Raw genomic sequence first — 62,305 nt, forward strand, 5'->3', positions numbered from 1 at the left:
TCCCTTAGTGTTTGTTTGTATTCTTGATTTGTCTCTTCTTAATCGATTTACGTGATTTGAACATCTGTAAACTACTGTCGCCTTAATACCAATACTTCAAAAAAGGTATTGTTCAAAATCAAAAAAATTTACTTTCTACTCGTGATTGAAGCAGAGTCAAAGAGATGAAAACAAAAGCATAATTGCATAGTTGTATAGCATATTAGTGTAGTTTAGTCAATACTCTGAGTTCTATAGAATTAAATACTTTAATCTATTTTATAAACCAGTAAATGTGTTGATATGAAAACTTAAACCTTTTTTTTTTCTCAAGATACCATTTAAAGTTGAAAAATAATTCCAGTTGTTGAGTTATTAAAATATCACCTTTCAAGTAAAAAATCTTTTGAATCACTATGTAATTTTATAGGAAAGAATGTCACATAAACCATTTTTAAATTATCGACACTGGTCTGAGTTATGCTATGAGAATAGTTTCTTTTAACTGTGTAAGATTGTATATTTCTTTCAGTGCATTAGAAATTGATTCGACAGAAACAAGAAGATTGGGTATTATTGCCAATCAAACAACTCTCTACCAGAGACCAAATGACGTACAAGTAAGCAACTATGTGCCACCGTATGGCCTTCAACAATAAGCAAACACATTTCCGCATAACAAGCTGAAAAGTCCAGAAATAACAAATGTTAAACAATTCAAACTAGAAAACTAACGGCCTGATTATAGACAAAACAATAAACAAAAGCCAATGTGGATTTATCATTATTCGTTGGATAACAATTTTCGTGGATTTCGTGGGTAATGATATACCACAAATTTTAATGATCGACATGGTACAATTTATCTATATGCGGGTATGCAGACAATGGCAAAACCACGAAATCAGATATCCACGAAAATATAATTTTTTCTCAATGCACAGGAACCTACGAAAAAAAATAAATCCACAGTATGACATACAACGACATATGTCAACCGCTTAAGGCTACTGACCTGTGACAGGCACATCCAGAATATAGCGGGGTTTGTATTTTTGATTGAATATGCTCTCATTAGAAGCTACTATTGATATACTAAAGCATTTTACCGATGTTTAAATCCTGGTATCTATGATGAGTTTTTGACAGTTATGTTGCATATTATACTCAGAAGGTTTGTGCAAAATTCTGGCACACTTCCCTTGTGACGTTATTTTGATGACACAATGGTCAAAATATGCCAGCAGATTTAGATTTGAAATATTGAAGTATTGGTTTATTTAAAAACTTGAGGCTTGTATTTATGCTTGTGTGTGAACACGTAATAAAGATTTGTGGCTGTGCGTAAAAAATGCATGGAAAAATGATAATAAGAAGAAACAGGCGGAAAGATGATATGTGTTCAAACAATTACATGAATCTTTGAATAATGGCGATGTAACTGTACTTTTTAAAGTCGCGCTTTCTAGCCGCTCCAAAATTTGTTCCAATTGATTTAAGGATGTTCGCTACTCTGTTTCAAAGTAACAAGCTTTTTAAAAGACTGCTATAAATTGATAGAATATGAATAAAAGGAACTAAAAAATTAGAAAAAATGAAGGGTCCGTGTGCTTGTTTTCGAGATATAAACCTTTGAAAATTTGGCGGGAAATGATTCTTTCTAGATTTTGCATACATTTATCATTGGCACCTTTTTTCGTTCACAAACTATGAAAAAATAAGATTATAATAAGATTTTCAAATATGGCTTTTTAAACTATATGTAATAAAATTATGAAAAGAAAAGCAGGGGGTAGCAGGCAAACTTTTTAATAGCACTACATAGATAAAACCAGAGGATTCCGAATATCTGGCAAAAACTCAAATCAACTGGAGAGAACATCCTTAAAAAAATACACTGAACTGGATCGTAATTACCCAAGAATGAAATAGTTTGGAATTTTGTTCATCTATATCTTTAATTTCTGATCATTCTATAGTTGAACAGTACATTTTCATATACATGTTTTTGTTTTCTGATTTCAAAATTTCGATTTTACATGCTCTTGTTCGAGGTCTACAAATATCAATAGAAGTATGTTTATAACAGCTAAAAAGTTGACATTGCATGATGTACTGAAGTTATATATTGACTGAGTTTCTTTTCGAATTCTTGTTTGTAACTTTACATGATTATTGAAACTGTTGAAACAAAATACTTGACTTTATATATCTAAAATGCACTTATCGTAATTATGATTTAAAAGTTTATAAATAATCAAAACTTAGCGATAGAATTGTGCTGGTTCCTCAATATAACTGGTGCTTGTTATAAAAATAACTCAATCAGTGACCGTAAAATACCGCGAGTGAACCCGAGATGAATAAACTTGTGGATTTATAATAACTACGCAGCTTCGGTTTCAATTATATGTATGTATGAACCTATTTTTTATCGATTGTATACCCTATCAAGTAATGGTTTTGTCACACTACGACCCAAATGTGACTTGTCAGAAATGTTCAAAACTTGATAAAGAAGACAATGATAGTCGTTCCGAAAGGTTCAAGCTGTAAGGTCCTTGATAAGAAATCAAAATGAAAATTGAATGTATATATGCACACCCATAGTTCATCTGTCAATAAAGCCCCCTATATTCAAATGCATGCATTTTCATGGCATATATCCTCGATATCTCCGCTGTCAAGTCCCCAAATTATATCGTTTCCTCATTTGAGTTACGGCTTTTGGTTCGATGCTCGTATTTCAAAACTTTCTCAACTGAGTGGAATGACATACTGTTGCTGGTTTTAAATTTAAACCACTTCAGAATGGTTTCTACAAATGGAAATCCGCCTTTAAAATAAATGTGTATCACAAAAAAGAGAAAATAAGATTTAATTTAAAAAAAAAAACCACATAGATACACGTATATCGTTTTTGTTTAAACACAACCTTATGACCAAACAGATATTTTTTTATTTATTTTTGTGGTTTGTGGTAAGCTTAAAAGGAGACTGAGGTTTACGTTTTAATATAGATATACTCAATGTAAGTATGGCATTTAGATCTTGATTGATGTTCATACTTACAAGAATTGCAAAATCTTACGTCACACATGCACTGAACCGTTTATTTCCTCTAGTACAATATATTTCCTCATGTAGAGTGTATATAAGACAGAAATACTTTGAAGTCTTCACAAAACACTTCTTTACACAGTTAAATAACGAATACATTCCAGGTAAGTCATATGTTTATAATGAATTTAATTCTTTAATTTTTATAGATTAATTAAAATTTGCAATTATTGTTTTAGTTTGAAAAACCACAACGGCTATCAGAGTATCAAAAATGTAATTGAAAATGCAATTTTGATTTGAGCTTGAATAATTTCTGTGAACGCGAAATATTTAAAATTAGGGTAAAAATTAAAGGCGGAAGATACCAAACGAACAGCGAGAATCTCTAAGTCGAAGAAAATTGACAACATTTTGCAAAAAATAAAAACAACGTAAAGACAAATAATAATATACAAACACTACAAACACAAATACAAAAGACTGAGCAACAAAGACTCCACCACAATCCGGAGTAATTTCAGATGTTCCTGAAGAATAAGCACAACCTCTCTGATGTAATAGCAATCTTTGTAATAACATACTAGTAATGAATTGCACTCATGGCTTGTAGTTATATTCATTTTACAGCGTTTCTTATTTATAAGTATACAGCTCTCGCTTTAAACACTAATTCAAAAGATGTATTATTCATAAGAGTACAGAATAAAATAGATAAATAGAACAATACCAATAAGTAATAAGTATATATCTCTCTTTCTCTTTCATAATTCCTAGGCTGGTTCTCAAGTCTACATAATTGTGCATATTACATATTTCATATATCCAATATTGTGGTCGAAAATTCATTTATTATAAGTTACAGGTTCAAACCATTCAAATTCAGTTGCATTTGTTTTAATATTCATTCCAGGTATAATGGAAGGGAAAGCTGTTATAATTTTCTTTGGGTTGATATCATGTGCTTTAGCTGGTATGTATTCTATTCCGTTGCATTACAAAACTGTGGATTATTGTTAAACTGAGGATCTAATATCAAACAAAGTTATAAATCTTCAGAATCAAATATTCTACAAACAACAGACCAAATATTATAAAAAGCATCAGATCAAATAGGCTAAAAACATACAAAAAATCACTGTTTTGAAAGAACTGTTGGAATAGTAAGGATATGTGGTATGACACTTAAGAGACAACCTGTGTGAAAACCAAAGTAATTTGAAATCTTTAAAACTAATACATTTGGATCAGGCAATACAAGAACGACTGTAATCCAAAGTGAACATACATAATTTATTGTATTGAAAAGCACAAATAAATATTAAGATCGTTGTAAGAAATTTGAACAACAATTTTAGATTTGGAAAAAAAGTAATAGAACAAACTGTCCTTAAAAAAAGCATTTCTCATTGTTAAAACTAAAATGATTAAACTGTTAATTGTTTTCAAAAATGTTTTGTCTATTTTCTATGCACATAAAACGTATTTCATTCCTTACCAGAAACGCCAAAACCAAAAAATTAGCCGTTTTCTATGGTCTTATTATGGCGACAATAATTTAGTAATACGCATTATATTTAAAGAAAATATCTAAACCTAATAATTTCAATTCACACTGAAAACAACAACAGGGAGAAAAATTGGAAATAAGTCAAAGCTCAGTTATCTGCGATATTTTATAATTCAACGTTTATAATTACAAAAATTTATTATTACAGTGTATCAAGCCAAAAAAACTTGTGTTACTGAATGCTCGAGTCATTTAGATTGTCAAACTGGACAAATTTGCGAATCAGTAGGATGTAATCGTAGATGCAGTCATGGAAGGGCAATTTTACCAATTCCAGTAGTTAGATCAGACGTTATTACATCTGGGTGCGTTGAGAGATGTATGCTGCAAGGTGGGCAAGATTGCAGTCGTCTTTGTCAACGTAATGTAGATTCATTTCCAGGAGGCCGAATCATTACTGGAGATTCCTTAGACAGGACCTTCCCAGGTGCTTTCGTAGATCCTATACGATCAGGTAGTCTAGTTAGACGTATCTCACAAGTAGATTCTATTCGGTCAGGTAGTTTAGTTAGACGTATCTTGCCAGTTGATTCAATAGGCTGTCAAAATACATGCATTTCACGGGGCTGCAACTTCAACGAGGAATGTGTCACAAGAAATGGATGTTATGTATGTGTTCGTGCCAAGACCTACGCATAAAATAGGACAACCGATGCCACAATGAATAGTGCAATATTTGTCTGATATTGATCCACATATTGTGATATTTTATTTTTTTGTTTTTATACACGAATAAAACATATATTGTAACACAGTTTCATTTAATATTTTGTTATCAAAATGTATAGATGCTTTTAATTTTGGCAAAGTGTATAACTAATCATAAATAACAGAAAATACGGATATTTTCACAAAAGTATAATCGAACTTTGGAAATTGTAAAAGAAATCAGTTAATAGTTATAACGACTTAAGCTGTCAATTAACTCTTGAATATAAAATTGTATTTATGTCGCACAATTGATTAATTTCAATTACAAAGATGTAAATATAAATTCTTGCACAACACAAACAATATTTTTCATGGGCAACCAAAATTTATTTCTCTAAGTAAGTATAACCTTATGACCACGTTAACATCAGAACGTGGTCGGTTTGATTAAAAAATGTTAGCCCATGATTCGAAGTTATAAAAAGGAACAATGGAAGGAAATCAGCCAAAAGCTGTAATTTTTGTTAAAAACAAATTTCACTGCTTAAGGTGGGTTGATATCTCTGTCGGAGGACAGTAAGTCACCAATGGTTTCATCATTTCAATAGGTCAATACTTTGATACTTACATGACAAACGAATATTGTTTAATTGAAATTCGTCATATAGATTTAAAAAATCCTTTTGAAGTAAGAAATGTACTTACTTTACACATTGCCCCGATTCCTAATCTCGGTTTGATAATACTTTTGGTTTTGTGGATATATCTGCTCTTCAACGTTTGTATTACGTTTTGCATTTTCATACATTTTGTCATCGAGCATCTCTGAAGAGACATTACTTGTCGAAATGGGGAGCTGATGCAGGACAACTGTTACCTTGTAATTCTATGAAATTAGTCAAATAGCTGTTTATTCCATGAAAATGGTGGATGTCGGTCCTATCCTTTTTCGCTTCATTATGTTATGGAGAAAGTCCAAATAACTATCTTTTCTTAGGAAATAATGAAACGGAGGCTAATAGGGCCGACGCGAACTATTTCCAAAGAATTCATAATTTTTTGGACTTTCGCTGGCCTAAAATACTCCTTAAATATTGAAAATTAATCAATAGAGTCTGAAAATGTAAATTTAATTCAATTTTGAAATGGTTTTCCTTTCATTTCCCCTCATGTTGCAACCAATGGTCGTTAGAAAGAATTTAAAAATATAGCTGACAATCTACTATCTAAAATGAGTATTTATGAACAGTAATATATAAATATAAAAGGTCTGGAATAAAGTTCATCGTTATTTTGTTTATTAATTAGATAAGCACGTCTTTCTGGTATTAGAAATAAAAGGATATTTATTTGTCTCATAGTGGCGTTTCCGAATGAAAAAAATAATGTTTATGCATATAAGGTTATGGATTTTGTGTTTTTCCGTTTGATAAATACTAAATGTAGATGAATTTTAGAAGAAAAAAAAAAGATATGGTAAACAACAGATATAAAATAAAACAAAAGAAGTGAAAAAGAGTTAGTTGCATATCCCCACATTTTATTTTAGCTTTGCTGACAACAACGAACAAAATTGCATCTCAATAACTACTAACCAACAGAGAAAAACATTTAAAAAAAAATAACAAAACAAAAAATCCAAATCGAATAATTCATCTTTTTCCATGTAATAACGACAAATATGCAAATATTTTCGATATTTTCCTTCAAGATATTGTTTTTTTAACAAACGCGTATTTTTGAATAAAGTAAATTAAATTTTGATAAAGTTCTTACTAATAGAGAGCACGTTCAGAAATTCTTTTTAAAGGACTTGTTTCTTTTTGCACATAGAAACCTTCTTTGTGATAAATTAATTGTACTCATACATTTGTACCAGGCTTAATGCACGTTTAAGATGAGTGTTTAGAAAAGACGCGCTAAAGTGTATCCCTAAGTACTGTATTAAAAATTATATCAGTCCGAACATCTAAATTTGATCGAATACGCCAATTCGACAATTTTAGTTTTTTGCACTATTTGTAAACTATTACTGTAGATACTAGCAAGTAACACTAAAGAATTAACAATATTGTTTTATCGTCTACACCAACCGAATATCCTTTCTTTTTAAATGTATTTCAATGCCACCAATGTCTTATTGTAAGAAATCAAACCATTACATTTCAAATTTCAAAGACCTTCAAAGAAACTATCAAATTCATAAAAATCAAAGTTTGAAGTGATGTAAGTTAACGTGTTCAATATTATAAACGAATCTATGAACTGTTGTACATACGATGTGTTTCGTGATAACTGCGATTGGCATATATTTCACTCTGGTTCATGATTGCTATGTGACAGAACTCAGTGAATTATATGCTACTAAAGAGAAGAAATGTATTGATGCATTCAGTGTCGTATGCGCAGTTTTCGGTTATTTGAGTAGAATGCAAGCGTCATTCCGTACCGATTTTTCATTCAATGGCGTAAAGTTTTCTATAAATATAAAAGCCCTTAAAGGGGTATTAACTGTCAAATTCATGTTCACCGACTTGACTAAAATCCTCATATTTGATTAATAACATACTTAAATGTTTATCCAAATTACAAAAAGTCAAAAACAAACAATTAACAATGCATGGACTTGACAATATGCAAAAATATATTGATCATCGGTTTTACCTGTATAAGAATGAGGTTTTTGTGGATCGAATCAGTCATCCAGTTTACTCTTATTTCGTTTTCAATGTTTTCGTTCCTTTCCTTTTAATAGCTGAACACGCCTATAACATGCGTAATCCACCTCTAACCAAGAGGTTAAATTGAAGGTCGCATGAATTCAGATTCAATGAGGTTAAATTTTTGACTTGCAAGTAAATAATACATCAGCGATGTTTTTTTAAACTTATATTGATAAATTTGGGCCAAACTGACTGCTTATAACGAAATATTATTTAAAAATTCCGCTTTAATTAATACTTAAAACACATGGAATCGTATTTTAAATTCTTGTCTAAATCGTAGCTAATGCCCCTTTAAGTCAAAATAGTTTGTATAACTAAATTTTAGATCATGCTTTAATTTAATACTGAAACGACAAGTTACTCCAAAGTATGCATGAAATATTTCCAAAATGATCGTTAAAAGCAAGACTCAATCAAAAATTGGTACATATCAAGATAGACGCATTTCTTGAAAACAGATCATTAAATAATAAACCTTGATAATGTAATGTGTTAAATCAGACAATGAGGGCATAATATTTATAATTAGTTTTAGTCTGTATTTGACGGTATTTACATCGGATTGTTTACTGCCTGAAATGCTTGGTTTCATTTCATTAAATACGTATGAAACATGTTATAATAACAATAAATGTAAATGAATGTTTAAATAATAACAACACAATTTCAGACTCATTATTATATGTAAAAGAGTGCAAATGCGAGTAACGTGAACCCTACTTTGTTACTGCAGTGGGAAGATTAAAACTGAACAAAATATTCAATTAACTAAACCATTGCTTAACCCTTTTTAAGTAGATAGACAGGGTCATGATAAGAAAAGATCTTGAAACATTATTCTTTCAAAGTAACTGAAAATAAGGATTAATAAGAAGTACGATACTACAAGTATTATTTTTCAGCGGCAATATAGTACCCATCCCGAGCTATGGTGTTTACGATATCGGTTGATAAGAAATGTTTGAGCTTGTTTTTTATTTGGGTTTTATTGCGATTTTATTTACAGAGACACATTATTTTCTTTGCTTTTCAAATATAATCATATTTATTCATCAAATCTTATTCTTGCTTGTTACAATAATAACATTAACGGTACCAATTTCCTTTCTTCACAAGATGTACATTTCGACAATTGATGTCTCCTCAGTGATGCTCGTGGGAAAGATCATTTAAAATCCAAAACACCATACAAAACGTAGAAGAGCTAATCAAAACGAAAAAGGACCAAAACAAAAACTCACCATGAATCAAAGTTTCTCTTGATGAACTACGTAAAACTACATTGACAACCGAGGTAACTAATCAGCTAAATTAAGCTGATTAACAGTGATTTTATATTAATATAATAAATGTAGTAGATTAAATACGAACTATATTTTACTACTTTAAAGCATATGAGGGATGTATAAAACTCGAATTACCTGAAGAGCTGTATGACAAAAGCACCTAAGATTTATTACCAAAACCATCTATGGACAACTGTGCTTGTAGCAGTTAGAATAAGAAAGGTTTGTTATCATGTCAGTAAAAAATTCTTGTCATTATGAACAATAAAGATAAAAATGTGCATAATTTTCTTCTCGATTACAAAAATTATACTAATTAATATTAGTAATTTGAACAGCATTAAAAGCTTTTTTAATTAGAATTATATACTGTAATAATGTCTATCTACATATATTTAATTTATTTATGGTCAGACATTCAAAATTAAATTAAAACAATAAATTGATATTCATAGTGTCTTGTACTTCTAGGATTGAAATCTATCCCTAACTCTAGCAATGGCTCTTTTGTCCCTTATTAATGGATTATATAACATTTTTTGATTCGTTTATTTGGAAAAATAAACTCTCAATATAGCGATCTTTTCATATAATCCTATTTTTCTGAAAATTAACAGAACTTGTGGCTGAACTCTCTAATTTTAACAACATATATTTACCGTATTACTAGTTTTGTTATAGGTCATTATCTACTATTTAGACAAAAACAATTATAAAAATGGAATTTTTAAATAATATTTCGCTATAATTTGCTAAGTTATAAAAGAAAAAGAAATTAATTGAAAAGTGAAACAAAGGAGCCAGCGAAAAGAACCAATTCCTTGACTAATAAGATAGAAAAAAATTAATACAGGTAAATACGATGATTTACATATCTATGATATGAAATTAAGCAGTTCCAAACAAATCGGTAGTATACGATTGCACGTGTCTGTATGGGTATTTATATTTATATTTATGTCTATATCGGCTTCTTCGAGGATCATATTTATATAAACGGATTCTAATATGGGAAGCCCATGTCAAACCTTTCATTAAAAATGAAAAACTAATAAATTTGATATTTATTGGTTTTTTTTCTGGTCATTCAGTATTTGTTACCGTCACCTGCAATTTTATTTGATAACAGAAGTGTTGAGTAAAAACAATAGACTGCTAATATCTTCAAACTTCATTAATTTTGTAAAACCTCTCTTTGTCCGATATGATTAAGATAGGGAAATGTTGAATTGTCTATGAAAAGAACGCGTCGTGGGGGAGATGAAATGAAATTCTAGAATTCGGAAAAATTACTATTTTAAGACAAAGCATTATCTTCTTTCATATCGTTTGCTGCGTGATATAGTTGATAATCATTTAAATGTAAATATGTGTTCCACTCTTCATGATAGATTCAAAAAACAAAAAGAAAGAAATCCACCACCAAAAATTGAATCAAACAAACAAACAAAACAAAACAAATCACAATAAAATGGCTTGAACTTCAATATCCTTCCAACATCTATATACTAGATTAAACAGAAATCAATTTCAACCATTGAACAGTGGAACATTTTTTTATAGTTGAAAATTTGAACGATGAAAAAATTATTTAATGAGAGGAACACACAAAATATGGTTCGTTTTTTGGTTTTCCTGTTTGAATGGTTTTACACTGTCTAGTCATTTTTTGGGGCCCTTTATCGCTTGCTGTTCGGTGTGAGCCAAGGCTCCGTGTTGAAGGCCGTACTTTGACCTATAATGGTTTACTTTTACAAATTGTGACTTGGATGGAGAGTTGTCTCATTGGCACTCATACCACATATTCTTATATCTATTGTAGGTTTTCAACATAAGAATTTTTCGACATTCCGAAAACAAATTGCGTGCGTTAACGCAACTGAGATAATATCTAACCATTGAGTTAAAAAAAATACTGAGACCTTCATTCAATTAAGATAGTCATATCCTTATTGAAGATGCCTTTCCAATACAGTCATTGAGCATGGTAATATATTAGTTGGCGTTAATAATGTTTTCAGAGCACCCCTATTATTTACCTGTATGATAGATAGTCTTATTCGTACTTTAATTCCGTGTCCGACAGTTATTCATAAGGTGATGAACGTGTTTTGCGGGATTCAATATTTTTTTAAATAAACCAAGAATCTTTATACGTTGTCTCTATTTATAGTAGATTATTTCACACAAACATAAGGAAATAAATGGTCCAATGATGTCGTGACGTTCTTAATTATGTAAAATATATCTCATAAACCACGGAAAAATATTTTCAAAATAAAGGAATGTTACCTTTGGACATATCGGTTGAATGATTAGATATATTTAACAGGACAATAACAAATACAACAGATAACAATTGTTACATCATACAATCATGTATTAATGTATAAACTTAATAGCTTTCCCCCAATGAATTCAGATGTCAAGAGAAATAGTAGTTCTGTACATCTGTCGCAATTTTCTCAATATTAGACTACAAAACTCGGTTTTAATAAATTATTAACGTTAAAATACCTATATATACTGCCTGTAATTCAGTGGTTGTCGTTTGTTGCTGTATATCATATTTGTTTTTCGTTCATTAATTTGTACATAAATCAGGCCGTTAGTTTTTTTGTTTGAATTGTTTCACATTAAATTTTGTCATTCCGAGGCCTTTTATAGCTGACTGAGCGGTATAGGTTTTAATCATTGTTGAAGGCCGTATGGTGACCTATATTTGTTAATTTCTGAGTCATTTGGTCTCTTGTGGAGAGTTGTCTCATTGGCAATCATTTTATATTTTCTTATTTTTATATTAGCTAGTAAATAATCATAAAAATAAACAACAGTCTATGTGTATCTATTTAAAAATATTATACTAATTTTCGTGTTGATCAGTCTTTAGTTTTCTATGTTGTGTTTTGTGTACTATTGTTTGTCAGTTGGTCTTTTTCTTTTTTAGTCATGGCGTTGTCAGTTTATTTTCGACTTATGAGTTTGAATGTCCCTCTGGTATCTTTCGCCTCTCTTTTCCAAGAGAACGCTTAACCGACTTTAGCAACTCCTTAGCACAATGTCTGTACCAAGTCAGGAATATGACAGTTGTTATCCATTCGTTTGATGTGTTTGAGATTTTGATTTTGCCATTTGATTAGGAACTTTTTTTTTACCGTTTTACACTTAAGTCTGCCTCATATCTTGACTTACATTTAGAAATGGACAATGAGGGTCGGTTGAAAACAAAACGAGATGATTTCAGTTCTTAATTGTGACCTTTCCATTTTTAGTTCCAAATGGTGAAGTTGAAATCATCACTTCGTAAATCTTACGGACGCCATCACGAATTGGTTGACCGTTATGGAATATGCGTTTCACAGATGATATCGGATATGTTCCTTATGTCGTAACTACAATCCCGTTCCCTTTTCACGAATGTGACCTACCGAATTAGACTATTTACCGACTTTGTAATAACATGAGCAACACGACGGGTGCCACGTGTGGGTCAGGATCTGTTTGTCCTTCCGGAGCACCTGAGATCACCCCCGGTTTTTGGTTGGGTTCGTATTGCTGTTGTACCCCTATTTGTGACATTTTTTCCTATTGTGTTTGTTTTGTTCACACATCGTTGTCAATATAATGGAATTTGATGCGACTGTCATACAAGTGAAAGGTTTAGCTAGCTTTAAAACCAGGTTTAATCCACCATTTTCTATATGAGAAAATGCCTGCACCAAGTCAGGAATATGACAGTTGTTATCCATTCGTTTGATGTGTTTGAGCTTTTGATTTTACCATTTGATTAGGGACTTTCCTTTTTGAATTTTCCTCGGAGTTCAGTATTTTTGTGATTTTAATTTTTCCTATAAAAGGACAGTGTTAATAAGTGTAAAGCCTAATCTGGTCAATCGAGGGTTTTATGGGTGTTAGAATAGTAGCATTTAACAATTTAAACTGCTGAGAAATACACTTGTCATATGCTATAAGCTGTCATTGAAGTGCAAAAAACAATATAAAACTAGTATAACTCTCTTTAAAAGAAAAAAGTATTGGTGCAGTTATTGAAAATACTAAGCTAATATCTTTACGGAACCAATCTCGAAACCACAATGCAATAACAAGTAAAATATATGTTATTTGTTATCCCGTGAGGCTCAGTGGTACAATAGAACGGACTCAGATATTTAATATATAAAAGCACATACATAATGTTTGATAACGTTTTCGTTTTTGTATACGTTATGTGGTGCCGTTTAACATTTCTGCAAGCACTCTAGACAGTAGTGTACCATCAAACCATTATAATAAACTTTAAATCATAAAAGGAAAAGGCTTGACTCATCAGATCGTCACACACACTAACTTACATAAAGACAAATGAAACAAAGAACCGATATTCGAGTCCTCAAAGTTACTTTAAGCTAGTCCAAAGCCAATTACAACTAATAAAAAATGTGCTCAACTTTCCCATAAACTTGGACAGTGGTGTAATAGCACAACATAAGAACATGAGGAAAAAAAGTTGAAAAGGCTTGACTCATCAGACTGAAACACAGCCCCCCTTCAATAAATCATGTTAGGCTTGACTCATCAGACTGAAACACAGCCCCCCTTCAATAAATCATGTTTCCCAGACTCAAATATTAATCTTTGCACACTAAATGGATCAAGTGTAAAGATATGAGAAAAAATCTGAGAAAAAAACATGACATTGTGCAATGTAAAAAATATTAGTATCGACATGCTGTAGGGCTATAAGTGTTCATAATTGTATAGGAATACAGACTAATATATGTTTAAATCTATTAATTGTTCCAGGTTTCCTATAAAGTAGTTTCATATGTTTTTAAGTGAATTGTCTATACCTTATTCCTTTATCAAGCAGTTTACATAATTGAATTCATAATTAAAAGCAGGATTTGGAATTTGTTTGCTGGAACAACAACATATTTCTCAAGGAAGTAGAACAGTATCAGCAACATTTGGGTCCATTTTACAGCCCGAACAATTTCGGAAAGAGCATCTACGTCTTTTTTGTCACAGTTTGCCTCTTTTCTAACATAATCTTTTACCGAATTTATTAAAATTTTGAAGCTGTGTTTCCAATCGATGGATTTAGCCTCACGATATTTCAGCCTTTTGGATTCCGCGTTTTAAGATAGTGTTATAAGCAATGTAAAGATCCCCAGTTATAACGTATCCAGCCGAATTATAAAGTAATGTATAAATCCTGCAAACTATTTTGATTATATTGAACAGAACATTTTAAAATGGAGGAGTACTGTGTATTTAACTGATGTATGATGAAGTATATTGATGGCATCAAGCCCTTTATTTGAAAAGAAAAACTTTTAAAAAGGATAAATTCTACATTTCATCTTTTCCAATATCAACTGATTTAAAAGTCTGTGACATTGGAGATTATAGATTATATATAAGTTTGCATTTGTTTAAATGGGCATTTGTAACATCGGTTTTCAAATATGACTTAACAATCAAAATTATTTTTGAGGATGCTTTAGGATAAAGCAAGGCTGTCCAATTTTAAATATTTTGTAAATTGAATTAAACTGCTAATCACTGAGTACTGTTTTCATTTTTTTATGACATGATCAGATGGGTGTGTCACACATAGACAGGAAAAAAGTGAAATGCTTAAAAACAACAAATCGTGATCTGATAGACAATGGTCAGCTGAAAGACATTGATCACAAAGAGGTGAAATTAAAATACATAATACATTTACGTCATCTGCTATGAGGTAAAACTTACCTTTAACATTCTGTTTCCCTGTACATGTCAAACTTTGACAAATGACTTGCTACAACGGATATTCACCGTAGGTATATATATTAACTGAGAAGGGATGGCAAAGCATTATATTACTACTAAAGAAAATATAAGGTAAGATTGAAAAAACAATACAAAAAATGATATTTATGATAAAATAAATAGTCAGTATAAGAATAAATGAAAACATAAATAAATAAAAGTCTTAAAAAAAAAATAAGCAATAAAAAAAACTTGCATTAATTTTCATTGAGGGAAAAGTGCTATAAGCTATTGTTATATAAATATAAAATCAGGAATGCTTTGGATAAGTTGAATGATAATATTGGTTTAATGAATAATAGAGAGAAGCGGAAGATACTAAATGGATAGTCAAACTAATAAGGCGAAAACGAATTGACAATTATAAGCTTATCTTTGTATGTTACTGTGATTTACATTTAAAAATAATTTATATATGCCTTATGAACAAGTGATACATATCATACAAAATGCAAAGGAAATGACTATTTTTGACATAAATATATCATTAAACCCGTCCATTTTTATACATTTACTGTCTATATATGGTGACATTTTTCAAAACACTAAGGCTACAGCTGAATTTTGTACAATTTTTTCATAATGTTTGGATTTCAGAGCTCTTCAACTTCGTATCTGATGTATTATCTCAACTGTTTTGATTCGATCGCCACTGATGAATCTAATGTAGATGAAACTCTCATCTGGCGTACTAAATATAAACCAAGTATCTTTACTGATTTTTTTAAATTATTTTTACATATTTTTTTTTTTTACAGAATACAAACATGAACAAACTACATGTAGTAATTTTGATTGGAGCAATAACATTCTCTTCAGGTACGTAAATGATAACTTTATCATTAAGTTGATTTTCCAATAACCAACCAGTAAATGGTAAAATTATACGGTTTTTGTTTGCCTAGCTAACATAAATAAAACATGATAACTTACACAAATTTGCAGTTCACCAGACGTTTTGCTTAATTGATTTTGATAATTTTTCGATTTTGTTGTAAGCTTTTATATCATACTCGAACAGTATGTGTGTACTAACATGGAAATATATGGTTTTGGTTTTCTTCCAGGGTCTTACTTAACGAAAAGAAACAGACGTTGTGGCAGCGAATGTATCAGGGATGAACATTGCGACCAGGGTTCCGTATGTGAACGAACAACTGATGCATGTAGAAGGTATATCTGTGTTAAAAAGTTTCTACAAGTACCACAAGTTATTGATTCAGTGCCACATATCGATACTGTAGACAAACTACCTTTGCGAGGAGATGTGTATGTAAACAATGATAAAACAACACCAGTCTCTTCATTAGACTTACCTCATCCTATATCACCTCTCGGCCATTCTGACATTGTTCAGAATGGTAATAAGCCTTGGTTAATTGATCCAAACTCTAGTACATTAACCAAGATCGTAAATTCTAATGTAGGATCTGATGATACGATCAATACTCTGACAGGTTCGAAGAATGTTGATTTACTTCAAATTTGTATAAACAATTGTTTGATGCGAACTACATGTCTACAAGGAACGGACTGTAGTCTTCGTTGTAAGACATCATGCCTTCATGAGCTGTCAAATATAAACTTAAATCCTTCATTACCAAAAGGTTCAATTGTTCCACTTGAACTAGGGCCAAACGGCGAAATCCTCCAAGCAGGTACAAAAATTGAGATTCCTGGTAATACGAAAACAGAATTTTTATCGGTTAATCAACAAGGTGGAATAAATCCGGGACAAAACGAAATGGTATCTTCAGGCAAACCGATAGATTCATACGTTTCGAGTGATTCACTAAGGCATAAAAAAGAAGAGCATCCCATCAAATTAATCAACGATTATTCACTAACCGACTCATCAGGAAACAAACAAGTAGTGGCCCCTGTTCAATCCGTCGATACATATGTTCCAAACGATTCAACAGGACATAAAGAAGAAGTCCCTTTCGTCAAGTCCATTGACAATTATGTTCCGAATGAATCACAAGATCATAAAGTAGTAATGAACAGATTTACAAACGTTATAACATCGGATAAACGTGGCGGAGGCTTCGTAGACAGAAATGGCCAAGTGCAACCAATTGATCCAGTATCTCTAGAAAAACAAACCAATATCTATGATCCAAAAGATTCTACTGGTAAGAAGGAAGTCCCACAACCCAATCCTAGTCTGAAAGGTGACCACACTGTACTTATTGATCCAAACTTTGGTACAATTACAAAATTCGAAACCTCTAACGGAGGGTTTGTAAATGATATGGATAATCTCTCAGATCAAAACAATGCAGGTCTACTTAAAATTTGTATTGACAATTGTGTGGAAACTTCTCGATGCTTACAAAATGATTGTCGTCTCGGTTGTCAGAAATTATGCCTCAACGAATTGCCACTCATTAATGTTAGACCTTCTCTTCCTGAAGTTCAAGATGTTTTTCGTCCACAAGATCAAATGAATCAAATTATGCAAGTTGGAACAGGAAGGGAAATTGTTGGTGAACTTAATACAGATATGGTATCCGTAAATAAAGAAACTGGTATTCAGACAATCAGAAGAGAAATCGTACTTCCAGGGAAACCAATCGATACCTACGTACAAAAAGAAGTAGTTGGTGGACGTGGTGGAGATCTTATACACAAAAGTCAAATACAACAAATAGATAACTTTTCACCGGTACAGCCAATTGACGACTACATTCCCAAAGATTTATCTGTAAATTCTAATGTAGGATCTGATGGTACAGTCGGTACGTTGTCAACTTCCAAGAATATTGGTGTACTTCAAATCTGTATTGACAATTGTTTAGCGCGAATAACATGTCAACAAGGAACTGACTGTATTCTTCGTTGTAAGAACTTATGTCTTAATGAGCTCCTAAATAATGAATTTACTCCTTCGCTACCAAAAGGCATACACGGAGACCAGACTATACTTATCGATCCTAATTCTGGTACACTTACAAGCATATTTAAATCACCAGTTGACCAACCATCTCCACTGAAACCGATCGATGCATACGTTCAAAATAATTTACCGGGACACAAAGAAGTAGTCGCTCCTGTTAAATCAACCGATACATATGTTCAAGGCAACCTGAAAAAGCAATATGGGGTAAAACCTGTCTTTAAACCTTTTGAATCAACAAATCAAAACGACTTACCAGAACATACAGAGGTAGTGAATAGACTAACACAAGTTAGAACATCTAACGGACAAGGTATAGGACTTGAACATAACAGACACTTACAACCAATCGATAATTTTTCACCGGTACAGCCAATTGACGACTACATTCCCAAAGATTTATCTGTAAATTCTAATGTAGGATCTGATGGTACCGTCGGTACGTTGTCAACTTCCAAGAATGTTGGTGTACTTCAAATTTGTATTGACAATTGTTTAGCGCGAATATTATGTCTACAAGGAACTGACTGTATTCTTCGTTGTAAGAACTTATGTCTTAATGAGCTTCAAAATAATGAGTTACCTCCTTTGCTACCAAAAGGCTCCATCGTTCCATTTGTACGAGGACCTAACTCTGAAATCCTACATGCAGGAGAAAATGAAGTCTTAACATCTAATTCAGGTATACACGGAGACCAGACTATACTTATCGATCCTAATTCTGGTACACTTACAAGCATGTTTAAATCACCAGTTGACCAACCATCTCCACTGAAACTGATCGATGCATACGTTCAAAATAATTTACCGGGACACAAAGAAGTAGTTGCTCCTGTTAAATCAACCGATACATATGTTCAAGGCAACCTGAAAAAGCAATATGGGGTAAAACCTGTCTTTAAACCTTTTGAATCAACAAATCAAAACGACTTACCAGAACATACAGAGGTAGTGAATAGACTAACACAAGTTAGAACATCTAACGGACAAGGTATAGGACTTGAACATAACAGACACTTACAACCAATCGATAATTTTTCACCGGTACAGCCAATTGACGACTACATTCCCAAAGATTTATCTGTAAATTCTAATGTAGGATCTGATGGTACCGTCGGTACGTTGTCAACTTCCAAGAATGTTGGTGTACTTCAAATTTGTATTGACAATTGTTTAGCGCGAATATTATGTCTACAAGGAACTGACTGTATTCTTCGTTGTAAGAACTTATGTCTTAATGAGCTTCAAAATAATGAATTACCTCCTTTGCTACCAAAAGGCTCCATCGTTCCATTTGTACGAGGACCTAACTCTGAAATCCTACATGCAGGAGAAAATGAAGTCTTAACATCTAATTCAGGTATACACGGAGACCAGACTATACTTATCGATCCTAATTCTGGTACACTTACAAGCATGTTTAAATCACCAGTTGACCAACCATCTCCACTGAAACCGATCGATGCATACGTTCAAAATAATTTACCGGGACACAAAGAAGTAGTTGCTCCTGTTAAATCGACCGATACATATGTTCAAGGCAAACTGAAAGAGCAAAATGGGGTAAAACCTGTCTTTAAACCTTTTGAATCAACAAATCAAAACGATTTACCAGAACATACAGAGGTAGTGAATAGACTAACACAAGTTAGAACATCTAACGGACAAGGTATAGGACTTGAACATAACAGACACTTACAACCAATCGATAATTTTTCACCGGTACAGCCAATTGACAACTACGCTCCGAATGATTTATCTGGGCATAAAGAAATCTTAACATCTAATCCTGTTCTGCACAAGGACCAAACAATACTTATCGATCCTAATTCTGGTACAATTGCAACCATGCTTACATCTGTTGGAAAATCTATTAGAAACCAACAAGTAAAACAACTATCTCATGTAAAACCAATTGATTCTTATGTTCCAAAAGATTTATCTGGTCATAACCCTATCTCACATTCCGATCGTATTATGACTAATGATCATATTATGCTAAATCAGAATACTGGTACAGTTAATCAGCTAGTGGAAGGAGATCGACTTGTTACAAACCGTCAGGTTAATCAATTTGACCATAATTCACCAGTAGAATCAGACATGTATATACCAAACAATCCAAATGTACAGAAGATTCCAGCTATTGGAAAATTGCAGAAGCCCATTCTTCCATTGATTACTAGTGGACCTTTTGCTCATAATCAAAATGGACATAAGATTCCAGATATTGGAAAATTGCAGAAACCCATTCTTCCACTGTTCTCTGAAGGTTCTTTTGATCAAAATCAGGAAATTACTAACGGTGATGAAATGTCACTTAAGAAAACCATACTTACTGGTCAATCGAACGTACTAGTCGATTCAAACGGACAAATTCAACTCATACGTAATCTAGAGCCGATAGATCAGCACTCAAACACCGATAGGATCACATCAATCGATCATATTCCTGTTCGTCCGTTTGCTGACTTAAATCAAAACACAGATGATTGCGTTAGCAACTGTAACAGGGACTTTGATTGTTGGCCACAAGGAAGATGTGTTCAAAACGGCTGTAAAAGAAGTTGCATGCCTCGTGAAAATATACTTCCGGTTAAAGAAATGCCGACACCAGGCAATTATAAAAGCAAATGCAATCGTGATTGTCCGAGCAGACGTGTTTGTGCAATACGTCGTGGTAGAAATGTTTGTATAAGAAAGAAACTCGGAAATAATTATAGAAAGATGTAAAATTTTTATTACATTCCTTGAAATCCTTTATTTATTAGCGTGCAATTTTTTTTCCAAATTACTGTGATAGTTTATTATTCTGACATTTTCTTTTTATTTTATAATAAAATTAATAATAATTCAAAAAATTTGTCCTTTTTTTATACTCGATGCTTGATTATCTCTTAATATCTTCGTTTTTTTATGCAGAATCATCAACTTAAAAAACTCATGCACACATTAATACATATACCCCCATATATACACGTACAAATACATGCATCCACAAACACGCACATGAAGAAACGAAATAAACACGTACATGAAGTTATACCGTAAAACGAACCTAAATTAGCGGCAAGAAAATTTAAATTCAAATTGAATGTTTGATATAAAAAAAAAACATCAGTATTTCTCTCCAGAAAACAAGAACAAAACAGTAACCTCCCCCGAAATCTTCCCCTTATCAAAAACTTAAAACGAGAACCAAACTCAAACAACTTATGAAACAAAGACATGTTGTTCTTTGATCAGAAACACTACAAACAGTAAAACATTGCATATACTTATCCTTGCACGAAAAATGATAAGACAATGAAAAGATAACATAAAAATCTTACCAAAAAGGGGAAAACTAAAAAATCCCAAACCAAACCTTCCTAAAAAAAAAACAAACTAAAAACGATTGAACAAGCAAACAAACGGCAGGTTTGTGTCTTCAAATTGTAATAGGTCGTAAAAGGGAATCCAGCTTTCATGGTGGTGAATAAAAATTAAGTATTTGTGGAGAAAAAGGTCAATGATTGATATATGTTTCATTTGCTTAATAATTGATTTATTACTAGTTCGAGTCAAGCACAAACTGGTTGGTCGTAATATACTTGATCAACGTTTGCTATATGGACCGCTCTCAATAATTCGGTGTAATCTTGGACAAAGATATCTTATATAAATTGATTATTTGTTTTGTTCTTGTTTTAATTTTTTATTTGTTCCTGTACAGATCTGGATGATAAGGGGAAAGTTTGGTACTTTCAAAGTTTGTTAGTCATCTGCATGGTCATGTGCATGGTTCATTAATTTTTGTGTGTGTTTTTTTTTGTGTTCTTATTTTCATTTTTGTTTATGGAATAGTTGATGTTGAAATTAAATACTTGTTTTTTCTGCTTATTTATTAAATGATGAATTCACAAGTTATATAATTTCCATGGTGGACAATAACTTGCAAATAAAGAACGATATGATTAAGAATGAATTGCTGATCTATTCTGTCTCGTACTCTATCGATACGCAGAGTAATATTTAATATTTTGGCACTAAAACAAAACAATTGTCTAAAGGAAGACATGCCACTATTCTAGGAAAAATAATTCCGATTCCGAGGCAACCAGTCTTATCAATCTCCTAAATGCCGCTTTAATGCCCAAACAAACAGGAAATACCAATGTTCGGTTCAACCGTGTTTAGTATAAAACCCACGAATTTTTGCATTCGATGCGGTCATGTGACCACTGAACTGTATCTTGACATGTATACAGTGATCCTGCTTGGCCATAATTGAAGATTTGGTTAACCTCCCAAAAAACCTCTTTTTTTATTTATTCCTGTTGTTTGAAACCTTATTGACATAAATTCGACAACTCGTTTTATTCAAATTTATAAGAGGAAACAATAGTTTACTGATGTGTAAATTTCATACATCGATATAGAAAATACAACACAAAACAAATTAAAAAAAACTCCAAGGGAATCCCACCAAATTCAAAAGAAGTCAGATTGGATGCCTTGACAAGATAAGAGTCTGCTGGTATGTATGCACGTATCACTCACCCTCTTGCGAATACAGATTATGTCAAAATGTCAGGATACTCAATAGTCTTAAGATTCAAGGCCGAGAAAATATGTCTGTCAAGAGTTGAGAAACAGACAAACCAGTGTTAATTATTTGTCCTATTTGAACATCAAACTTTATTTGCCAAAAAAAAAAGAGGAAAGTCGTTGCTTTTTGTCATGTTTTGATTAAGGTTTTAAACAAGATAATGTACCAGGTATTAGTATAACAAACTACAGAAAGGCTATTTTTTATACCTTCTAAAGAAAATGTAAATGGAAATTTGTTTTATTCGCAATCATACCACATCTCCTTTTTTTATAAAGTAAATTTCATAATATAAAAGAATCACCCGCGTTGCACATATTTTATCTGTCCAAGGGCAATAACTTTAAATTTTTATTTTCTAATTTCTTGGGAAAATGAAGGCTTGAGAGCAAATGCAATGCAATTTCCAATAAAATTAATGTTTCCAAGGGGCATAACTCTTTTAAAAATAAAAGATACGCACTGATTTGTGAACTTGTCCAAGATATCGCTGATATATATGTAAACCTATGATATAAGTTTCATAAAAATCTGGCAAGCATTGTACACGTGAGAGCGCTAACAATGCAATTTTCCATATAATTAATATTTCCAAGGACCATAACTCTTTTAAAAATAATTGATATTGCTGATAATAACCTATAGTATAAGTGTAATAAAAATCTGGCAAGAATTGTACCTGTAAGAGCACTAACAAGACCGCGTGCGCGTGCGCGGGGGACAAAAAGTTCTTTGTAAATTACAAATTAATACTACTACATACAAATCAAACAATCTACAATATTCTCAACTGACAATATGAATAAAACGTTATTTACACTGAAAGGAATCTTGAATGACCTTGACCTAGGGAACATGGCCTCGAAATAGCCGTCAAACTAATATGTACTGATAGTAATGCAATTTATAGAAAACATCATTTATTTAATCTAGCACATATAGTTCCTATCGAACTAACTTAAGTAGAAAACTTAACATTGAAAATTGCTAATTAATTGAAAGTCGCATGACCTTCACCTAGGGAACAAGGCCTCGAAATAGACGTCAAACTAATATGTACTGATAGTAATACAACTTTATAGAAAACATCATTCATATAATATTGCACAAGTAGTTCCTATCAAACTAACTTAAGCAGAAAACTTAACATTGACAATTGCGTATTAATTGAAAGTCGTTGGACCTTCACCTAGGGGACAAGGCCTCGAAATAGCCGTCAAATTAATATGTACTAATCATTATAGCAATGCAACTTTATACAAAATATCATTTATCTATCACAAGTAGTTCCTATCAAATTGACTCAAGTAGAAAACTTAACAATTGTTGACACATCCTCCTCCACTGTCGTCGTTTTCTGCGACTTTTTTTGAAGGCGAGACAAACATCATGAATCTAAGACTAAAATGTCAATCAGCACATAATCAAAAACATGAAAAACATGACTTTGTGCAATGCCAAAATATAGGATGCCAAAATATAGATATCAACAGGTTGTAGGACCGTGAATGTACATATGTGTTTAACAAGAATATTTAGTTAGATTTTGATATATTGATAACAAAATCAATATTTATAAAGATATAATTCCAGTGTTGAATTGGTAACCCTTTAGACTAAGTTTATTTAAAGAATCGATAAGTTTACCCAGACTGCATCTAAATGTGTGGACTCGGTAAACAATATCACCTTAAAAATTATGTTGTACTATCCTGTTTGTAATAAGGTACAATCCAGTGGCGGATCCGGGTCGGGGGAGGGGTGGGTGTTTGGGGGGGGGGGGGGGGTCCTGGGGGTCCGGGGGGAACCCTCTTTTTTTTTAGACGATCAATGCTTTCGAATGGGGACATATGGTTGGAACCCCCTTTTTTAAAAAATGGCTTGATCCGCCCCCTGCAGTCAAACTTCAAAACCAAATATTTGAATGTATGAAAGAATTTATTAAAGGTTTAAAGTAATTTGTAGTAGTGAAATTCTTGACTTTATAATTTTCCAGTAATACATAGATAACGTTCTTTGAAATCTAAAACATCACTACAGACACAGGAATAGCGAACGAGTTGTAAAAAAAGGAAAATTAACAATAGGGAACGAAACACCCTCCCCTTTGTCGTAAATTTTTGTGTAGAGTGTTCCGTGTAAAACTAAAATATCTAAAACTAAGAAAAGACATTCATTGCTGTTTATATTTAAATATTTAAAATAAGTTCCTTCGGTAAATTTCGGCATTATAGGATATCATATCAACCATTAGGATTAATCAACGTGGATTTTTCACAGGAATAACATGACGGGAAGTACAAGTAAAGCATAATCTGTTGACTCCTCTGGGTCATATGCGTTCATCCAATGTAATCCCAAATTTGATGGAAAAAAAATATTGTGGTCAAGCAGATGACAAAGAAAATATTCTGAATCCAGATTCTCCCCATACATTATAGTGTTAAATTTTGAAAAATATAATTTGATTGATAGCGTCGAAAAATAAAAAAAAGTTCGCGGCTTTGCGCGAAAAAAAAATCTTACTGAGACAAAAAGCCATAACCCCCACCCTATTGAAGTTAAATGGTTGCTCCCTTAATGCAGTTTCGAGATTTCGCAATCGGAAAACTACTGTTGCCTATAATTTTAGGTTTTTTTATTTCCCATCCGTAAATGATCATTTTTTATTTAAATATATTTTCAATTTTTAGAAGTCACTCTAAACAGACATACATAAGTTAAATCAAACACTAAAACAGATATTTTTTTATCTTACGAAATGTTTCTCTCGATCAAATAGGCTGTTTTTTGAATGATATGTCATTCAGCAACTTCTTATGATAAAGAAATATGTAGATTTTATATACTTTTTAATAAGAATACAAGAGTGTTAAATTTGTCTCGTTTTAAATTAACTTTTTTCTCAATTAAACACGATTTGTTTATCTAAGAAATACGATTTTATTGTTTCTTTGTATTTTCAGTACCTGATCATTAAAATAATGTAAACTTCACGTTGGGCGCACGCTAACATGTTTAACCCCGCCACATTATGTATGTGCCTGTCCCAAGTTATGAGCCTGTAATTCAGTGGTTGTCGTTTGTTGCTGTATATCATATTTGTTTTTCGTTCATTATTTTGTACATAAATCAGGCCGATGTTTTCTCATTTGAATAGTTTTACATTTGTCATTTCGGGGTCTTTTATAGCTGACTATGCGGTATGGGCTTTGCTCATTGTTGAAGGCCGTACGGTGACCTATATAGTTGTTAATTTCTGAGTCATTTGGTCTCTTGTGGAGAGTTATCTCATTGGCAATCATACCACATCTTCTTATTTTTATACTCACAGAAATATATCTTTGTTGACATAAAAGTAACGCCCACTCTTAAAACGTGTTATTTATTGTTGTTGATTAATGTAATCCATTTTATTTCATAAAAGTCTAAACAAAAGGTAAATATAAGTGAGCACTTAAACGATAACCTTGTCATATGGCGTTTTACGTTTGTAATAAAACTTAACATATTTCATTCGGCACCCCTCGGTAGATCTAACAAAATCAAGTTAGATGTAGCGGAATCTGCCGAGGTTTGCCGATTGAATATATTTAATTCGTGTCAATTTATTACATCACAGTATCTTAAAATTATAATTGATCTATTTGTTAAAATAAGGTTGAACAAACGTCAAAACACGGTATCTTTTTTTTTCTTTAATATGCGCGAATGGGTTCAACAGGACGTCTAAATCTTTAAATAGACACATGTAACTAGGTACACTATTGTAGAATACATGTTTCGTGTGGTTTGATGTGACACTATTATTGTGTATAATATTCCTCCTACTCAAAAACAAATTATGAAATGTAGACATAACATATTAATCATTTATATGTAAAACTGTCTATTGTCACAGTGGTATTTATTCTAGTAATCGTAACAAACACTTCATATGTTTATATTTTCAATTGTTAACGGGTTTTGTGATAATATAAGAAAATTAAACCTTAATATAAAAAAAACGTGAAGATTAATGAAAAATTAATTTCTGATGTTGAGGAAATATAATTATATAAAAACATCAACAATACTGTAATTGTTAACAATAAGGGGAAGGAAATTTGATTCTCACCAGGATGGGTGGGGAAGGAGTGCAGGAGGATTTTGAAAGAAGTATAATGACTTAGTAAGAACTGAAAAAACACAATATTGCCCGAGACATGATGAAAATGAATATTCTGTATCACAAAAAGAAGGAAAAAACTCTATAAAAAATCGGAAAAAACTTTCAGGCGACTTTGTCGCGCTAAATATTAAAATAAGACTGTATAGCTACAGTTAAAATAAATATTCCATCTTCAACCTCTTCAGAAAATCAAATGATAGTTCGTTAGGTAAATTAGGTAAACAATTAAAATGGAGAAAATAAATCATCAGTCTTTCGTTGCTTCTGAAAAAAGTATGTTCTGACGTCTGACGTAGCCCAGCTCACCTTAATATGCACTGGTGGTTCCATATTACTATTTAACATTGACAAATCTTTATTGTTTCTAAATATCCTATCGTGTCGGATAAGACACCAGGTCAACAATTTGAACCAGAGACATATTTCTCTGTTTGAACATATGCATATATGTTATGCCTTAATGGGACTTTAAAAAACGAAGGTCAATTATTGTAGTAGATGCTGCCAATTAATACTAGTAATAAATTTCACACATGTATAAATACATCATGTAAACAACATTTTTCCAATGAACCATTATTTATTGGTCATCCATAAAATAAGACAGTAACAAACCAATATATTCATCTATAAAACCGACTCTATTTGAAGATTTAACATGTATACTATCATAATGATTGATAAACAATATACGTCAAATGCCCGGATGAACAGTGAAAACAGATATGTTAAGACTTCTTATAGGTTACAAGGTTTTAAATAATATGGTTATGCAAAAGGTAAGCTTATTGTATTTATCTTTATTTCTTTCAAATTTACGGCCAGTTCACAGCCAGTTTAATAAATTAATTTAATTATATAATTTTCTGGTAATTGCAAAGAAAAATTAATCAGGAAAAATATAAAGAAAAGCATAACATTTAAATGATTAAAAGAGACAAATAATATGTTAAAGGCAGGAATAAGTAAATCGAAGTCAAAAAGACATTCTACGAAAAAGATCAAAGAAGCATCAAGAGAGGTGCATAAATGAATAAAAAGTAAATAAAAAACAAACAGACAAACAAACAAACAAACAGACATAAAAACAAATAAAACAATCAAAGATATGCGCACAGCAAAGACAAAAATATGAAATTGATACAATACTCCAATCAAAACCGACAGTAACGGAGGAACATCACTAATTCATCGCACCACTGCTTTCTATGTTGAATTCCTCAATTTCAAGCAGTCCCAGCTCTGTTATCTTAAGTTCAAATAAAGTGACAGTCAGTGCATGTCAAACAACACCTGGTGGTGTCTTGTACTGAAAAAAAAAATCAACACAACTTTAATTGCATATAAGAGAGTACTGATTCATTGTACTTCAGATCTGAGAAACGAGCAGAATGTACCCACATTGCTTTAATATTTCATACTTTTTTTTTAATTTTTCAAATTTGAAAGTCAAAAAGTATTCTACAATGATCACCAGTTATTCAGCTTTCATTTGATATTGAAATTACCAAAATATTCTATTTTAAACGTTACAAGTATGCGTAGAAACTATTTTGTTTTTGATATGTACTACTTTCTGACCGGGCCCGAATTAGTAATGTTACACTTAATTACTTGTGCTTTGGAAAATGGAGCATAAAATAATATTAAATTTTAAATAATATTTTGAGATCTTGGATCTGCATGAAAGTATTATTTTATGTAAATATAGAATCAATAAACACATACACCCGATAAGGGGGTAGAATAACGTTGATAGAACGGATAGAAATGTCATCAATGTCATCTTGGTAACATTGGAAACGAATTTAATTATCTGCTAGAATGTCCATTTTTTCGACAGTAGGAAATTATATAAACTTCGATAATTACTTTTTGGCTCGTGTAAATATACCAAACTTCAAACAAAAACACTGATGGTCCAATTAAACAAAAAGTCAGAGCTAAAAGATTATGTAAGTTCATAAAGTTGGTGAACAAACACGTGGGTCCTCCTGGGTAAAATGTATATTGTTTTGAAACCACTGTATTGCATATAAATGTTTGTAAATATATGCATATTCCTGTAAATATTATGCATCCTCTCTGTATCTGCAATGGTTGTGAGAAAAAGATATTGTATTGCTTCGCACTCGAGACCCTTTGTTCTGATTAGGCAATTAGTGAAAATTTTTAATTGATAACGATGACCTATTCGCAATTGCAGCCCTATACTTTTTGTGTTAATGATAAAAGTTAAGGAAGATAGAATAATGTGTCTTTCTATGTTGTGATGTTAAACTATTGTTTCGGATTAGGGTGAAGGTTTGGTACGATTAAAACGTTTAAACCCGCTGCAATTGTTTGCACATGTCCTAAGTCAAGTGTTTCTCGTTTCTCGTTTTTTATATAGATTAGACCGTTGGTTTTCCCGTTTGAATGGTTTTACACTTGTAATTTTTGGGGCCCTTTATAGCTTGCTGTTCGGTGTGAGCCAAGGCTCCATGTTGAAGACCGTACTTTGACCTATAATGATTTACTTTTATAAATTTTGACTTGGATGGAGAGTTGTGTCATTGGCACTCATACCACATCTTCTTATATCTATTGACAACAAATAGCTGTAGATGTATTTTGTACATCTTAGATAGCGTGGATCCAAGATTTCTCTAGGGTAAAGAAAAACTCGCCTCCCTTGAAAACGGAAGACTATTTGTTTTTCAATCCAAAAATAAGTATTACTAAAAAAGAAACATTCGGTATTATTCGATTCGTTTCTATTCATAATGTTTAGATAATGATTTTTATGCCCCACCTATGGGCATTATGTTTTCCGGTCTGTGCGTCCGTTCGTTCGTCCGTACGTCCGTCTGTCCCGCTTCAGGTTTAAGTTTTTGGTCAAGCTAGTTTTTAATGAAGTTGAAGTCCAATCAACTTGAAACTTAGTACACATGTTCCCTATGATATGATCTTTTTAATTTTAATGCCCAATTTCACGGTCCACTGAACATAGAAAATGATAGTGCGAGTGGGGCATCCGTGTACTATGGACACATTCTTGTTTAAAATAAATTTCTGACTTCCGGAAATGAACATGTTATGCACATGATATTTTAAGGTCCTAGACATTTAGTAAATTTCGTAGACTTGTTGTTGTGGGCACGCTTTTTTTGAATATCAAGCAGATGACAAAACGATAAATGTATAGAAAAACCACAGTTATTTTCTTGTATAGTCAAATTTTTTTTTGTTTATAATGACACGTGTTACCTTAACATATACGTTGTTTTAAAATGATATTGTCATGTTTTCTTCAAAGGATTCCAAGCACAATGTGGCGGCTTTTGATGGAATATTGGCGACTGTTATTTCTTGTTTTACAGATACTAGGTAATTAACAATTTATTGACTGAAACATTCAGTTTTTATTAATTCTAATATTTTAAATGTATCTCTTAAAAAGATGATTACCTGATGTTAAAACAACGACATATCGTTGTCATGTTTTGTTTTTTTTTATTCTTAAAACTCAAACTTTCATACATATGTACACATCGACTTTGAATGATTATTCACATCATTTTATTATGTTGCCGTCATTATTTAATTTATTATTATCATTTTCTAGACACTAGATTTAGTTATGTAAACAAAGTACAAAATCCTTATATCAAGCGGAAGTGATGGTGAGAGAGATGATTAAAAGCACTAAAACTACCAGATCAACAATTTCCCTTTTAAAATTTGGCATATATGGGCCTTTCCGAAAAATGTACATTTTTGACAACTGGAAAATGAAAAAAAAATGTTGAGACAAAAGTTATTATAAATTATATACAAAATATGCAACCTTAAACTGAACGATAAGTTTGACAACAAAAAGTTAACATGGCAGTGTACCAAGATGTCCCCTTCGCAACGACTTTTTAAGGCTCTACCATGCTAAAAATTAGAATTTAAAGGAATTTTCTTCAAGAATCTGACAAATAAATGATTTTATATGGTTCAATTTTTTTATTTGCAAGTTTAAGTACTAGAAAATATTACAAACCGTTTTAGAAATATTCACAAATGTCCACTGCGTAACGATATATGTCCCCTATGAAAAGTTTTGTGTCCACTTCGCAAAGGATTGTGTCCACTTCGCAATAAAATGTTTCGCTATACTCTGGGAGGTAACAGGCCTCGTTATCATTAAAATATTCAGGATCCGAGTCTGTTATTGTATAACAATTTATCACATCTCTCCGGAGATATAGATAAACGTTTTTGTTTAGTTCTAAGTGTTCAATAAATGTCATACCATATGTTGATATTTAGATGTCTTTGTTGCTTTTTTTTTATCTTGTTACGATTGCAGTCTCATTGACGTATACCCCATCTCATATTCATACTTATGATGACTTTTCAAAGAATTGTATAATTTTGGGATTATCTTCATTATATGATGAAATAACAAGAGATGTCCTCTATACGTCAATGAAGCTGCAATCCAAAAAGACAAAAGACACGAGCTTAACATATTGCATAGACACTTGTCTACTGTTGAGGACTGTATGTTGACCTCTATATTTCTTTTGATCTTTTATATGTCGTTGAGTTCTTTTTCTCGTTGACTTATTACCCAATGCTTCGTTAATTTCTGTGAGTAGAAAGATCAATATTTTCTCTCTTTCCAAATATATTAAGACTAAGAAACCTATTTGCGGTTATGTAGTTCAAATGTGCATTGCTTATTTGTAGGTATATAATGACAGAATTATCAAATATGTTGTGAGTGTCTGTGTGCTGAAGTTAATAAACCTAGACTAAAATGATCATAAATTACATGGAATGCCCGGGGATATATTTACATTTAATATTGGAATAATTGTACTGACTGCCCCCTAATCATTGATCTTGTTCGTGACACTTTGAATTTGTATAAATTGGTCAATTAAAGAAGTACGATTTCGATTTCTATTTCTAACATTGTAGATGATTTCAGAAAATATTTTTTGGTAAAAGAATATCAACTGCTCAAGATGATACTGGATAACTACTTGTCCATGAATTCGTATAAAACAATGAATTACATACTTTACGAATTTGGATATTCTTTAAGGTCCCAAATAGCTCCTAACATTTCTATGTATTTATACATTCCTAGATTTCAAATGTTTTGGTATGAACGTTCTTTGATCTTCTTTGTGAAGGTGAATCCAGAACAGCAATTAAATTCAAATATAAACTTATAAAGTGTTACTTTTTTTTGCCATGAATTCGACACCATTATTTTGAAGTTCGATTAAAGACCCTTTATTGTGACATTTTAATACTAGTATGCGTTATATTGATTCGTGTTTAACGCAACTTTTAGCACTACTGTCTATTTCATGGCGGTCAGTTTTAATTGGTGGAGACGCTGGAGTACCCAGAGAGAACCAACGATCTTCGGTAGGAAAATTGACAATCCTGGTCAATTAACATTGGATTCGAACGCATCTGTCACGTGCGGGGTTCGAACTCACAACATCGGTGCTGACAGGCTAATGATAGAGTAGTTGAACTCCTTAAACTACTCTGCCCTCGATGCCACCCTATGTGTTATATCTGATATTCCAGTTGAATGTATCAAATTTATTTTGCATTCTTTTACATTTTCTTTCCCCCTTTTCCATAAGGGGACGTTACAAGGTTTTAGAAAACTTTATCATTTCTTTGAGTTTTTTTACTTAATATATTCCATGTTTTTGCAAAACAATCGCTACATTTGTTAATAACAATTTTTTCAGATGTGTTTTTTAAGGTATACAAAGACTTATATATAATAACACTTTGATAAAAATTATAAGTTTCTGTTCTAACACAGGGATTTGCTTTTTTTTATTCCATTTGATGTAGTTTCAGGTTGCGTTGTCGAATGTCAATCTCCAGATGTTAACAAGCCTGGAGTATGTCCTGAATCTGCAACACCAACTAGTGAGCTATGTGTTATTGAATGTAATAAAGACAGTGAATGTCCTGGAGACAATAAATGTTGTCAATTGTTGTCATGTGGATCGATATGTACGTCACCCATATTTGAAACAACATCGTCAAATAAATCTGCGAGTAAGCCGACATCTACTGAATCTACAGATTGTAAAAACGAATGCGACACAAGTAGTCAATGTGCATCAATGTCACTCTGCGTAAGACAAGGCTGTAAAAGAGTTTGTAAGTCATTCAGCAGTAGGAAGGCAAAGTCAGTGCCTAAGAAACCTGTTGTAAAATCAATTTTAAGAAGAGTAAGAAACTGTACAGATCAATGTCTAAGAAATATTCACTGTGAAAAAGGTTTCGAATGTGTTTCAAAAGGATGTAGGAATATTTGTGAAAAGATAAGCACTACCAAAACAATTCAAGTTTCAAATACTAAGTCTGCAACTGAAGACTGTAACGATAGATGTCTGAGTAATATTCATTGCCCATTCAAACACACTTGCATTCAAGATGGCTGCCGCAAAGTTTGTAGTAGTAAAACTGCACTAGTTCTAAACAATACAAAAAATAGAGAACATCAACATGCAAGTCAATCAGTATCGACAAAAGAAACCAAAAGTCGCTGTATTCGCTCGTGTTTCAGAGATGCAGACTGCCTTAGGGGATCAAAATGTTATCAACAGGGATGTAATACATTCTGTGGACATCAAAGAACTAATCCTTGGACTAACTCTGACGCATCAAGGAGTACTTCATCAGCATTCAGGGAACAACCTTGGTTGAGTACTTCCTTGTCACTTGGTATTCAGGAAAAGCCAAAGTCTGTGTCACTATCTAATGATTGTCGTATTGACTGTACGTATGATAGTGATTGCAGTCGGGGATTGTACTGTAGGCGACGTAGCTGTAATCGTTTATGCGAACCCGATAAAGACGGACAACTTTCAAAGCATACTAATATCCATCAACCTAAGAACGTTAGACCCCATAATAACTGCCAGGATGAATGTAATTCAGATGCAGACTGCAATTTTGGATTCGTTTGTAGACAGTTAGGATGTCGCAAATATTGCAGGCAAGACGACTCGAGCGCAAGAACTGCTAAACAGTTCAAAATTATCAATACGGATTCCAGCTTAAAACTTTGTCAAAATCAGTGTAACAGTGATTCTGATTGTTCATTTGCAATGGCGTGTCTTAAAAATGGATGTAAAAAAGAATGTGTTATAACAACTACAACTACATCGCTAATTTGTGTAAATGAATGTTTAAGCGACGGAGACTGCGAATTTGGGAATATTTGTGTCAAAACAGGTTGCAAAAACATTTGCCGAATTTCTCAACCATCGCAAAATGTACAAACAAGTCGCATTACTGGAAACAATAATTGTAATATTGAGTGCGATAGAAATTCGGACTGTTCATTAGGTCAAAACTGTATACTAGACGGTTGCAGTAAGGTTTGCCGAGGTGATGGTCGTATTTTGAATGAACAAAGAAACAGAGCTCCGTCTAATTCTGATTCGTGCATAGACATATGCACGCGTGATAGCGATTGTAACCGAAATTCTTTCTGCACGCGCAGAGGATGCAGACAAGTATGCATTTCAAGGGAGAATTTTATGACCCTCAGTCAGTCTCCAGTGATTCGTAATGATAACCTTAATGTACACGGAAATAGTCGAAGAGAACACATCCATGACAATATTCCTTCAGAAATATCAAACATTTTGGAAACAAGGCAAACAGGAGTACATTGCTTAAATGAGTGTTTCCGTAATTCCCAATGTCCACGCCATAGCACGTGTGTTCAAAACGGCTGCAGCAGATCATGCGAAGATCAAACATTAGGTCGATTCAACTGATGACACAAAATGAAATTATGTCAATTGCTAACATTATGAAATGTTATTGTTTATTTATTTATTTGCTTATTTGTAACTTATAAACTGTAATATTACTTAAATAAACATGTTTTACTATATATAATTTCGTGGTTAATATAAGGTACTAATAGCAATATGAATAATTCCTATATCTAGAAATAGAGTTATAGATAGCTCTGAAAAATTGGTCACTAGGTATCAAACATAACCCTAGGGTCATATCTGCTAAGAAATGTGTATTTTTCAAACTAAGGTTCGAACTCAAGTAGGCAAAGATTACCTTACACAATTGTGGCTGTTCTGTTTATGTCCTTAACTTCCTAGTGCATTCATTATGGCTTCAATATTATTCGCGAACTTACCTCAAGGTAGATGGGGGGGGGGGGGGGGGGGGGGGAGTAGGGTGTCTAAATTAAAACAAGTTCTAAAACTTAGCCAAAATGAAGTTTATATCATGCTTTTTTTTAAAGTGATAAAAATTATGGATCACGTTAGGGTTCTTTTTTAAAACTATAGGTTGTAAAAAATTGTCAGACTTTGTGTAGATTACACATGGAAAGCCCAATTTTCTGTAAATAGAAACGAATTAATAGATTGGTCTAATAGTGTGGTTTCAGAAAAAGAAAAAGAAAAAGAAAAACTGGGGTCAAGGGAATCATTTCTTGCCACAAACCAAATAGGTAAATTTATTGTACATTCCTTTAAGAAAGTAACATTATCTGAGTCATTTCCCCAAATATGACTGAGTTGAGAAAAAAAAACAATCAATCTAACAAAATATTATTTGTATTTGTAAAAACAGTCGTGCACAGCGACGATAAGGTTAACACAACATTTTATTCATTAAGTCTTGTAAATGAATTGCATTCTTCTCTCAAAATTTTCAGGTTCCATTAAATATCTAGCCCGATTGTTTTCTGCTATTTTACAATCCAAGATGGAAGCAGAAGGCAAGATCTGTCTAAAAAAAGTTATTTCAAAATCCTTTGCTGAAGGGATGCCAGTCCTCAAGGATAACATCTTTTCAGAAGAATGTGTTACGACTCATGTGTAATTTAAGAATGTACTTGTTTTGTAAACTTTCAGCTTAATAACTTCGTCATTTAATGTTGTCCATGTTTAACGATGTTTATTCTCAAAAATCCTTATAAGTGTAAATTGTTGTCTTCTGTATAAAAGAAAAATGGGAAAAAAGACATAACATTTGCTACCGTAAAAACAAATATGTCTGTTAATTGAATATTGGAGAATTGATTGATTGGTTCATTGTTGCTAGCTTGACGTCAAGTGGCAACGTGTTATGCATGTTAAGGACGAGAGAAAATGACAATAAATACGAAAGGTAGGTAACGCAAGGTTTGTCGACTTTAAAGGCGAAAAATTTGGACTGCAACTGCAATGTTAGATAAAGGCAGACGTGTTGTCTTGGAAAATGCCACCTTTTTGATCATTTAGAGAGGAAATGTTGTTTTAGTGTGGCAGTCACTCTAGACATGGGACATCCGATTTAACGTCCCCATTTTGACCGGACATAACAGCGTTTTTATGCATTCCTAACATTTACGTACTGTATCGTGTCTTTCGCAGGATCGTGGTAAAAATTATAATTTTGACATACGGATATAAAATATTTGATTCATAGCTTACAAGCGTAATGAAACTCAAAGTGCAAGATGCTTACATGTACATGTCTTTAATAATATTCTGCAAAAGATAAAAAAAAATGTCATGAAAATTGTAAGTGCTCATTATGATGTGAACTTTTTAAAATGATAAATATGTCAAATTAAGTCTTTGACCCGGATTTCCAGTATTCACTTAACAGCGGGGCATTGTGTTTTCAGAATATATATTTTTTTTCATTACTTTTTTTCTCTTTTGGTGGAGAAAAATGAAGTATAAAAAGTTTGTTACGCCATCATCAATGGTCCCTGCAGCTTAATTGCCAGAAGATTGAAAAAGGTCTAAAAAAACTTATATGTTCGTTATTTAATGTTAGTCAGGTATCTGATTTTCCGAAATGATAATTATGTGGTACTCAAATATAGATTGTATATCACCAACAAAATTATATTTCTGCTTCTAATACTGTAGAATAGTATAATAGTATCGCCTGACACAGACGTGAACATTTATCGAAATATAAATATATTCAGGTAAAAAAATGAAAACTAACTTAATACATCAACCCATATTTAAGTTGTGGTTATAGAAAATTAAATATTCACACACACGATTGAAAAAACATGTGCAGATTTAGAAATGCTGGTTTGCATCGGATAAATATCAAACCTTATCCCACCTGAAACTATGGACACCCCGTATTTTTTTCGAGTTAAATTTCAACAATGAAGAAAGATATTTTTTGCTTTTAGAATTACAAAGATAATAGTTCTATTGGCTGATGTCTGACTTGCACCTTAGCAAAACATATAAATTTGGTTTCCTTCTCTCTTTTAACGCAATGATTTAAAACATATAACTAACGCTTGTTTTTCCAATCACTCCAGTATCATGTTATTCTATGTTATTCAGGGCCCGTATGCATAAAACCACTTAAGTTAAGATATCCAATCGTTATACTGATTTATCGTAGGACATGTAGAAAAATCCGTCCGTTCGGAATAAATCCTAACTTAAGTAGCTTTATGCATACGGTCCCTGTATTTTATTCATTGATTTTTTGATTTCGTAGAATATGCATTCTCATGATGTTTTTGTCATTATCAAATGTTTTTGCAGTTGTGTATAATATTTTTACTAGGAATAAATGTGAATTAAAGACAAATCCCTCTAATCAGATCTATCAAAGACATCTTCTCTAAAAGTTGTTTTCCCTTAAGCCTAAGTAAAAGCTTTAAAATAGAAAAAGGGGTCACCGACCTCGTTTTCGATTTATAAAGCCCCTTTCACAGATTTTGGAAATCGGTACATGTAGATATTTACAATGCGATATTTTCATTAAAGACAGAATCACACGAAAATTGTCTGTTTTGTCACTTTTCTGTTTGTAGAAATTGTGTATTGGTATTATCAACTTTATATTTGGTCTGATATTTAGAAGACAATGTACACATATTTGAAATGGCGGGTAATTAATTGCGCCAATTCTGAAAGCAACACCTTATGGTAACAGAAACGTACATGAGCGATCTCACAGATATTTATGAAATCTCCTTGTAATCCCGGTTGCGACACAATACCAAATTATTCAGCTTATTAAAGAATCGTTTTGTTGCATGATAGTTTTTTTTTAAATTATAAGTGTGTTTAATGTTTGAATTACTGCAAGTTTTAAACTTCAGGTTTTTCTTAATGTAAGGAGAACAAAAAAATATCATGGCATATAGTTTGTGTTTTCCCTCTATATACCAGTCTTGCACCAACGTTTCCAACATATAAAAGATATTTTTTTCATTTTGCATTTAAATAATATATTCTATTGGTCTCTAAACCACTTTTTTACATCAAATTGTAGAATAAGTTCTTATTTATCCCAAGTAACGTGACATTCTTTCTTTCATTGGTCATTTCGGGTAGGAAATGTCTGAATTTCCCGAATAGGAAAGAGATAAACTGTGTTTTTCTGCGCCAAAATTCTGTTCAGTTAATTCTTAGCATAGAACCCGAGCATATCTGCCTCTAAAGTTTATGAAATCGTTTTATATTTGGGTACACTTTCATGCTGTCTGAGCTTGTTATCAAAAACTGCGAGCATTCGTAGAAAAGGTATAATATTGCTTGTTACCAATTTGTTTGTTTTGTGGGGTTATTTGCAATCTATTGAACCTTTGACAATATTTCAGAGATGTGATTGATTGATTAATTGATAAACGTCCAGTGGAAAATATTTCATGCATTATCAGGACGATTTGTGTGTTTTTCCTTTCCTGGTTGTTATTATATGTTCTAAATATTTTGTAAGTCTCATGATCGAGAATAAAAGGGGGTCCGAGTTCTAACAAACCCAGTTTAATCCTTCCACATACTCACGTGTCTGTTCCTTGTTGGGAACCTGATCGGAAAAACTGTAATCTTGTGATATTGTGATACTGGCTGATCTTTTCTTTTTGAACTAGCATGGTTTCCAAATGACCAGAGTTTTATGTAGGTTGTATTTCTTTTAGTCTAATATCTTATCTATTTCGTATTTACCTGTAAAGTTTAAAAAAGTAATAAGCCCAAATGTAAACTTGGCTCCACAGTTATACCATGCTCACGCTTATGATTTAGCCCAAATGTCTTGCGCCCGGTTGTCTAATGCAAAATGTGAGAATTTGATGTTGATAACAGAAAGCAGATCGCAGTTTTCTTTAGATCTATTGAAAATTTTTATTGACAATTTTCTTTTTACACTAGAACAGAATAAGAACCGGACATATTGTAGAGACTCCTGTTTAATTGAACTATACATTTTTATTATTATGTTTAAGTAATATACTTTAGCGTTTTGTGTTAGTACCGGCCGACAAAGCAGCCAACAATGTGGTGGTGGTATGACGTAAATACTACACGGAAGTCCTTAAAAGTGAAATTATTCATTCAACTACATTCAAGCCGTACGCTCCACAGTGAGTCAAATCATGTCACTACCACAGCTCAGCTTACGGCCTCCTCTGAACATTTGAAAGTCCCCACTATGTATTGGTTACCTAATCTACACAGAAAACCCGTAAAATCGTTTCATCTCGTCCTCTAGTAAGAGTTCTACTACATATCTTTCGGTGCTTTTAACGAGTTCCTTATCTACTTTCAAAGATCATTAATTTTTGTAATAAAACATATGAAAATAGTGGAATTAACCATTTTTGGAGTGTAAAAAATTCTTTGGATGATTTGGATAAATTACCTGTTTTTGGTTGTCCGTTTGATTCGGTTGACAGTTTTGACTTTTCCACTACTTATACTACACTTCCACACAATCTTATCAAACAGAAGTTTTCTAATTAAATGGTCGTTTGATAAATCTGAATTTTTTTAAATTTATTTGCTGCAACTCATATAAAGCCTTTTTCTCAAATGAGAAAAGTAAATATGCTAGATGTACTTACTGGACGTGTAATGAGATGATTAAAGCCGTAAACTTTCCCCTTGACACCATTTGTGTACGTTTCGACAATACAGTTTATCGACAGGTTGTAGGTACAATGTATTCCTATGGGCACCAATCGTACCTTTTTAATAGCAAACTTGTTTTTATACTGTTATGAATCACAGTTTATGTCCAAATCCAGTAAACTAATCCTCCAAATTCCATTTAATTGATAAATTCAACAACACTTACCGTTATCGTGATGATATTTTTTCGTTAACTAATCAAGAATTCTCTAAATATACTGTTGAAATTTACCCAATGGAACTTACTTTTAATTAATCAAATATTAACAGCAATAACTGTCCTTTCCTAGATTTAAATATTTCAGTGTTACACTAGAAACTCTACACAAAAATTTACATCAAAAGGAATGATTTTTCTTTCCCTATTGTTAATTTTCCTTTTTTGAACGGTGATGTTCCGTTCGCTATGCTCGTGTCTGTAGTTACGTTTTGGATTTCAATGAGCGTTATCTATGTATTACTAGTGAATTATTAAATCAGGGATTTCGTTACCTCAAATTACTTAAAACCTTTAATAAATTCTTCCTTAGATGCAAAGATTTGGTTTGCAAGTTTTTCTGTACCTGTAGAAAATTTATTTCAAACAGAATAGCACAACCTAAATTTTACGGTGGTTTTATTAACCGAGCCCGGAGATACGATCCGGGTAAATTTATCAATCCTTTAAATAAACTGATTCTAAAAGGTTACCATTTCAACAATGTAATTAAATGTTTGGATAATATTTTTATTGGTATAAATGTGATTTTGTTATCAGTAAATTAAAACCATACTAAATATTACTGTTATACACATAGGTACTTTCACAGTACTACAATCTGTCGATACCTGTATTTTGACATTGCACAAGGTCATGTTTTTCTCTGACTGTTGAATATCTACTGATAGATATTTTAGTCTTAGATACATGTTTTTTTTTATTAGTTGTTATTGGCTTTGAACTATCAGAACTGTCAGTAACTGCGAGGTCTGTACTTAGTGTCTTTTTGTTGTTAGGGACGACACTACAAACCAGTAAAAGTCTGAAATGGCCTATATCTGTACTCGACTGTACTGATTTTTACTCGACCAGTCTGAATTGGTCTGAATTTTACTCTACATTACTCGACCCCAGTCTTAACCATACTCGACCTTTCTGATTTGTACTTGACCCTTATCTTTGCCATTGAAAATAGTCTGAACTATTACTCGACCAGTCTGACACGGTCTTAATCCATTCTCGACCTGTACTCGACCAATTTTTTCAGTCTAAACCATATTCGACCAAAGGTCTGAACAATACTCGACCAGTCTGAACCATACTTGACCAAAAAACCTATACATTTTTTTATTTAGCTGTTAAAATTAATTTCTTTTTTATAAAATAAAGATATATATAAAAACATATTTTTACATCCTTACATGATTCTCAGATTTATCAAATAGAGATAGTTAAATTAAATTATCTTATATAATAATTTAATTATATTAATTTTAAAGTTTTAGAGTTTTGTTAAAAAAAAGATTTTCTTTTAACTAAAAACCACACCTTTACTGAGGGTAATAAAACCTTATCAAGGTGCTTCTTGTTTGGCATGTGTTATTTTTTTTTTTTTTTAAACTTAATTTTCCTTAATTCCTAAAGAAAAACTATATAGGTTTCATGGTTACATACAATAGTTATATAATTATCTTTTTAATGAGGTAACAACAGACAAAAAAATCACTGAAATTGTTTAACCTTATTTTAGAAATATATCTATTCTTATTATAATTTGGGATATATTTTATATAATATATATCAAAAAGGGATAAAAAAAATAAAGAAATAGATAAAATTTTTCTTCTGATTAGTGGTAAAGTATAAAGTAATACCTCCTGCTTGGGGCAAACTCATTAAAAAAATCACACCTGTCAGAGAGGGTTCATTCCTCCTATTCCCACTTTTTTAAAATCTGGTAAGAAAAGTTAAAATTTCATGTGGGAATAGGAGGAAAACTTGTGCAAACAAAGGATTATACTGTATAAACATTGTGTAATCAACTTTTAATTAACCAGCGTTTTTTTTGGATAGGTAATAGGTTATTTTTGTATGTGTATGAATTCTGTGTTTTTAATTTAAATAAATATGAAAGAAATGGAAACAAATGTAGTAAATTATTCTATTTCTTTTATAACACAAATTCTGCAGTAGAGTCAATCAAGCATTATAATATGAAACAAACAATACAAGTTAAAAGCACTAAAACAAATCATACATTGTAGCACACACATTAGAAATTCACTGTATATTAGTCTATCAAAGTTTATTAATCTATTCAACGTGAATAAGGTGGGAGGCTGTATCACCAAACTGTAATGTTGTGACTTCCTGGTTGAGGTATCTATCCATAAGCTCTTCTAATCTGTTGTTGATTTTGACATACTTTCGTTTTTGGGCCACTCTCTTCCTACCGGCTGCATACTGGATCATGGTCAGGGCGTAGCTTCCTCATGTTTCAGTAGTTTTATGACTTTAAAGACGTTTGGATGTGGGTTCTTGAATGTTTCTTCCGCTTGCTTTGCCATCCCTTTAGATGATATGTAGTCCGCAGTCCCTGTGTTGTGTAATTTTCCAATCAGTGTTTTGTTACATAGTCTGTAAAGGACGTGTAGTTGATGTTAGTATCAATCTGATCTATGTCGACTAGGGCATTAAACCACACATCTTCAACCTCAGCAGTAAGTACATCTGGAAGGACAGCGGCACGGCGTACTAGTTGATGAATGTTGTTGTCTTTCTTGTATGGAACCTGAATCCCTGTTCCTTGTGCTTTTCTCCAGATGCATTGTGTGTAGTGGAAAAAAACAGTGGTTTGCGTTGATATAAGAAAATACATAATATGCTGCATTTTGGATGACGACTTCATGAATCATAGTCCAGGAAGATAATGGTAGGCTGAAGTTGTAGTTAGTGTTGGTGACATACATCTTTGAGTAAAGTCGGGAACCTTGTGTATGCTAGTTCGCTCTTGGCTGGAAGTAAACTGTGTACCAGTGGATACATTGCGCCGTCAACCATTGCGTGAAATGTGTAAAGTTTGAAAAATAGGCTTGGACAGGAGTAAAATGTACTTTTACCATACTAGTATATTATATCTGCTGCTGCTAATGTGTTAGATTCCTTCGAGTTCTGAAGATTTAATACACACCCAATTGCAACTGTGTTGTCGTCTGTTTAGTGTTAGCAAGAATTGGTCACCTTTGGTAGTACGTGCCCAAATACCCTCTATGATGATTTTTTATCAACGTTTTTTTGGTAAAACTGGTTCGGATGACAACTATTTAGGTTTACAAATTCAATGATTTTTTAATCTGACTTATATTACTTCTGTTTATCTGACTTATTCTTTATTTTAAGGTAATTCTTTGAAGAAGAAAAAAACATTTTACAAATAAACAGTGTATTAATTTTTATTTTTTTTTAAATAATATACTTAAACAGTGTAAGAAATATACAGGTAAATCTTAGGTGAATTTTTAATTAACCTTGATTGTTATAAAAACAAATTATTTATCAAAACATCTATTGTTATTTGCATGTGGGAATAGAAGGAATAGTGATTTTTAAAAGTGGGAATAGGAGGAAGACACCTCAGAGAGTATTAATTTCTAATTAACATTCATTAAAAATTGAAACATCCTGTGAATCTTAAATCACAAGGCCTTTTGAATTCACTAGATAAGTAATACACGAGTTTAAGAAAAAAAGGGCTTTCTTTTTACCTGTAAAACACATATGTTCTGAGGTAAATAAACCTTATTAAAGTGCTTCTTGTATGCCATGTCTTTAATTTTGACAAAAGTTATTTAAATTTAATTGAAATAAATTTTTTCTGCAACTTTGGAACACATTTCCTTTTTTAAATGGTTATCAAGGATTGCTATGGAAGTTCTATTATCATGATTATATTAAATTCTTGGTTTTTCAAAACAAAGGTGTGATTTTTAAAATTTATTAAGTTGCTTTATATACTATTTTAAATATATTTTAATAAAAAAAATGTTCACTGCATTATTAACTAAACTCAACTGACACCATAAATCTATACAAGGCTTAAGTAAATGGTGAAAATTGTCCAGTAACCATAAAATATATCTGAAACATTCAAAAAAATTTGAATAACATTGAAAATATTAGTCACAATTCAGTTTTGAGATTATTTGATCAGCTTATTTTATTTTCATTTTAAAGGTGATATATATATATGTAAGTGTTGATAAATATGGTGTTGAATTTATATTATGTTTATTGTGAAATTTTGGTTTCAATGCCATATTGAATACATTTTAAATTTCAAATTGTTGTTCAAATTTCTAGCCAGGGGAAATAGCTGTTAAAAACAGTTCCTAAATTGATGAAATACAATAGATAGATACAAAAATTAGGTCTAGGTTGGTTAAGACTTAGGCGAGTATGGTTCAGACTGGTCGAGTATGGTTCAGACTAGGTCGAGTATGGTTCAGACTAGGTCGAGTATGGTTCAGACTAGGTCGAGCATGGTTCAGACTAGGTCGAGCATGGTTCAGACGAAAATAAAATGGTTAATTACTGGTCGAGTAAAGGTCGAGTACAAGTTCAGACTGTTTAGTATGGTTCAGACTACAGTCGAGTATTATCAAGTAAATTTCAGACCAATTCAGACTGGTCGAGTAAAAATCAGTACAGTCGAGTACAAATATAGGCCATTTCAGACTTTCCTGGTTTGTAGTGCGAGGGATAGATAAATACCCTGCCACGTCCAGTCTGTGTTTTTGTTTTATGTTTTTCTGCTTTGTATAGATCTGAAGATTTAAGATTTTTTCAACTGATTTCTATAGTTTGTTCTTATGTTGCGCTGTTAAACTACTGTCACAGGTTAGGGGGAGGGTTGCGCGCTCACAAATATGTTTAACCCAGCCACATTCTGTATGTGCCTGTCCCAGGTCAGGAGCCTTTTGTTCAGTGGTAATCATTGGTTCATGTCTGTCATATTTGTTTTTCGTAAATTGTTTTGTTATAAATTAGGCCGTTAGTTTTCTCTATTGAAATGTTTCATATTTTTCCTGTCTGGGCCTTTGATAGCCGACAATACGGTATAGGTGTTTCTCAATGTTGAATGCCGTACGGTTACCTATAATTGCTTACATCCACTTCATTTTAACTTTTGTGGATAGTTGTCTCATTGGCAATCATACCACATCTCCTTATTTTTATATTATTTAATGAAGCATTCGCATTGTATAGTCACAAAACTGTTGTTCGAACATAACTGTACTTTTATGAAAATAAAATAACACCTAAAAATTATATGATGTATCTTTCTGAATTGATTCTACAAAACAAACATATTATATCAATCACTTTGTCATGGTATTAACTTGTTTTGAAATTGATGTATCGGCATGTCTTTTTATCACGCGACCACATACGATGAAGACGAGATTTTTGTTTATTTTTGGTTTTGTTATTGTTTATTTTTTGTGTGTTTGTTTGTTCGTTTATTTGCTTTTTTTTCTTCAAGGCATGACTGCTAAATAAAACCTATGTTCTCGAGTGTTCGATATCGCTTGATATAAACTTTAAATTGTTATTTCATTTCAATGATAATAAAACACCACGTCGATTCCCTCGTTAATTCTAATATTGAAATTAAATTTCAATAGTAGATACATGTATCAGTGATATTCTATTCTCTTCCGTACGATTGATTATTAGTTATTTACAATTGATAAATTGTGAAGGCACTGATGCCTACTCAGTCTGGTGTAGTGTTAAATAGATATAGGAAGATGTGGTATGAGTGCCAATGAGACAACTCTCCATCCAAGTTACAATTTATAAATTAAAGTAAACCATTATAGGTCAAGGTTAAAGACCATATGTTGACTTCCATTTGTCTTTTGGTTGCTGTTTCGTTGGATTGCTGTCTCATTGACGTGTATACCCTACATTTGCATGTATCTTTATCGAAGATGAATATGGCAACTTCATTTGACTTCCTATTAAAACCTCAAGGTCCACTACATAATGATATATGATAAACTTTAAGTGGAGGTGTGATGAGATGATTGGAGCTGTTAATTTTCTCCTTGATAACATTTATGTACGTTTCGGTAATAAATTATCTCGACAGGTTGTATGCATTCCTATGGGCACCAACTGAGCTCCTTTGACAGCAGACTTGTTCCTGTACTGTTATGAACCACAGTATATGACCAAACTTAGTAAAGACTGTCTAAATTGCATTTAATTAATAAATTCAACAACACTTACCGTAATCTTGACGATATTTTTTCGTTAGATATTCAAGAATTTTCTAAATATACTGCCGAAATTTACCAAAAGGAACTTACTTTTAATTAATCAAATATAAGCGATTTTAACTGTCTTTTCCTAGATTTAGATATTTTAGTTTTACACGGGAAAATCTTCACTAAAATTTACGACAAAAGGGACGATTTTTCGTTCCCTTTTGTTAATTTTCCTTTTTTGGACTGTGATGTTTCTTTGGCACCATCTTACGGTGTTTTAATATATCACAGCTCGTTCGCTATGCCCGTATCTGTTGTGACGTTTTTTGGACTTCAATGAACGTAATATATGTATTACAGGTAAATTATTAAGTCAGGGATTTCGTTACCACAAATTACTTAAAACCTTTACTGAATTCTTCCATTGATACAAAGAATCGATTTGGAAGTTCGGTTGTACCTGTAGAAAACTTATTTTAAACGGGATAGCACATCCTAATTTTTACGGAGATCTTGCTTACCGAGCCCAAAAATTTAGATACAATCCGGGTAAACTGATCGATCCTTTAAATAAACTTATTCTAAAAGGTTACAAAATTCAACACTGTGATTAGATCTTGGAATATTGTTTTTATTGGAATTAATTGATTTTGTTATCAGTAAATTAAAATCAAACTAAATATTATTTTTCATATACATATGCACATCAATGGCTCTACAATCTGTCGAAACCTGTAGCTTGGCATTGCATTGGGCCATGTTTTTCTCTGACTGTTAATGACGTCTTTACACTAAATCCATTGGATGTTGGATGTGTACTGATTAATATTTTAGTCTCAGATGCGTGTTTTTTTTTATTAGTTGTTATTGGCTTTGAACTATCAGAACTGTCAGTAACTGCGAGTACTCTCAGGTCTGTTAAGGACGAAGTTGTTATTGGCTTTGAACCAGCTGTCAGTATTTAAACTACGAGTACTCTCAGATCTGTATTTAGTTTCTTTTTTGTTGTGGAGATGTATAAGTACCCTGCCACGTCCGGTCTGTGTTTTTATCAGATGTATTTCTGCTATGTATGGATCTGATGAGTTAAGCCCTTTTCAGTTCATTTTTATGGTTTGTCCTTATGTTGTAATGTTACACCACTGTCCCAGGTTAGGGAAGAGTTGGTGCCTTCAAACTAGTTAAAACCCGCCACATTCTGTATGTGCCTCTCCCAAGTAAGAAGCCTGTAATTCAGTGGTTGTCGTTTTTTCCTGTATATCATATTTGTTTTGTATTTTGTACACAAATCAGGCTGTTATTTGTCTCGTTTGGAGTGTTGTGAATTTGTCATTACGAGGCCTTTTATAGCTGACTATGCGGTATGAGTTTTGCTCATAGTTGGAGACCTAACGGTGACCTATAGCTGTAAACTTCTATGTCATTTGGTCTCTGGTAGAGAGTAGTCACATTGGCAATTATACCACATCTTCTTATTTTTATAAACACAAAACAATACACATAGCAACATATATACCTTTGAAAGTAAAAGTAAATGTATAAAATAAGATAAAACTGGGGTGAGTGGGAATGCAAGTGCTAGTTATATGTTCTCCTGATAACGGAGTGTACAAAACAAAATGTATACATTATACTCAAATGTAAGGTCTCAGACATAAGCCACTAGAACATACACAACATAAAATTAGTATAAATACAAAAATACACGAGCACCACGACAGTTACCACATGTGGAGCAGGATCTGCTTACCCCTTCCGGAGCTCCTTTGTTCACCCTCCAGTTTTTGGTGGGGTTAGTGTTGTTCAGTCTTTAGTTTTCTATGTTGTGTTTTGTGTATTATTGTTTGTCTTTTTCTTCTTTAGCCATGGCGTTGTCAGTTTATTTTCGAATTATGAGTTTGAATGTCCCTTTGGTATCTTTCGCCTCTCTCTTGCTTTGATTGTTGAAAGAGCATTCGAAAAAATAATGGATGCAATCGTCAACGGTATGGCTACAGGTTCAGTTGGGCTAAGGTTATATATATATATACCCGATGCAAATCAGAATTTCTAAAACTGCACATTTTTCCCAATAGTGTGTGACTATTTCTTTTTATATCACCACAACTGAAGTAGGGGTTGGATGTACTAGTTAGCTTTTAATTTTTCGCGTAAATATATTTTTACTTTTTTTTTGGTAATGTATAATCTTAATTTGGGTACCACATAGTTATCATTATTTCGCAAATTATAACCAGAGACCTGACCGACAGTAGAAAATGAACATTGAGTTTTTCTAGGTTTTTTTCCTTTCTGCTGGCAATTTCAGTGCAAGGATCACTGACGACAGTATCAAAATGTTTGTACTTCGTATTTCTGCGCCAGAAGAGAAAAAATAATGAACAAGAATATTTGTCCATAAGACATCATGCCCCGCTCTCACTTTCACATTTCGATGTTTAATGAACCCGCGAAATCTTGGTCAAAAAACTTAATTTTACATGTATTTTAAAATTTTCACATCATAATAAGCATGTGTACTAATTTATAAATTGCAAAATGATTTGACCTCAACTCAATGATGGTAAACTTATTCTGACTATCCTAATCCAAAATTTTAACCTACTTAAAAACATATTTGTAACCTAATACGGAACGGACGGACGGACGCACTGACCTGAAAACATAATGCCCCCTACTTTTGAAAACGGGGCATACAAACAAAATCAGTCTGTTTCGTTTCTCTTGGTATTAAATTTTTATTTTCAAATTAAATCTTTTTTAGATCCCATATAGCCGAGGTATTACTGTAGTTTGCGTAATTTTTCCTTGACTTACATTATTGTTTTCAACATGTATTAACTATAAGTATGATAGGAAACTAAGTACTACATGTACTTCTATTCTAATTTCGCTTACAATTATCACGACATTATATATGTTTTTTGCAGAATATTATATAAGAAATGTATAAGAATTATGCATTAAGGGTTATTCATTTCGCTTATAAGTCATTTATCAAATATTTCATATATAAGTACATTTTGGATGTTCAAATTCTAATTTTGACCACGTTCCAGCGAAACACACGGTACTGTAAGTGACTTTTTACATCTATTAACACATATATATATTCAAAGAAAATATTTTCTTGCACAATTTGGTTAACGGAAAAATTTGAAAATGTTTTTTTTATAAACCACAAAGGTTGACTATGGAAACTATATCTGATTTATTGGAATTTTTTAGCTTTATCTAACAGAGGGTAAAATAGAAAAACCACACACACACGGCATGCTTATTCTCGCTTCAGATTTTTAAATTACCGTATTTGTCCTATTAGAATCGAAATAATTCATGCAAGGCATCGACGCTCGAGATAAAATTTGAATTAAACGGCACAGGCGATGTAAAAATGTCCATCAGATCTATGACTGGCATGAATTATTTCTTAAATTTGTCATACAGGTATATTTCATTCATCTTCTGCTACTTGTCAGATAATTCGATCCTCTTGTGCTCAATCAATTAAAACTAAACAAGTGTAGTGTTGATTTTATGGTTCGACTAGCAAGGAAGCGATATGAACTTCGTTCTTATTATTACAACACTATGCTCTGGCCTTTTAAACTTTTTTGATTCGAGCGTCACTCACGAGTCTTTTGTAGACGAAACGCGCGTTTGGCGTACAAAACTTTTAATACTAGTATCTATGATGAGTTTATTTGTAATAAGATCTTTTTCATAACAATTTTTGCTTTTACTTTCAAGGTACATATATGTTACTATATGTATTGTTTTGTTTTTGTCTTTTCTATCTATCTAAAATTTATCATATAACCCCATACTTAATATCATTGTTATACACATATGCACTTTCACGATACTACAATATGTCGATACCTATATTTTGGCATTGGACAAGGTCATGTTTTTTTCTCTAACTGTTAATGCCGTCTTAACACTAAATCCATTGGATGTAGGATGTGTACTGACTGATATTTTAGTCTCAGATACATTATTCTTTTTATAAGTTGTTATTGGCTTTGAACTAGCTGATAGTACATGTAACTGCGAGTATTCTCAGATCTGTACTTTTTGTCTATTTTGTTTGTTTTCAGAGTTGTATAAATACCTGCCACGCCCAGTCTATGCTTTTTGTTAGACGTGTTTCTGCTTTGTATCGATCTGATGAGTTAATTAAGCCCTTTTCAACTGATTTTTATAGCTTGTTCTTATGTTGTGCTGTCACACCAATGTCCCAGGTTAGGGGATGGTTGAGCGCTCACAAACATGTTTAACCACGCCACATTCTTTATATGCCTGTTCCAAGCCAGGAGCTTGTAGTTCAGTGGTTGTCGTTGGTTCATGTCTGTCATTTTTCTTTTTTGTAAATTGTTTTGTTATAAATTATGCCGTTAGTTTTCTCAATTACATTGTTTCATACTTTTCCTGCCGGGGATTCTTATATGGTCGAATGCCGTATGGTTGCCTATAATTGCTTACATCCACTTCATTTGAACTTTGGTGGACAGCTGTCTCAATGGCAATCATACCACATCTCCTTATTTTTATATTTAAGGTTTTAATAGTAAGCCAAATAAAGTGGTCATTCATGTTCCTCTTTTATACAGATAAATGTAAATGTATGGTATACGCGTCAACGAGAAAGCAACCCAACAACACAGCAACCAAAAGACATATGGAAGTCAACATACGGTCTTTAACACTACACCAGTGTCTATACTATATCCCCAAGCTCCAAATAACGAGGGTCAGGATGGGGTCCTTTTTCTTTATTTTCTATTTTTAGACCATGCTTCTCTATTCTTTATTTATTTTGCACATTATTCTCTATTCTTTATTTATGTTGCACATTATTCTCTATTCTTTATTTATTTTGCACATTATTCTCTATTCTTTATAATTTAGCACCTAATTATTCTATATTCATCAAGGTTTTGCCTATTTTCTCTATTCTTTATATTTTAGCACCCAATTATTCTCTTTTTTATTTTGCCCCTTTTTTTTATTTTTTAATTTGTTTGCCCTTTCTACTTCACTTGTTGCCCATTATTTTCTATTCTGTAAACCCAATCAAGACATTCAGTAATCCCTTTCATAGAAAAGTTGTGAATAGATTTAACAGTTCTTATATAGCTATTTAATCTTTATGATATATACCAAACATCTGCATTGACACAAAATTGCCGTGTCAAAAAACAAATTTTATCCATATACGGTTTCAATCTATTTGAAAATCCGAAAGTCCGCTTCTGTAAATATCATGAAATTCGTTCTAATTGTTTTCAGGTATGCATGGTTTTATAGCAGTATCATTTCTTACATAATATGTATTATTTAATTATTTAAAACATTTTTGTTTAATTGAAATATGATTTGCTCTCAGGATATAGGTATTTTTTTTCTACTTAAAGTAGTGCAGTCTACGCTTGCTTTGAAGTGAGAAATCGCAACAATTAACATACTAATAACCAGTGTTAAATAATTTATTCAATAAGTTTAGAAAGTTATGTCATTTTATCCTTGTAACATATTCTTTTACTGTTCCTAAAGGCATATCACAACGATAATTTGTAAATTGACTTTGCAATTGACAAAAAACCGCTAGTCATGATTAATGAAACAACTCCCTATTAGAAGCATTACATAATGATTCATTCATATTTAGCTTACTAATTAATTAATGAGCGTTGACAGATATGCAAAAATCGGCACAAAAAGATACATTACAAAACAGAAAACTATTTTGGTGTGTAGTTTTATTATTAGAATTCCTAATGCGTATAGTTCCGTTTAGTTGTTTTATCAAATTGTATTAGCCATGCAGAACTACATGTATTGTTGTTTCTCTGTGTATTGTGTGCATGGCAACAGAAAAAACAATACAAACAAAACTCAAAGATGTGCGCTTCATTGTAAGAAGACTTTTTTGGCAATTACAAAATAGATATTGCCAGTTGTTCTGAAACACCTAAAACAAATAACAGCCAAGAGTACCAAACAACTTTTTAGGCTGCAATTTAAATATATATATATGTATATGAATAAGAAGATGTGGTATGATTGCCAATGAGACAACACTCCACTAGAGCCCAAATGACATTTAAGTTAGTAACCATAGGTATAGGTCAACATACGGCCTTCAACGATGAGCAAAACCCATACCGCATAGCACATCTCTCCGTTAATGAACAGTGTGAGGTACTTGGCTTCATCGTCCGTTCATAAGCATCCTACCTTCATATTTTACTCCCAAATTACATATACAGTAAATTGGAACGAAACTTTGTTGAACTGCTTAGATGCAAACTCCCCGGCAGTTCCATCTCCGATCCGCATACTACTCTACACTGATGGAGTAAAGGAAAATAGTTCCGGAACGGAAACGATCACTGTACGGAGTTTGGCTTAGATGTAGATCATCTTTGAAGAAGTAACCAGTTTTATAACTATGAATAGATATTGCAACAAACGCTCTTTGTTGAATAATACATACGAAGCAAATACTGTACCTAAGCCTTTTATGTATGGTCCGTGGAAATTTAGTGTAATTTTAACACAGCTGCGATGTTCAGCCTCATTTCTAAATAACGACCTATTTGAATCAAATATAATACAAAGTCCATATTGTGTTTGTGGCGCTCCGCGTGAGGATTCATTTCATTTCTTCTTTAAATGCAATAAATACACAGATATAAGGAACGATCTATTAACCAACATTCATCGTTTTCAAGTGACAATAAATCTAAAGTTGCTCACTGAGGGTAGCCAAACTTTTACATACGAGGAAAATTGTGAAATAATTACAAAAGTCTTTAAATATATTAAAAAATCAAAAAGATTCATTGTAGTATAATCAAATAAGATATGAATAAACAAAAACACCGTGTCGACAGAATTTCTTTTATTTATTTTTTTTTTATATTTGTATTATTTCCTTTTTTTTTCTTTTACATGTATTTATATTTTTCTTTTTTTTTTCTTTTTCTCAATTCTTTATCCTTTTCCTTGTTAATTGTGTTAGGATTTTTTTTCTTCTTCTTCTCAGACTGTGCAAATGCCTCATTTTACTATTACCTTTAATATATATCTACTGAACTGTGCATGCTCTGTATAATTGTTATTGTAATATTATGTCACGTAGAAGACTTCATAAGTTGGTTAAACTTGTGTTCGATCCCTTTTGTATCTTTCAGCAAATAAAATTGTTATAAACTATTGCAACAAATTTAATTTTTAAAATCTGCTTGAATTTACAATTAGTCAAATTCTTACCTTTTTGACAAAAAGATGCTATAAAGTTAATTACAATTTCTCTGCTAAAAATGCAAAATACATTAACCGTTTCGATAGCAACCTTTTTCAGATTATATAACACAGTGAGTTAATATTATAAACATGTTCTTCTAGATTATTCAAGGCTTCTTGAAGGTTAAGTTCTGTAGAAAAAGGCATTTGTTCCTATGACTTTCGGAAATTAAATGTACAAATAAGAGATATTCTTACAAACAGATACGAAGAACATGTCAATTTTGATGAATTTTTTTTAGAAAAAATCCATTTACTATTAATATTTATATATTATTGCACAGTGTGCTAGTGACCTAATACGATATATATATACGGGTCAGTAAATTCCATATGGGGCAATAAAACGCAACACACATTTTGGTGATTTTTTTTTTACAAGATCACGCTTAATCTTCATGTAATTGCTTTTCATGTTTAGCATAATTCTTTCTGTTTAGAAACATTCAATACCTGACTTATCTGAGGTAACTTAGTTAACATACCGGATTATTAACGACCCACAAATTTCTAAGAATAAAATTGGAAACCAATGTATGATTTTTTTAAAGTTTTTCTTCTTCGTGGAACATTTCTTTGAATCTATACCCCAACCTAAATCAGTTGCATTTCCATTTTACCGAGAATGAGCAATGGAATTATGTACAAGTCCATTAAGAAGTTGCAGGCAGGAATACGTCAACGTGCTGTGGGTAGACAGTTTCACGTCGGAATATATTCTTAGAGTCCTCACAACAACGGTACAGACATACGAGATTTGTTACTGACCACCCATAACCAGATCAACCTGAAGAGGCAACGCCACGCCATAAGATGTCATTACGCAACTCCATTATAGAGACAGGTTTACTACTGGAACGTCAACTACTAACCTAGTGTTCGAATGTCCTGGCAGACAAATTCACTCCATAAATGTTTCCAATACACCGAATGCCATATAATCGGCTGACTTTTCTGTCAATCGTTTAGGCGTTGGTTACAAGCCGTCACTGTCTTCAACGGTGACACATCCATTGAAAAGGGAAAAAAACAGGGTTTCAGTTAAAAAGATAAAATAAAATGATAATGAATCATTTTTATGAGTATTTACCACAAGTATACTAAAGAAAGTTGATAGATGTTGAGTGTTTATCCAATGTTTGAATAAATTATTTTATTAATAAACCCTTTGCAGGGCGTTTTGTTCGAAAATGTATAAAATATCAACCATATAAATAGTTTCCATTTAGATTCGTTTTTATCATATGTAATTGGTAAGATTACCAACAAGGGTGTGAACAGTGGTAAGTTGCATATTTCATTCTCAAACAAACTCATAATCATACGGAACACGAGAAAGTTTACAGACGTTTCATGCACGTGATCAAATAGTGTGTGTGTTTCTTATTTGGAATTGAAGTGAGGTTGAATGAATATTTTTGTGTGAAAACTGTTGAAGAGTTTGTGATATGGAAGTGTTGGTAAGGTATTATAGCTTCATGCAGGGTATTACCCTAGTAGCAACAAAAAAAAGCACGACATACTCATGCCATTGTCAAACGTGTTGCAGAACCCACTATTGTCAACTTTAAGGGCATACGATACAGTTTTGATCCTACGGTGAGTTTTTGACGAAAGTTTGCATACAAGCTATTTTTCACCTAGGCAATTAAAAAATGTAATAAAGAATATATCTTCATGTGCTACTTTTAGAGATAGATGGGGTAGAAATTTAAGACATTTACTGGACATTTCGGTTTCTTGGACATTTCTGCCCTTTTAAAAGTCATACCTAACTTTTTTGTTTCAAAAGATAAACACAAGCAGATTTTTGTAAAAAAAAACATCTGTAATATCTTCTCTACATAAGTGTGTTTTGAAATTGTGTAACAATTCTTTGGCAATAACTCATTTTATCACATTTTTCATGATTTTAGTAAAAACAAAACGGCATTTTTGGCCGTATATTTATCTACAAATGTAATTTAAAAAAAATCATCGGTGAAATGTTCATAAAAAATGGCACACATAATCTTCATACTACATAATCGAGCCAACTGTCGTATTTAAAAAGAGGGGTCTATGAACTCATTTTTAAGTTAAATCAGTCTGAATGATAAAAACCAGTCGAAAAACGCATATTTTTTCGATATGTAACAGTTTGACGTCGCGGAAAATAACATTTTACGTGAGCAACGTCATTGTCTCCCCTGTAACTGTATCGTATGCCCTTAAATCAAAATGTTAATTGAAATGAAGTACATAACGTATAGTCATAAAAAAAACCATTAACATGTTCTTTATTGGTAATGCGGTAAATATTGCAATCGTATATAGATATTGTGGTAACAGTAGAAAAAATTATATACATTTTAGTCTTATTGTTTAAATTCTTTTTTTAATGACAATGCGTAGATGGGTTAAATGAACGATTCACCTTTTACCGATAAATGAGAGTTTTCCCCTTTTATGGCAAAATATTTATCAACAAAAGTTTTAATTTATTCAAAATTATAATATACAACAAAATAATTTATTGTTTTAGTTTGAACGTGGGAATTTTATTATAATACCCACTTGAAATTTTTTTTCATTATTATTTACACATATTTCCAGTAGTTTCCTGGTGACCTTTTAAAAAAACGTCACGAATTTGTCACACAAGTATGAAATATATGAAAGCTTTATTGAATGAGATAAGAATTTTGGATGACATTACTACACTTCTAATCAAAATATACTTATTCACTCACCACAAAATTCGACATTTGACCTATTCGTGTTAAACAACTTCATTAATAAAGCAATTACCTGTAGGTTTTTATGGTCGTCCTTACTTTTCTGCTTCTTCATTTGCCAGACAACGTTGAGTACAGCTATAAAAGGAACGAACTTGTTCCTGTCACAAACATATCCACTTTATGTTGTGGTAAGCTTTTTAGCTATTTTAGTTTCTCTACTATCTTGATAATTTAAACAATTATTCTTTTCAATTTTTTTATTGATTAATTTATGATTTTCTAATTAACTTATTCAATAGTATTCTTAACAAATTTTAGGTGTGCTTTGATAGTTGCCAAGATGTCAACAGTGAACCTCAGGTTGATCTTAGCAATATTTCTGTCAGCATCTTACAGTTTGTCACGTGAGTAATAAATAAACTCAACATGGATACTTGGCTTAAAATTTGTACGCCAGACGCCGGTTTCGTCTACAAAATACGCATCAGTGACGCTCGAATCAAATAGTTGAAAATGAAAAATAAATTACGAAGTTTTGCCAAATACAGCTTATGTAATCTATTCCAAGGTTAAAAATCCTTAGTATTTCGAAAAATTCAAAGTTTTGTAAACTGTTAATTCATAACTTACATGACCATATCAATGATAAATCATATCAACACAGTGCTGACTACTGTACACTGTTCCAATACAATATTTGATTTTCATGTTGTTTGTTTTGTCCTGGCATTTAAGTAAACGTTACCGTCAAAGAACAACCTTGATACGTAATAATAGTCCATTGATTATATTAATTCATTTGGAATCCACTATTTTGTTTGATTTTTTTAGTAACTTACTTAAATCTCGTCAAATCTGTATTTGTATCGGTTGTGACATTTGACATCGATAAACCACCGTATCTTTAAATAAACAACCAAATGTTTTCTTTGCATCTTTTTATAGAAGTTATCGATAATAACAGAATAGAACGATTATGTCCTAAACCAGTTGGAGGATGGTCTATGCCATGTGGCATACAATGTAACAACGATAACGAATGTCCTGCTGACAGGAAGTGCTGCAGACTTAACTCGTGCGCATCATATTGTGCTGAACCGATTTACGTCGATCAGAATGGTGTTATCCCGAAAGAAAAATTGTTAACAAGTGAAGAAAATAGTTTTCAAAATTTTGTCAATTCAAAAGTAAATCAGGCTCAAATTATAAAAACTGCTGTCGACGAAAAACAAGAGACTGATTTGAAAAATTTACCTCCACCATTAAGCCTATTTGAATCTAACAGTATAAGTGATACTAGAAACGAAATACCTAATGTAGGTTGCTTTGATGAATGTGCCAAAAACGTTGATTGTGAATCAGGATATTCTTGTGCCAAGGCGGGATGTCGTAATGTCTGTAAACTTGATAGTTTAGATTTATCGTCACCAAGTGTTAGTTCAGACTTAGTATCACCAAGCGTTAGTTCACCAAGTGTCAGTGTAGACATAACACCACCAAGTACTAGTTTAGACTTAACACCACCAAGTGTGAGTTTAGACGTAACATCACCAAGTGTTAGTTTAGACTTACCATCACCAAGTGTTGCAAGCCAAATGCAAAACATGGATTTCAGAATGAATAGTCTAGATTTTACAACACCAAGATTTATAATGCAAAGGGAAGTTGGAGTTGAAACAGAGCAATTTTCAAATATCCCTACAACCTCAGCAGATCAGGTAGTAGACAGTCTTCAGATAAATGATTTGACAAAGGATGTGTGTATAAATGAATGCTTTAACCATTTCGACTGCAGAAATGGATTCTGTATCAACATTGGCTGTCACACGTTCTGCAAATCCTCAATTTAGACAGATGCTTAAATGTGATGATGAAATCCTGAAGTTCTTTTACCGTTTTCCTACTTTATGCTCAATTTATTTTTTTAATTCTACCAAAGAATTCTGGAAATCAACAGTTAAGTGAACGTGAGATTGTTTTCATATATTTTCTGTCAAGTATTTTTGTATATTTAGATAAAATATTTAAAAAAATCGATAATCATTTTCAGGCCGAAAAATCCTTAAGACAGTTTGCTACAGTGTATCACTTTGCTGCAGTGAATGTATCACTTGAAATGATGACAAACGAGTACACACACTAACACTATATTCAATTTAAACGAATGCGTGTACAAAACATTGTTGCTTTCAAATTTTATTTCAGTACCATTCAATACTGTTTTATAAATGGAACTATAATAGGTATACATGAAGTGTCATTATATATCGCGTGAAAAAAATAGAATTATGCTTTGAAAAAATAAAATTTTCAAGGACGCCACACCATAGATGTTTTCCGATTCATTCTTTAATAAGATGAAGAGACTTGGCATTTGAACTTATTGTTTGTTTCCACATGTTATTTTCGGTACTTGATAATTGGCCAATTAATTTAAAAAAAAATCACTACAGCTAAGTTTGTACTTTTAATGTCGATGTCAAGGATTATACAAACTACAACACAAAGAAACGCAAAAGAAAACACAAACAAAACAAAACAACTATGACGCATAAAGCTACACCAACGTAGATGCAAACGTCTGCACTAACAACAAACACTAGTAAACCAATATTGATCTGAAATGGTCATTTTGATGTTAACATCATCTGAAAAGTCTGAACAATAGATAATTCAGTCTTTTTTAGTCTTTCAGTCAATTTTCAGACTTATCCAATGCGGTAAGTCAGTATTGTTCAGACAATTCGCTTGCAGTCAATTCAGTACTTCAGACAATATAGTATGATGATGAGATGTACAGGTAGATATCATCTACTTAACAGTCTAAAAATAGATTGAACAGAAAAGTGCTGATTTAACCGCAGTGGATGGTTCGGAAACTTGACTGATAGACTGAAAATTACTTGATAATATATTGTTACGTCTTTAAAGAGCTGTTCAGATCAAAATAACAGTTTCAGATTAAAATTCGTTTTTTTGTAAAATAAATTCATCGGAAGATGCCAAGACCTTGTTGATAAATATCCCGTATCAACTTCACAAATAACACATGATGGTCTTGATGTATAGATTCTAGGTAATGACGTTGTTTATCATCTTAATTACGTGTTATAGTGTTCTTTTATTTGTCTTTGTAAATAAATAACGTTTACTATTTGGTCCATTTTTGGTAATATCCTTTAGACGTGGCTCGGTACTTGTACATCCCGCCATTGTGTTGTTGTGCTGTTGTCATTTTTTGTATTCTTGTGTTTCAATTTTGCGTATGTGCTTTTTCTGTATACCATTTTGTTTTTCTTTGTTGACATATTTGTTTGTTTATATAGCGAGTGAGATTATAACACAGTGTTGACTGCAGTACCCGTATGTTTGACATTTTTACCTAATGTCTGTTTGTTTTGTTCACACATTATTGTCAATATAATGGCATTTTATGCGACTGTCATAAAAGTAAGAGGTTTAGCTAGCTTTAAAACCAGGTTCAATCCACCACTTTCTACATAAGAAAGTGCCTGTGCCAAGTCAGGAACATGACAGTTGTTTTTCATTCGTTTGATGTGTTTGAGCTTTTGATTTTTCCCAATTGTTAAGGGACTTTCCGTTTTGAATTTTCCTTGGAGTTCGGTATTGTTGTTGTTTCACTTTTTACCACCGACAGTGGTAAATATAGTACTGTATCGACATTTTCAACAGTTAAATGAGATAATGGACATGATTTAAAACAGAATATGAATTAAATGAACACTGTATCAAATTAAAACGAACAGTTTTGAAATGTGCACGTGTCTTTTAGATTAAACAAAGTCATGTCTTTGCAAGTTCGTACATAAACAAGAACTTTTTATTTTTCTACTTGGTATACTATTTAAGACTTTTTCATTTCCCCAAGCCAAAAAAAAATTTTTTTGAAAGAAAATTCAGATGTAAACTTTACTTTCTGATATAAAGATTTGCAAGACTCTGGTACGTTTTAAATAAAATTGTTCAAATTTTTCTTTAAGAAAAAGCAGATAATAAAGGCAACAGTAGTTTACCGCTGTTAAAAGTCATAAATCAATTGAAAGAAAACAAATCTTTGTAACAAACTAAAACCGAGGGAAACACATCAACTATAAGAGGCTTAGGAAAACAACGGAACAACAGAAACACTGAAGAGCAACAAAAACAAACGCCAACATACATAGAAACGAACTATTAGATAACAACTGCCATATTCCTGACTTGATACAGGATATTTTAAGAAAAAATTGGTGGGTTGAATCTGGTTTTATGGCTAGTCAAACCTCCCGCTTATATGGCAATGTAAAACAATATCGATAAGTGTGTTATTTTCAATATATTAATTTTTGTATATATGTATGTATATATAGACAGGATATTTATTGCAGTATAATAATTTGTAAATGTTATACATGATGACCTTCGGGAAGATTACTTATAAATATTGAGGTCATCCTCTTTAAAAAAAGTTTATTGATGTTTTGATTTTATATACACAATTGTTATTTCCTATTTCCAAAACATTCTTCAATAATATTTGCGATTTTCTAATTAGACCTTGGAATTTTAGCCATTAAGAAACTCTTGACATTAGCCTTTCCCCTCTGGAACATACCATTTTAAATCTAGTAATTCTTACTTACCGGTGGAGGTTTTCTCCTCGAAGGTATCGCCAGCGCAGTAGTCACCACTTCTGTGTTGACATGATTTATCATTGATATGGTCATAATTATAATTTATTGGAAATACTAAGGATTTCTACCCCAGGATTGGCCTACCTTAACTGTATTTGGCATATCTTTTCAGAGTTATGGGTCCTCAATGATCTTCAACTTCGTACTCTATATGGTCTTTTTAAACTCTTGGAATTGATCGTCACTGATGAGTCTTAAATAGACGAAAACCGCGTCTGGCGTACCAAATTTTACCCCTGGTATCTATGATGATTTCATTTACAACCACTGGATCGATGCCACTGCTGATGGAAGTTTCTTTTTCGAGAGTATCACCCTCCCCCAGTTGTCAGAAAATCTGTGTTGACACGAATTTTCATTAAAATGGTCATAATTACAAATCAACTGTTTACAAAACTTAGAATTTTTTTAAATACTAAGGGTTTTCTTTCTCAGAAACAGATTACCTTAGCTGTATTTGGCATAATTCGTTCGGAAAGTTTGGTCCTTAAAGCTCTTCATCTTCGTACTTTATAAATTTTTTTATGGTCTTTTTAACTATTTTGAATCGAGCATCACTGATGAATCTTATATAGACGAAACGCGCTTCTTGAGTACCAAATTTTAAGCCTGGTATCTACATTGAGTTTATTTACATTCGAAGACTATTTTTTAACTTATTTCACGCTCTATTTTGAGTTCATGCGTTTCCCTCAGTTTTTGTTTGTTACCTATATTCGTCTCTTCCTAATTGATTTACGAGATTTGAACATCGTAAACTAGTGTTGCTTTAATTCACATCTTTGTTAGATTCAGTTGTCTTAGAATGTCTTGTAATCCCCTTCTTTTTGGGTTTGTGTTTTTAATGTAATTCATCTGTCCGCAATGTTTAAAAAACATATATATCAAGTATTGAAAGCATCGAAACTAAGATGGACACTAACAATTAAACCAAAATTTAATGTTAGTCTTTCCCTAAAGGAGTAGTAACGGTTTTGATTGTTTAACGAGGTGATTGGTATTAAAATTTAAAAAAATCATGTATTTTCCAGTTGCTACAAAAACCCACCATTTTTCTTAAAATGTCCTGTACCAAATCAGGAATATGGCAGTTGCTCTTAGGCTTGATTTAACTTTGGCATCTTAAATGACATCATAAAGAAGATTTGTGTCATCCAAAACAATTATTGCCAGTGTAAAGATACACAAATCATATTCATCCTATGTGAATATTGTTAGGGCGAGGTTATACTCTTAATTGTTTTCTTAGAGTGTGTAAGTAAAACTAAAAAATACAACAGTCAACAAAACCAAACAAATTGACTAATATGAACTAAAACCGGGTAGAAATCGGGTACTCCTACAAGCTCAACAGTACTTGCTCCGGTAGTGTCACTGTTGATAGGGTGTCGCACAACAGCGGATTGGTAAGTGCCTCTTATATATATATACTACAAATAGATTACAATTTAGTAAAGCTAAAATATCATAAAATTTAAAAGTGTGAAATTAAAAGTTTTTCCCTGGACAAATAAGGCACAAGACCCATAGTGAAATTAACTGTTGACATAGTCTATGACCTAGAATGCAGGGCCTCGAAATAGTAATTCCTATTAAACTGACTTGACGCATCCTACGCCGTCGCCTACGCC

The 62,305-nt window shown here is 32.2% G+C and overlaps 3 protein-coding genes across 5 annotated transcripts; all 3 read left to right on the forward strand.

Moving 5' to 3' along the window:
* Positions 1-14,873: 14,873 nt before the first annotated feature.
* LOC127722043 (uncharacterized) lies at positions 14,874-21,178 on the forward strand. The gene is made up of 4 exons (XM_052228926.1): positions 14,874-14,975; positions 15,848-15,908; positions 16,157-18,670; positions 21,123-21,178. Exons 1-4 carry the CDS (start codon positions 14,874-14,876, stop codon positions 21,176-21,178), a joined length of 2,733 nt encoding a protein of 910 aa, XP_052084886.1.
* Positions 21,179-27,414: 6,236 nt separating this feature from the next.
* Positions 27,415-34,676, forward strand: LOC127704066 (prestalk protein-like). 2 transcript variants are annotated; one of them, XM_052208004.1, is made up of 3 exons: positions 27,415-27,529; positions 30,049-30,119; positions 32,613-34,676. In XM_052208004.1, the coding sequence occupies exons 2-3, from the start codon at positions 30,062-30,064 to the stop codon at positions 34,556-34,558; spliced, it is 2,004 nt and encodes a 667-aa protein (XP_052063964.1). In that variant the 5' UTR covers positions 27,415-27,529; positions 30,049-30,061; the 3' UTR covers positions 34,559-34,676. The 2 variants fall into 2 exon arrangements, with proteins under 2 accessions (XP_052063964.1, XP_052063963.1); XM_052208003.1 differs by lacking the exon at positions 27,415-27,529 and having other exon boundaries at positions 30,000-30,119.
* A 14,271-nt stretch (positions 34,677-48,947) lies between these two features.
* LOC127704384 (uncharacterized) lies at positions 48,948-59,540 on the forward strand. Of its 2 annotated transcripts, none has more exons than XM_052208431.1 (3): positions 48,948-49,024; positions 56,299-56,384; positions 56,926-59,540. In XM_052208431.1, the coding sequence occupies exons 2-3, from the start codon at positions 56,321-56,323 to the stop codon at positions 57,828-57,830; spliced, it is 969 nt and encodes a 322-aa protein (XP_052064391.1). In that variant the 5' UTR covers positions 48,948-49,024; positions 56,299-56,320; the 3' UTR covers positions 57,831-59,540. The 2 variants fall into 2 exon arrangements, with proteins under 2 accessions (XP_052064391.1, XP_052064385.1); XM_052208425.1 differs by lacking the exon at positions 48,948-49,024 and adding an exon at positions 56,032-56,168.
* The last annotated feature ends 2,765 nt before the right edge of the window (positions 59,541-62,305 follow it).

This window comes from Mytilus californianus, unplaced genomic scaffold, assembly GCF_021869535.1.
Source record: "Mytilus californianus isolate M0D057914Y unplaced genomic scaffold, xbMytCali1.0.p SCAF_1, whole genome shotgun sequence".
Lineage (NCBI taxonomy): Eukaryota > Metazoa > Mollusca > Bivalvia > Mytilida > Mytilidae > Mytilus > Mytilus californianus.

Excerpts from the sequence above, each read along its gene's own strand:
- LOC127722043 (XM_052228926.1), top strand. The coding sequence starts at position 14,874 with ATGGGTGTGTCACACATAGACAGGAAAAAAGTGAAATGCTTAAAAACA. Across the intron at positions 14,976-15,847 it reads AAGACATTGATCACAAAGAG|AATACAAACATGAACAAACT; the intron begins GTGAAATTAAAA and ends TTTTTTTTACAG. Across the intron at positions 15,909-16,156 it reads AGCAATAACATTCTCTTCAG|GGTCTTACTTAACGAAAAGA; the intron begins GTACGTAAATGA and ends GTTTTCTTCCAG.
- LOC127704066 (XM_052208003.1), top strand. The coding sequence starts at position 30,023 with ATGATATTGTCATGTTTTCTTCAAAGGATTCCAAGCACAATGTGGCGG. Across the intron at positions 30,120-32,612 it reads TCTTGTTTTACAGATACTAG|TTTCAGGTTGCGTTGTCGAA; the intron begins GTAATTAACAAT and ends CATTTGATGTAG.
- LOC127704384 (XM_052208425.1), top strand. Across the intron at positions 56,385-56,925 it reads AGCATCTTACAGTTTGTCAC|AAGTTATCGATAATAACAGA; the intron begins GTGAGTAATAAA and ends ATCTTTTTATAG.